This window comes from Tauraco erythrolophus, chromosome 2 (genome assembly GCF_009769465.1).
Source record: "Tauraco erythrolophus isolate bTauEry1 chromosome 2, bTauEry1.pri, whole genome shotgun sequence".
NCBI lineage: Eukaryota > Metazoa > Chordata > Aves > Musophagiformes > Musophagidae > Tauraco > Tauraco erythrolophus.
The window spans coordinates 50,007,350-50,079,438 of record NC_141466.1 but is presented as its reverse complement, the minus strand read 5'-3'; the positions used below and the strand labels follow the sequence as shown (position 1 = coordinate 50,079,438).

Below are 72,089 nucleotides of genomic sequence, written 5' to 3'. Positions count from 1 at the left end.
TATGCCTCACTACCTACAGTGCCTGCGCTGCTGCATGGGAGTCAAGTGTAACCGAGCTCTACTTGTCAAAAGCTGTAATAGAACAAGTTGCAGTGCACGAAGGAGACGCAGAAAGCCACCAAGAAGCTGAAAAATGTAACCCCATAACCCCACCGCTAAGGCATAGTTCTCATCTGGAACTCAGTGACACACTTTGGGAAGACAAAGTACAGAAAAGCCAGGGTAGAGAAGAAACATCGTGTGAAGATGCCTTTATCCGTAGCTAGGTCTGAACTACTTGGTAATGAATTCAGTTCTTAACATCCATCAGAGCATCCAAAAGATACTGAAACTAATGATTTCCTTATTTAGCATCTTCAGTAGGCAAGACACCACATAGCTGTATGTATTGTGAGAACGTGTCATTTATTCCAGAAACGCCCTCTTCCCCTCGCCTCTGCCCTAACCTGACTGCCAGGATTTGTAGAAGGTTCTGCATTGAACATTACTCGCTTTTGTCTCCTTTTTTTTAGCTTTTGAAAAAAGATAGAAGGTATTGACCATAACTGAGGTTTCACAGTTCCTGAATTTTTATACAGTGACATTCAGATGGGATTCTTCTCTTGGACTAATGATTTCAGAAATTAAATAGGTGATGTTTAATGGTTTAACAGGTAATGGTGAAAAGTGTGGTTCATAACCTGCTTCACAACTATATAAAATCTCTACGTAATGTGAATTTAACTCTTATTTTCATCTACCACTGTCACATAAAAAAAAAAAAAACACAGCAAAATATGGAAATGCTCACTAACATGCAGAACTTGCAATACTCTGTGTTCAGATGTCTCAGAACTAGGTAAAAAATATGTAGGTCTCAGCCTCCTCACAGATATGCTAACAGAAACAAAAATCTTTGTTAATTTGAAATTTAGTTTAAAAGTCAAGAGAAAATCCCAGAGTTTATACAAGGAAACGGAATCAAGACTATGAGAGTAGACATTGTAAAATTTAAGATAGGTAATTTATATATTCCATAGTTGATGTTTTTTCTGTTATCCTATCTTCTTCTACACTTTTCTCTAAGGTACAAGCTGACAGATTTTGACTGACTTCTACAAATCAAACTTACTGGAGACTTGGCTCCTGAATCATCTCTTATTCTAAGAAATACTGCTTGTTTTTTGCTTTCCTCAGCTTTATTCGCAATGGTAGGAAGTCTTTAGCAAACAGGTGTGTCTTGCAGTTCGCTCCAAAGGAAATCTCACCGTGGTTGTGTCTAATCTCTTCTGGCTTGTCTGTTTGAATCAAATCACAAGGAGACTCAGAAAAATGCTCTGATATACTCTACTACATGCTGACAGTTACAGCAAAAATAGTTCAGCAGTGCAAACAGCAGGAAGAAAACACGTCCCCATGTTTCTGTGACATATCTGAAGCTGCGAGAGCAAGGAAGGGAGTAAAGCTTCTTTTAAGGGAGATTTAGGATTTTCCCTTAATCTAACAGCTTGAGTGCACCAAGATGAAACCATAGATTGAGCATCAGAGCAATCCAGTGTGTATGATAAAAATCCTGCAATAATCAAGCTACTTTAATGCTGGGACTCATGGGAAAGAGTGCTAGCCGTAGCAAGTGTTGCCTAGAGTAAGAACTACCAACTGAGTGACATATCTGTTTCCACATCATGTGGGTAATATTATCGACCTCTCTTGAACATCTGCTTTAGTACAATGTTTAATTACATACCACGTACAGTTCTCCCCCCGCTGTGCTGAGGATCAAATCAAGGCAGAATACTGAAGGAGGCTCTTATCTGTAGCAGTTTCATTTCCCGAGGGAATAAGAAGGTCTCTAGTGAATGTGGCAGGGTACTTCTGGAACAAAAAAAAAGCTGATCTCAAGCTTAAGGCAACTGAATCTTTTGCTCATCCTTTTTGCTTCCAGTTTCCCAGCAATTGTTTTCTGTCTTTGTTTCTCTCACAGAGCTCCTGTGTGACGCCAGGCTCCCTCTCAGCTAAGTATCTTACAGATGATCACTATGTTCCTGTTTTCTGTCTTTCTTAAGAGCTGGAGGCTTGACAAAAGTGCTAAATGCCCCTTTGTTCCATCTCAATCAATTTGGAGGACCTGCCTCAGAGGCATGAGAACTTTGTACATGAACAGGTAAAAAGGCTGTCAGTATGTTCTACCTTGATAAGATCATTCTATTTCTCTTTTACTTTATTCTCAGTCAAAAAATTCTTTATTTTCACTGAAAATTTCCAAACAAACAAAAATTAGGAGGAGGCCGACACCTGACGTTTATGCTGTGTCTGTATTAGTAAATAAAATACTCCGGAGATGGTTCTCTTGCACAGAGTAGCCAAGTATCACAACACAGCTTGCAGGCGTACCACTAAATTTTCTTAGTCCCAAACCAGAACGGCTACAGCCTGTCTCCCTGGCTTGTGCTGACCAAACTATGCCCAGGCATCAGCTGAGAGACTGCTGGTTTGCATGGGATGCAGGCTAACAATTAGCAGTGCAGGCAGTCAAGTGCCCTGGCTGTATTTAGCCTCATGGCGCAAACATAGCCTCCGAGTCTCAGCTTTGATGGGTGTAAGTACTAACATTATGAACAACTGAGAGTAGCACCTGATCATGGAAGCATGACGCATCTGTAATAACAGGCAGAGATGCAAGCACTGATCATCCTGCCCTGAGTTACCTCTTCTTTGAGGCCTTCTTCAAATGGCAGTTTCATATTCTCTTCATGAAGTTGCCATATGAGTTTTAGAACTTTTAATTGAAGCACTCTGGAATCAGGTAATTCATTATTTCTACTTCATTGAGGTTTTGTTGGTTTTTTTTTTTTTTAAAGAAATATATATGACTTTGTGTAAGTAAAATAGTTTGAAGTCTTCCTATGACATTATCATCTGAAGTGCCATGGATGATACATATTGACCCCACATCTATAGTTCAATATCAGTATAATTAGAAGAATTTATTCCATGAAATGACAGTAAAACTATGTTTGCATTAAGTACTTGATTAAATCTTCTTCTAAAACATTTGGTGTTTAGACATGGTAATAACACAACAGCAGATATTAACATTGTTTAAGCATTGTAATTTCTTGTTGCTGTTCTTAATACACAAGCTATACCAATCAACCATAAAAAAAATAAGCACATATCTAAATAGGGCTTTTTTCTGTGAAGGATGCCTAAACATTTTACAAACTAACATCATCCTTCACTACAGTTATAAAGGCTTTCTGGAATTGCCTCTGGCACTTGATCAATAGTAACACTCAAGTCAGTTTGAGTCAGGAAATAATATCATATTACTCAAAATGGGCAACGGTTTACAAATCCAAGATAAAGTTATCCAAATTAGACTCTAAGGCAGTCTCTTGAACTAGTATTTCAGTACTTCCAGAAAGGGGCATGTATTATTTCACATGTAAAATTATTTAGGACCACATTTTTTATCAGCCATTCCTCTTCACTGGCACAATAGTCGTCCTCTCATTTTGAGGATCACATTAATTGTTAGTTCCTAGGCTAAAGTATCACTTGGGGTTGGATAGTATTCACACCTAAAACCTGAGCAAATAGCTACTGGAGCTGCACAGCTGTCTGACTCATCCAAATGACAGCAGGATCAGACTTGCACAATCACCAGCACTATCTTCACGACTGGCTTCTTCTCAATGTGCTGGATGGGTGTAAACAACTTGGTTGCACGGAGCTGCTAATAACACAGTCTGAAGTGACCTGTAGAAGCTGAAAAACAAAGTTACTAGAAAACTAGTTACTAGATGGCTAATATTAGTTTAGATATTAATTTTTTCAAATAAGAATTTAAACCTTTTAATGGCAATTCCTAAAGAGCATAAAATGCTTGACACTTACATTCCCTTATGCTAACATGTTTTATGAGCAGATTTCATAATGCATATGGGAAAGGACATCACTAAGAAAGCACAGAATACAGAAAAGGCAGCTTTAAAGCAAAATACCTATGCTAGATCAAGCCATGCAATGGTGGCCTATAGAAGTTTAAGTAACTTAACCAAGGCCAATCAGTGAGATAAGAGCTAAATGAAGAAGAAAATATGACATTGTATGATAAATGCAAACAGTGATACCTTCAAAGAGTCTAGTTACGCAGGCAGCTAGATACAAAAAATTGATTAAGGAAGAACAGCACTACATATCTCAGTTGCAATGGGATGCAGCATTTAAATTTAATGAAAAATCTGGGACTACATTGATGATATTAAAAAAAATACAATTAATTAGAAGTTATTTTCTGAGGACATCAAGCTAATGATCTACACTATTTGTATGTTAACAAGTCTGTGCAGATTTTCTTGCTAAGAATCCGCATGAGCTCATATCTGCAAATCAAGTGAAAACCTACTAACAACACAGAAAACTCATTTTTGTTTCCAGATGAGAGAACATGGTGGGATACTTGTCTGAGATATCAGACACCACAACAATTAACAGTGTCATTTCAGAGCTCACTGAATCTGGATGACATCTTACTAGATCTCTTTCATGTTTAATGCTTACTTGTGAGTGAGGCTGTGTGCAGCATATTATATTGTTTATCTCTTCAAGTCACTTTAGTTCATTTCACACTCAAGTATGCAAATGTCCTCCACAACCTATAAAACTTCAGGCATGATTCTTCAAGGTCTTGCACCTTTATAGCAATAATTCACTTCATGGTTGAGAGAAAATAACAGATGACACCGCAGTCTTGGAGCCCTTTCTATGCTGTGCCAGACACTGATACCTCTCTAAGTCTATCTATCTGTGCTGTCTGATCTTCTTTGGGGACTGATTACTTGGGGATAACCAGAATGCAGAAGGATCCCACCACATCCCATGCACACTGGAAATTTGCCTTCTAATCCAGAATTGTCAAGAAGCTTATCATGTTCAGAGGGAGACAGAAGACCAAGTTATTCAGTAGAACAAGTGACATTATTTTCTGAAGCTCAGTGAAAATCATCACCTCAGCCAGCTGAGTTTGATTGTCAAGAGAACCTCCCCCATGACATTTCCAGCCTGCTTGCTCCTCACAACACCACTGTGGCACTGTTAAGTGGAGCTATTCCTAACTTACTGCAGTGATGACCTAGAGAAGTGTGCCTTTTGACTCCAAATTCACATGTTTTAGAAACTGTCAACCAAGGTGATCCAGCTGATCGCTACCAATGAGAAAGTAACTAAAGCAAAAGGAGTTTCACAGGCAGTCCAGCTGAGAATTACTTTATAGTTGATTCTCAGAAACAGTTAGAGTGCTAGTACAGAGTGTAAGTGAAATTGTTTAGTTTCAAATATACATTGGAAGCAGATGCTCTTCAGCACTTTTCATCCTGCAAGGGGCAATAGTAGCAGATGTTGCATTTTGTCCCCTCCGCACAGACCTGCCCTCTCAATGACAAACTCTCCATTCTGAACCAGTTGAATCTGTTCATAGAGACAGCCCTTTGAGGAACACCAGCAAACCTTCCACAACACAAATGCTCTTTATCTCCTACCTCCTCAGTTTGGAGTTTAACCTCCAGGATTGGTTCCCTGATGCAGTGCAGTATATTCGGTTCCATGATAAATGTAATTGGACAATTTGTGACTAAGATAATGTCTTAATCTTCTGTACCTTAACGTATTTCAACAGTTCAAGCATGAGGTGTTTGGTTTTACCTTTTACTTTCCTTACCTTTTATTTTCAAATCACCACGTTGTAAGCTTTAGTTAGGTAAGTAAAAACATACCTAAGATACTGCCAAAATATTTCTCTCGTTTCACCATAAATGTTATAGTCCAAGTCCTTAGGTTGCAACACATAGCCTTGGGAAGCCAGCTATATTCTGCAAGGTTCGGGAACTGGAGTATTCTCTGCAAATTGTAGAGCAACCACAAAAAGCCTCATACTGCTATGCAACTGAAGGCTTCAAATAAGGCAGGTACATTAGTTAGTATATGCTAAAATCCCACTGACTTTTGAGAAACTTGCATGTGGTTTATGTCAAGCATGTTTTTTGTTGAATCATTGTCCTTTGAGACGTACCAGCCTGAGTTAATGTACCGCCCACACCAAAGAAGAAGGTAGCTCATGTAGACATGCATTCAACAGGTCTGCTCTTGTTCAACCTGAAAATCTCCTTCTGTAGAAACACAGAGTTTCTGGAATGTAGCTTCGCAGTGCCCAGGAGAGTCTTCCTGCTATTCCCAGACATCCCAGATTCTCTTCCTTCCCCAGTAAAAGGCTCATTTGAGCTGAGTCTTCTGCTTTTGCTGGCTGTGTCAGGAAAGGCAAGTGCACAGAATCTTGTCTCATATGCAAACACATTATTCACCAGACAGGGACAACAAAATTGTCTGAAAGAGGACAGAAAATAAGTAGATACTATCATTCAGAATCAAATGGAGATATGTCCTGAAATACAAAGGCTCACATTAGGATTTTTTTTTCTCTCTCTCTATGCACTGTTGCCACCAAGAAGCTTACAATACCTTATAGATACCTCCTAAGGCTGGAAAAGTAAGGCAGTGTCAAGAAGCAGACATGACTGCAAAGTAATTTTTACAGGCTTTGAAAACTACATTTTGAAAAACAATAATAATAATAATAGGATATTTTTAGATAAGAGCAAATCCAAGGACAGCCCTAGGAAGGCAGGGTTGACACACCACGTGTTTTGCTGGATTTAGATTATGAATGCTTTGAATATGAATAAATATGTTTATAAGAGTTAAGACTGATTATTGCTGCACATTCATAAAGAAGTCCCTTCCTTCTCAACAGTACTAATAGCATCTGCAGTGCTGAGACTCATAAAGCATTACTGTTGGCTTTTAGGATGATTCATAGGCCTATTTTAACAGAGAGAGGTATCTTAGCATAGCATTGAGAGTCAGCAGTTCCTCCCTTCTGATCTGGGCTCTGATACAAAATTTTCTTTATAGCCTTGAGCAGTTCACTTAATCTTTCTGCCTCATACTCTACATTTGCAAAATATGAAGTTGCTATATTCACCTAACAGTAAAGAAATGTCATTGTTTCTCTTCTTCAAAAACGTTTCCCTTAGGACATACCTCACCTCAAAGTCACATGAGAACTGAAAGTTATCCTGTGGATGGTGAACCTTTGAGACTGGGTTAAAAGTTTGCCTGTGCTTGATGCTACAGAATTTCTCTCCACAGAAATATGCACTGGCAAGCTCATAACCTGAATCCTGGATACAAATACTATCTGACCACAGCACAGACCTGAATATAGGTAATGTGGATGCTTAGTGAGCTTCTGCTTGAAGATGAAAGGATGAGTCCACTTAAAAGACAATATAGATACAGCACTTGCAGTTGGGAAGATGGCCTCAGTGCCTACGTTCCAAATCTCTACTATATGATTTTATACCAAAAAAGCAGGTAATTCTCACACTGTCCTCCAAAAGATTGTGAAGCCATGAGCACTGCTGTGGTTTTAGTCCTGCAGAAAACTCTGCAGCATGGTAATTCAGTCAATGCCCACTTTGTTTTACAGGAAACTCATTCATAGCCCAGAATATTTTACAAAAGAAACAGGATATATTTTTTCTTTCAAAATAGTAATAATATTAAAGAATAGCTCCATAGCTCAGAAGAATTTTCTATGGAAGAAATGAGATTTTTTACTTTCAAAATTGTAGCAATATTAAAAGGATGTATTTGTGAATACTCTGGGAATTTTACTCCACATTTTGTTAATCATTAAATAGTCCATTCTTCTATTTTTTAAAGGTCCAATGTTCCCATTTACTGTAGAAATCATTTTATGGTATCACAGAACTAATGACTCATCAGCACTCATGGGATGTTGACAGTTATGGAATGCTCCATAAACGACACCATCGGGAACATGGCAAGTTCAAATGAGAGTGTAAGGGGTCTTGCTGGGATGGAGATATTTATCCTAAAAGTCACTGCAGTGAGAAAGATGAATTCTGAAAAATTATCCTAAACCAATGAGCAGTGAGGATTAGGGAAGTTACCCTGAGCAGCTGAGAAGTCCTATATATATATATATCTCCATGCTATTGCCCCAATATGGTATCTCCAGTGCACCAGGAAAGGAAAAGGAACTGCCAGCATCAAAAATTCACATCCTTCTATTCCTCTGCACTTGCTAATGACACCAACTAAACCAAAAGGTTTAGATCATCGTGAAAGAAGTGCAGCTGCGATCTCTTCTCCCGAACTAATGCCACAATTTCATCTCTCTGCAATATTTCAGTTGTCTTTTTTTTTTTTTAATTAAATGAGTAGTACAGCATAGCATCTACTCCTCTCTGTTGCAGAGATGGAAATGAAAATTTGATTCGTAAATTCTACAAATGTATTTGATCATAAACCAAAACTGTTCTCAAGCTCTATGCATACACTGATTTGTTTAGGAAGTTGAAGAGCAAAGGAGTGGAGCCTTTGACCTTCAGACCCTCTGTAATCATCCAGTCAGTAAAAGCTACGCTTAGCCTTTGTTTAGACTGATGAACTTCTAATAAATATTCTTTCATGTGAGGGCAGATTCTAACTCAGAGTAGTTATAAGCTTTTCTGTTGCATTTAGATCAGTTTCTCTAGGTTCTATATCTTGATAACAGAAACATGGTACTCTAAACATGCTTTATTTTTTTCTAATTTCATGCAAAATCTATTCTAAAAAAATAATCTCTGTGATTCTCCTTCATTCAATTCCTTGAGTAATGTTTATTTTTACTGGTTGAGAATCCACTATTTCTAACGTATACTGTTGCCATCTAGTGTCAAAAAAATTCCTAATTTTTATGAGGTTAAGCAGGTATTTATATGTCTCCACTAATCTTTAAATTAGTTTTATTCTCTTCTGTATCCACTCTTTTCACCTTATTGACCATCTGTGGTCAGCTAGTGGAAATCAATGCTTTGGTTTCAATTCTGTTGGGCTATCTAGTCATGGTACAGCAGTTGGGAACTGAAATTGGTGGAAATATGGTGGAAACTGAAATTGTTCCCCAGGAGCTGGGAGGAAACTGAAGGGTTTCTTGCAGGAAAATGAAGAGTGATCACAGAAGGAATGAATCTCGCCTAACTAGACTTATTTACAATGTAGGCATTTACCTTTTAGGCTGCCTCTCCAGGCATTGGAAAGCAGGTAGTCTCAGGGAACAATTAATCTCATTCTAAAGTAGAAGTGTAAAACAGGTCAAATTATTGACATGCCTTAAAATTTCCTATTTGTCCCTTCCTCTGCCCCAAGTATATGGACAGCATCAGGTAGCAAGCTCAGGTGGAGATATCTAAACTAGAGATGGTTAAAGTCAGATGAGATTAATCCTACCTTAACTCATTCTCATAAGGTCTGGAAAGAATTTACTAACTGTCCCAATTTGGACTTGAGCCTGTCATTTAAATAGGCCTGTTCTGAATATTCCTCTGAGTGGTAATGAAATTTCCGAGTTATGTGCTCACTGAAGGAATCTAGTACCCTCTAAATCTTTTCTAATAATTCCGAGAGAGGTCTACCAAACACTGGAGGAGGAAGGACATTTTGATTACATAATTGATTAAAGCGAAGATACAGCAAAGCTGCCAAGACAATCCCTTTAGACCTGGAACCTCAAAGCACTATACAACCCAACAATTCATCATAATGGCAAGTAACTGGAGAAGAGGGATCTGTTGTGGCTTTTTCCTGTAATATTTAGAAAGACAGCAGAAAGGTTTTCAATTATTTCTTTTTAAGCCAACATTTTTTATAAAATTGAATCTACATTAAAAGAGCAATTTTGGCTCACCCTAGTCCACTGGAGTCTTGCCACTATTTCGGTGAGATCAGGACTGCATTCTCAGAGTTACTGCTGCCTGCTCTACCAAGTAGCTAAAACTTATGGAGCACAGTGATACATGAAGGAGCATATGAGGTGAAAATTTAAGCCAAAAGAGAGTGTTTTGGAAAGAGTAAGATTCAAGAAATGTGCAACTTTTTCCTCTCTTTTTTGTCAAGTGTTCCTGTCTGACTATTAAGTGTACACTCCCAGGTCTCATAATTCCTGTGACTCTCCCTACATGTGTTTAAATTTCTGTTAACATAGTTAGCTCTGCTTCCATATGGCACAGCAGTGGCACTTAGTTGCTGTGATTAACTCTAAGCATTGGCTGAGAAGGTAAATGAAAAGGCATGCTTTCTGCTGAAGCAATTTGTCAGTGAAGTACTGCAAGCCATATGTTTCTCTATCTTCTTCCAAATATTTGTGCTGATGTTGCTAGAAGGCGATTTCATCCAAGGAAATGGAGACTCATGATAGATTGTACTGTGGTAGATTAGTGAAAGTATATAGCACTTGCCTAATGCATTTTCATCCTCTGAACGCAGTGCTTTACAGCCACTGAACTACTGCTGCCACTAGAAATCATCAGGCTATTCCTCCCACCACCAGGACCGCCAGTTTGTGGGGCCCATCACATTCTTGCAGTGTTGGAAGCAGTGAAGTTTGTACTAACACCCATCTGATGATGGACTTCACGCTCAAAGTATGTACATACTACATAAAATTGTTGAAAAAAATAATCAGATCAGTGGCTGGTACTGCATTAAATTAAATGGATGGCCTCAAGAAAGGGTAAATAATTTCAGATTGGTTTTAATTCAGTAACTTTTCTGACATGAAAATAAAATACATTCTCCAGACTAGCACAGATTTATTTAAAAAATCCCATCTTTATCTCTTTATGTCTACAATTAACCTGCTGCCTCTCTACCACATTTATATCAGCTAAGATACAATAAAAGGTGAGGATAAGGATGCACTGGTCTTAGGTAAGGAGGATAAAAACCATACAGAGTGCACTGCCACCTGCCTTATTTCTCCTTCTTCACTCACAGGAAGATTCTGCCAACTTCTGGATTTGTGTTACGAACAAATGTCATGGCAGTTGAACTCCCTTAGCACTGAAGAAGGCTGCCAGAGCAGAACATGTCAAGTACAAGGCTTTGAACTAAGTCCCATTAAAATCATGCTACAAGGCTAGCCATGTTGACTAATCAGTTAGGGCAAAATTGTGGGTGGAAACTGCCTTCAGCAGCCTCATGGGAAAGGCAATGGACTTAAGACGGCATTGTCAGTGCTAATGTACATTCCCTGATCACACAAAAAGTTCTAAGAGCTGGATGATCTAGAAGTGCAGCTGCTGCAAAAGCTGTGCGATGTAGTTGAGGCTACGTTGAGAAATAGTTGGGAGATCTTTTAAAAGTACATAGCCTAAATCTTGTATCCACATCCACAAGCATTGGGCTCCATAAACCCAAGGGTTCCACTGATTCTGGATGCAGATATTTTGGCAAACAGCTTTTCCAGTGTGACAGAACCAAAAAGTTATGGAATAACATAGATTGTATTCAAGAGACTGTGTGGCTCTTACTTCTTACACAAAAGCACCTTGGAGTCACTCTTTACCCTGCCAAATTCTGACTGAAGTTACTGAGCCCAATTCATCTCACAGATGTGATCTCTGCAGCACCACTTTATTCCAGTTACTGTCATGGGATTAACACTCCCTAAGACAAGCAGTGTCATATAGCAAGCATGCAAGTGACTACCAAAGGAATAAACATCCAAAATGGTAGTTATATCCAGATTAAACTTCATCTGTCACTATAGAAACTGAACCTAGTACATCTTTAAGGGCTGAAGAAAACACTTCTTCTTACCTCTACTGTGCCAAATATGGTTTGTACTAATCCCATCTCTGGAACTGAAAGATAAAGTATCTACGTTATAAATTATTTCTTCCTTCTTATTTTTTATTTAATTAAATGAATGAAATATAACCATGCAATAAAATAGACACACAAAAACAGTACATGGCTTGCATTTACATTTTAGAACTGTCAGCAAATTTAATCAGGAAATTATCTCCTTCATATAAATGAATACAGGAAAGCGATTAACTGTTTCTAATTTAGCAACAACAAATTGTAATATCTTTCAGACAGGTAAATTGGAATGATGTGCTAACTGTAATGATCAATAGGTAACTGCTGCATCCTCCCAAAGTTCAAGAATTAATACAAATGAAGAAATTAACAGCAACAATTAATTATCAGTGCAATCATAAACACGTTCTTTTAAGCATTTTGATTTAAATTTGACAAAGATCCCACAGAACAGAATTCTATGGAGTACAATCCTGCTGCCATTACCTAGAGAAAATTCCTTTCAATTTCAGTTGTTTTCACAACTGATGCCATTACAGAACCGGATATTTATAACAATCACAGAATATAACGGATCTGACTGGGCCACCTTTAACGAAGTCAGCTATATCTTTAAACAAACTGGCTACATCTTTACTGCACTTTTGTAGAGTGCTCCAAATTCCAGTTCATCCCAAAGATGTAATGCTAGTAATTAGGAGTGACTGTTAATCTCTCCCATCACATGAATTCTTCAGATTTGGGAAACAGTAACATACAGATCATTAGAGACAGCACATCTTTCTGATTTGAATACTGCCCGCCTGCATTCTGCTTGTTTTCTGTGAAGGATACTTAGGAGTTGTCCTCCAGGTTATCTTTTTGCAGTAGCAACTGAAACACCCAGAGCCTGCAGAGTGCAGATCCCCACAGGAGGTGATGCGCTCTGGTGGGATGTTTTAAGCACTGCACGCACCCAAAGTTTCCTTTGGGGGATGCTAGTGGCACACATCAGAGAGATACGACAGGCCTGTTACGTTACTTCACGTCACGTCAGATGTCAAAGAATGCCATTTTACCCTAAAATTAATTTTCCAGATGTTTAATATGACAATGTGGATGCAGTCATCGGGTACCATTTCATTTTCTCAAAGGGCCCACAGGATGACATAGATGCTAAACACCATACCTTCAAAAGAGCAGAGAACGACCACAACCTGGGGAGAAATACTGGCCCAATGCAGCCTTTTTCTTGGGTCAGAAATGGGAAGAATAAAAACCTCCATGGAGCCCAGAAACCAGCTGAAAGGAGACAGGCCACCAGCCCACAGCTGTCTGCTGTGTGTGTGCACAAGTCCTTTGGCTTTTACTGAGAAGCAGTGTGGGACATACACTGTCTGAAACCTAGAAAGTCAAGGTAGGGAGAAAGAAGCAGACAAAGGGAATTAAAAAATGAGAAATCAAGGGAATGTGGTTCCTATTCCTTCCTCAGAGTTTAAAGACATTTATTTATCCTCTGGGTACAGACAAGCAATCGTTGCTGCAGTAAATGTTATGTTCGTTTAACTAGGGTGCTTGCAGGAGAAAAATATGTAAGTGATTGTTGCCTCTAGATGGTGGGATAACTGTACACCGAGCTATGCAATGCCGGTCTAAATAGCATTCCCAATGCTATCAGTGAGACTATTCACATTGTTTATTGGTATTTGCCAGCATAAATTTCTGACTTGAAAGGCACACTGCTAACCTCCTGCTGTTTCTTCAGTCTAATATGGGTGTTAATGAGTCTTAATAGGTTTTAAATATGATTTAATTCTTTGCATATTGCTTGTGTTCAAATAATGAATGAATGAAATCTATGTGGCTTCCAGCCTTATGTGGTTCTGAAAATGACTATGTTTAGTTTAATTATAATCCTCCTTTCACTGTCAAAACGTGCCAGGAAAAAGAGTTTTGCTATGCACAAGGCCTTTAACTGTTTCAAAAAAAATTCTATCCATTTCCATAGATTTTCTATTTAAGATATCCATAAAATCATAATCAAAGTTTCTAATAAATATGTGAAGAAATGTACACCCAGAATTAATAGTTCCAAACCTTGCTGAGAACTGGATAAATGGACAGCCAAGGAGTCCTGCCTTGTGTAGTGGAACAGTCCAAAGAGCTATGCAGAAACCTATTTGTGACTCTGAATAAAATGCTGCTTTTATTTCTTCCTTCTTATGAGGCAAAAAAAAAAGAAAAAAAAAAAAAAAAAAGAAAACCACCAAGAAAACAAACCTGAAATTTGCCCAGAACTTTCATGACTGTTTTTAGTACTAGACTGGCACTGAATTTAACTCTAAAGTTTAGAACTGTAGTTGCATATATGCAGTTGCTTTTCTTCTGCGTAAACACGCCTGATTAATTTCCTGTAAAATAGAGGTCAAAATCCTCCTTGACTCCCTTGGGGCTTGGATGGCACTTAAGGAAGGCTGTCATACCAAGTGGTGTTTATATTAATACAGCAAGCAAAGAACAAATAACCAGATGCAGGAAGTTCAACCCATAAAGCTTTACTGGACAAACTCACAATAACAATAAAAAGCTAGCGTTTCAGATTCTTCAGCAGGAAATGTGAATTTAGGGATTGCAATTACATGGTGAGCAAGACTATGAATAAGGATCATAAAAGTAGATTTTGGTCCTATTTCACAAAATATACCACTTTTTAAAACTTCCTGTTTAGTGCTTCCAAAGTGAACTCTACAACCACAGATCACATAGATTACTAATCATGAGGACTACTAATGATGAGGTATAGAATTACTGACCATATACTAATCTCTGATAGACTTTTGGATTGTTAAACTAGCTGTAAATGTACAATATATAGAGCATATATTACAGAGCGACCTCAGGTTTTGGTTTCACTCATTACAATCGTTCACCCTCGCATCTTTCCAAGAAAGGATAAAATTATTCAGAACCTCATCACTCTAACACCTTATCAACTAAAGGCTTTGTCAGCTTGCTTGCTGTTTCATCTCTATCTTAGGTCAGATTGATAATCCATTGGTGCCACGCTCCTTCAGCAGCACTGCAAATCACTCTATTAAAACCAAACAGCATTATGTTATTTATAACCACAATTTGTTTCTCAAAAAAAGCCTCATAGGCAGACTTACACGTGCACAAAGACTAGATAGAAACACTAACTTCCAGCTGCCATGAGGAATTGGTGCATTCTAAATATGACAGTGACTCCCTCTGGCCAAAGCCATGAACAGCCTGAGCTCAAGAATGAACAACGGCTTTGAAGAGCAAGCCATCATAACTCAGAACCTCCTGAGAAAGGAGAGAGTGAAAATACGAGGTTTCAAAGTCATTACAGGACACCTGAACGGAATGAAACCATAAACTGTACCTATCCATCTGTCTGTCACTATTAATGAAAGCCATAACACATCTCAAAGTAAGTAGCCATTAAAAAACAATCCGATACAGAAACATCTACAATGACTCAATGACCCAAAGCCACTAAAACGTCACTTCTTGTCAAAAAGTCACAGAATTTTGTTCTTGTTTTAAATCTTAGAATGAGGTGATAAATATAACCCATGGTACTAACTACGTTTGTAATAAAAAATGAGCATCAGGGCAAAGCCTGCATCCCACAGAAACAGACACACATGCCAGTGGAATTTACAATGCTCCAGTGTTCATTAAGTGATTATCTCAAAATCCTAATTCTGCTACTTACCTCTACAGAAATAACTGTTTTTATTTCAGCACCTTCCCTTCTTTCTTGTGCTCCTACCTCACTCCAGCCTCTTCCCCTCCTTTACACTGTCAAAATCGCAAGAACTTAAGACATGGAAACTGAAAACTACCAAAACCTCAAGAAATGAAGCCATTCAGTTCAACATGCAAAATTTACCAGGGAAAAATTTCCAGTAAGAGTGGAAGATTTTCCAGTTCTGAAAAATAATAGTATCAAAGGAGTTGATGTAAGAAATTGGTTAGCTTGTTTTAGAAATTACTCTGGAGTCTGCTATGTCAGTGGAAAGACACATTGACTTCAAGAGTCTTCACTCAGATTTCTTGCTGAACAAGACCTTTTCTCTTTCCTTACTATGAATCTGCAGCTCACTTCGGAAAGCAAACCTGGAACAGGACATTTAGGAAGCCAGAACCACATTTCTTTGACACCACTGAGCTAAAGTGCAATAACTGAGCGTAGGTGTAAACCAAGAACACGTTTATTTTTACCTTGAATTACTGTAAGTTAGGATTCTGCATCTCATGTAGATGAAACATCTAGATTAAAATGTGTTCGTTGGCTTCCATTAAAATTTTTGATAAATCAGAGGGCCTGATTCTGTTCTCACACACAAGCAAGACAACATAACTATTAACAACACAACTTATTTAAGGGTGCTTCACCTGTATAAGCAAAAACTAAGTAAAGTTCAGTCATTTCTCTTCAAATTGCTTTCTTTTTTATTTCCTGAATGGTCAGGTTTATCCAGATAATGTTACTGCTATATAAGATACAGCTTCTGCTGTTGAGATAAAGACAGTTTCTGATAGCACTAGTAATTCAGCCTGGTTTTATGCAATTCATTAAACAGTGGTTATATCACAGGCACAGCTAGATGGGATAGAAGCATTCTATGGACAGACGTTTTAATTATGAGCAGATATATAAAAGAAGGTCTGTAGGGAATTTCATTCTGCTTTTCAGACCACTTCTCCAAGGTCATTTTTAATTCTTAGCATATCTTTGCACATTCTTAGAGATCCTGCCAGTCTCCTATCATCTACTGATTTACCACGCATACACTCTATTCTGTATTCCAGACCACTAAAGAAATCATGTTAGTTCCAGATTCTTCCACCAGAAGTTAAATTTACAAATCATAATTTCTGTTTTCTACTTTTTTTTTTTTTAAATAGACACTGTATTTGCCCTTTTGCAGTTCTGTTGTACTTCTCCAACTAATTCAGTTGGATTCAACCACACCATGTAGTCCCCTTCACATACTGATTAAGCTTCTCTTTAAAATTAATTAGATTTCTTTGTTACAATTCTTCCTATGGAAAAAGCCAAGAGAAAGAGAGAGGCACAGGAGAGAGAATCTCTCCCCTATAACATGAGTTATATATCTCCTCATTTATGGATAAATTTTATATCTATTTTAATAATTACAACATTGTCTTCAGTTTCAATCCATTCTCTTCCTCAAGCTGTACATCCTCCCTAGGTTTTGCTGTAGCAACCGTTTTCTCTTATGAACATATTGAAACCACTGATCTAAACCAATTTATTGGTTGTATGGATACATACAAATATGGTGAAAACAGCTAGTAACTTACCAATGCAGGAAGTCTGCTTCTAAAAATTGTTTTTTTTTCTCATTAAAGGTTTCAAGTAAAAGGTTAGGAAATCTCTTGCCATCCTTCATTAGCTTAAAAACAATGAATCTCACTTTTATAAGTAATTTCTTACCAATTTCTACAACTTGAACTGCCGCAAAATTCAACTCCATACAGCGAACTACTAAACTAGTTCATTTCCTTTCTTACTTCTCTCTCTCTCGAGTAGGTAAAGCTCATATTTTTGAAAAATGAAAATTTCTTTTCCAAAACTTAGTTTTGACCTCACATTTCCCCCACTGCGAATAAGTTAGTTGCGGTATCCAACCTGTCATTGATGAAACAGTGTAATTTCTTTTGGTGTCCCAGTGCTTTCAATTAAAGATTTGTTTCAAGATATGGTACATGCTGTTTTTCAGATTGTTTCTCTGGAGTTTAACTAAAATCATGTTTTTCACTGCAACACTGAAACTTCTTTTATTTCTCCCTTAACATTATTTTCCAGCAAACTATTAACCATCTTTTTTTTTCTGTAGAATAAATACTAGTCTTCAAAATTCTTTGCCCTACACTACACTTCGGTTTCTTTCAACCAAAATAAATCTAGTCTTACATTCAACAGCGTATTATGGTATAATAAAACATCTTTCATATTAAAATTCTACATCCAACATTGATTTGTGAATCTTTGCTGTAAATACATCTTTGGATGTAACTGTTAATAACCTACTGTATATCTGTGAATTCATTTTTTTCACAAAGCTCATATAAGATGTTTATTTTCACAAAGGCTTTCCATTCCCCGCAGTCTTTGGAAAGCAATTTGTCCTATTATATTACATTCCTGTGGATGGGGGAGCCGAGAGGGATCCCGGGGCTGGCAAGGCAGGGTCCTCCCCAGACAGAGCCTGTCTGTGTGAAGAAAGCAGATGAGAGCAGGATCACAGATGGTGGCCAAGTTCAACCAAGAGTCCAGATCATCAGGCAAGTGATGAGGCAGGTCCAAGGTCAGGCTGAGAAGTCAGTCTACAGGTCCAGGTTGGGGCCCAGCTCAGCAGATGCCATGGCCAGGCCAGGCTGGTTCCCCACAGCGGTGTCAGAAGTCTCTCTCCACAGTCCCTGGAGGGAAGAGGGCTGCCTGGACTGCATCACCTCTGAGCTGGTCCTGGGCCCTAGCAGTCAAGCTTCCAGGAAGCTGGATGCTCTCTTATGTGCCTCTAGTTATCCTAACACACTCAAATATTATCTTCTCATAATTTAGGGAGAGTAATAAATGTAACGAAGGAAGAGCAGCAGCTTTATCTCTTGTTTAGCCAGTATTGATGATAAAGATTTAGAAAAAAAGTCATGCCAACCACAAAACAAACTTCTGAAGAACTGTGTAATGCACTGGAAATGGCACACTAAGTAACATTTAGGACAATAAGGCTTTTGTCCAAGATTTGGGTTTTTTTAGAGGTTGGAAGCTTTCCTGAAAAATGAAACTATAATCAACTGACTCTTTAGAAAAATGCTTGGATTATATGTTCTTTTCCAGTTTTGTTTTACCTATAAAATAGTATAACTTCTCTCCTCATTTTTGTCATGAGCATCCTTCTGCTGTCTAATGATTTTATTGCTGCTGCATCACTTTCCTGTTTCTTTTTGTTAGCATTAAATGTTGCTAAGTAACTGAATCAGACTGTGGTATTATTTGGCAAAACTATTCTGTTCTTCGAAACAAGTATAGAGAGTAGTCATCGAAATGAACATGACTCTCCCAAGAGAAAGAAGGCCATTTGCATCTAACATAACTCACACTTTCAGATTATTTCCAAGAAAAAGTGAAAGGGAATCTGAGAAATGTGATGCATATTTCCAAACCAGGTAGTTCAGGACATATGAATATTGATGAAAAATTGCTTCACCTTCTCCATGAGGTTATCCTGAGCCACCCTAAATAACACCATTTACTTTGCTTTTAATCCTGCGCTTCTGCTCTTACAAGTAAAGTAACTTAAAAGCAAAATCGCTTGGCTTTCCATCAGTGCAAGCTCATTCAGAAAATTCACCTTTGCTGTGGCTTATTAAATAGAAAACATAATTTAAGTAACTTAATAGGAAAGAAATGAGAAAGACAGAATTTGCCATTTTGTTTTAGGTCTCCTGATTTCATGTTAACGTGGCAATAATGTAGAGTGTCTCATCTTGTCGTGGTTTTTGGACTGAGGGTCGAGACAAGAACCGAAAAGGGAGCACCCACCAAACATGGTCTCGGGCAAAACATGACTCAGGCTTACTTCTTAAAACGAAATAATTTATTAACAGTTACAAGAGACACAAGGGAACAAGAAAACCGGTTACTTGAGAGGAGAAAGAGAAAACAAGGCCCGATCTTAAAACAACAACCTCCCCACCCCCTATTTTCCTTTCGTTCCTGGCTCTGCCTTCCCCCCAGCGGCGCAGGGAGACAGGGAATGGGGGAGTACAGGTCAGTTCATCCATGTTGTTACTGCCGCTCCTTTCTTAAAGGAGGAGGAGTCTTTACACCATTTTTCCCTTGCTTCGGTGGATCCCCTACTCACAAAGAAAAAGTCCCCAAACTTTTCCAAAGTAAGTCCTGCCCGCAGGATTGCAATCCTCCCCATGGATCGCACCAGTTCGGGCTTTACCAGTCTCGGCCTCTTAGGGAGCTGCTGCCACTCGCGTCGGCGTGGGTCGTCCCACGGTCTCCAGATGCCTCCACGACCTCGTCGTGCATTCCATGCCCCATTATCAACAGTACCTGGTCGCGCATCCCCTGCTCCACGACCTCTCCTGGGCTCAGGCATCTCCTTCCCGACGTGGGTTTCTCCACAGGCCGCGAGTGGGTCGCTGCTCCGCCGAGTACACCCTGGCTGCAGGGGGGCCGCCTGCCATCTCACACCGATTTGCAAGGGAAGCCTCAGCTCCAGCACACCTCCTCCTGCTCCATCTTTGCTGACCCGGTCGTTGTGGTTGTCTTCTCTTAGATATTAATCCTCTCTGGGGGAGCTCGGCCCGGCGGGCACCCCGGGAGTGGGGCGCTTACCGAGTCCCCCATGCGGCTCCCCCGGCGCCATCTTGAGCACATGGCGCCGGCCCCGGGCCCGAGCGGCCGCTCGGCCGGGAGCCCGGAGCGAGGGCAGCGCCCTCCTGCTCTCTCCTCGCTCCTGAGCAAAAAAGCCCCTTTCCCGCCCCTTTGTCTCAACTTAAATAGGGCAATTCGCAGAGGCGCCGCCTTGGCTCAACCTCCCCCGGGGGGGGATGGGACTCAGATCTGGTGGCACAGGGAGCAAATCCCCTCCCCTGCCACCAGAACACATCTGTACTACTCACATGGACCTACCACCAACAATAAGGGTAACCATCCAAATTGCCAAACAGGAGACGATCTGGGTTTAATGAAATCTTCAACTTACATCCATCTGAAACAATCAAAAGCAGTAACAGTCACACTGCAGACCTGTTTGTTTGATTTCCATTGTGAAGGTTTAAACTGCTTTAGTATTCAATAAAACATAATAGACAAGGTCCAGGTGAAGACTGTGACACCAGAATAGGAAAATTCACACAGAATTTTATGAAGAATGTCTGAAAAAGAATAGCGTCAATCATTATTAAATTACTCAAGACTTGTTTGAGCTGCTCAGTGTTAATTAGAGCAGTCTTAAAAGCTTCCCATGTTCCATTATATGTTTCAAATCCCCCCAAAATGAACAACATATTGTCTTTTGTACATTCTTAACATAGACATGCACTACATATAAAAATAATTAAAAATAAATTTCTTAGTCTTAGAACCTAAATCCCCCAGAGGAATTTTTTATAGGCTCTTTTATAGGCAAGAGCTTGGACTCTCAAGATAGCAACTATTCTTTCCATGGGAAATATCACTATATTTCCTCATTTGAAAATTTATCAGCTTTTGTTAAAAAAAAAAAAAGGCAGATGTGCAGATATGATAAATACTAAATAGCAAAAAGACTTCTGTTAGGGAGTACAGGGAGCTGAAATCACACTTGCAATAGAGAGGATGGCTTAACGTTAACTAGGGGGCAATAATCACTTTACATCTGCTTGTTGAATTAGCACAAGATTTTTAGACATTTGGAATGAAACTACATAAACACAAAGTCTCATAACAAGTGGCTCTGCATTAAAAAAAAATAAATCCACATTGTTGCAGCTCCCTCTAATGTATAATTAATACAAATAAGCTGAAGCCAGCAGGTAATATAATATAATAGCTGCATATGAGTAGCAGTGAATATTCAAGAGAGTTGTCATGGAAAACCCACTTACTTATGTACTTCAGCTATTAATGACTTTATTTAATTTGCAGCACAAGTCAAAAAGCGTGACTGCCCAAGCTGGGAAGGCACACTTGTCCTTGCCCTTCTAGAACCTATACGACAAAAGAGAAAAAGGTAGAAGAAACGCATCACTTCCTCTGCTTCCTCCTTCCATATTGTATCCTTCCTAAAGTGTGAGGTATTAACCCAGGGTACCATCCACGACATGGACTTGATAATTAAGGTAGTGTGGTGGGTTGACTTTGGCTGGTTGCCATATGTCACTCAGCTGCTCCTGAGATGTCACTCCCTCTCCTCAGCAGGATCAGGTGAGAAAACTGATGAAAAAGCTTCTGGGTCCAGATAAGGACAGGGAGATCACTCACCAATTACCACCACAGGTAAAAGAGACTCAACTTGGGGAAGATTAATTTAATTTATCATGAATGAAAAATAGTGTATTATTAAAATTGGATAGTAAGAAACAAAACCAAAACTAAACCCACCTTCCTTCCAACCGCCTTTTCTTCTCAGAATCAACTCCACTATTTCATTCCCGACTCTTCTGCCACCTCCTCTTCTCCACGAGTGCCACAGGGGGATGGGGAACAGGAGTTGGGATCAGTTCATAAACCCTTGTCTCTGCCACTCCTTCCTCCTCATTCTGTTCCCCTGCTTCAGCATGGAGTCCCTCTCACAGGGTACAGTCCTTCACAAACTGCTCCAGTGTGGGTCCTTCCCACAAGGTTGCACTTCAAGAAGCAAGTTCCAGCTCACTCTTTCAGTGTTTTAGTGCTGCCTAGTCCTCAGGGAAACACAAGAGTACTACATCACATTTTCTGAACTGCATCACTTTTGGATTAGATGTTTAGCTCATGATGCTCTACTAGTCAAGTCTCACCTGCCCCAAAAAGATCAGCACTACCTGAGCTGTGAGGTAACTGTGTACTCATTGTATGTCTACGCACCATAGGATACCTCAAGAGGTGGAAAGAAAATATACAAGGCATCCAGAGACAAAAAGGATTTTTGCCACATTATGAAGGAATTTCCTAGATCTAGATTGAAAAGAGCAAAAAAGACCCTCTCATGGGTTGGGCAAGGAGAGTCACAAGTTCCTGACAGAGTAGTGTGGTTGAGACTTATGTTTATGACAGAGTCATTACGGCCAGTGAATGTGAGGGTAACTGCAGGTAGACTCAACTGTCTTGCCTGCTGTGTTTGGCTGAAGGTTGCCCACAGCAGCCAGTGATGTTAGCAAGAATCTAGAGTTGAGAAAATGACAAGGGAGCTAGCAAGGCTAAAATCATTACGATAGAGTGTGTCATCCCACGAAAAATGCCAGAACAGCACACACCATCAATATTGACTCACATCCTTTTCCAGTGTGAGGCTGGGAAACTCTTTGCTATCACTGTATTCTCCAATGCGACAATCGGGCTGGCAGACAGGGTGGCCGACAGCCTTTTACCACGCAAAGGTGGCACCTTTGCCATGGCTGTATTTGTGTCAAGATTACAGGGTCTTGAAGACGATGATGGTTTAGTCCTTTTTCCTCTCTTCATGAGAAGAGATGAATCCTACCTCTAAGACAGTAGTTTAGTTACAAAAAGCGACATACTGAGAACATATTCACGCAATACCAGGCCAAAAAGCACTACTTGTGTTAACTTTTTCAAGCCCAAAGACAGAAGAACAGTAGCTCTTCTAAGACGTACGAGCCTACACTGAATTCCGTGCTCTTATAGCACTGAGGTTGTTTTATAAGATCATAACCTCCAGTTCTACATGGGAAAGATTTGCAAAAGGATTGGGGAATGATTCCAGGTAGAGAAAGGTTGCGGCGATTGCAGTATTGTCAGTCCCAAGTATTAAAATAATTGAAGGTCAACCTCTTGTTCTACAGCACAAAATATTTAAGACCAATTTAAATGCTTTAAAACACAATTTTATTTTTAGCTTCTTGACTTTCTCTTTTTTTTACCTTTCTCCGCATTCATACAGGGGAAAATCACTGATTTATAAGCGACGGCTGAAACGTTCATGACTTAAAGCTTTCAGAAACGAGAAGCTCCATAAGCTTGGTTTCCTACGGACTTGTTTTCTCAATTCCCCCAAATTCAGATTCTGCAACGAGCCCAGCGTAGCTCCAACCCTCACTGAACACCTCTAAGCCACCAAAAAAAAAACCTGCTGTTCACAGCGGGCCCGTCCGAGGCTGGAACACTCCCCGGGCGGCCGCACGACCGCACCGGCACGCTGTGCCCGGATTTCTGCGCTTACGTTCAGCAAATCCTGCCAGAAAACCCAGCCGGCGGGCCCAGCGGCGCCAGCGGCAGCGCAGGGGCAGCCCCGCCCGCGCCACGCGCCCCGCCCCCGCGCCGACCAAAACATTGACACGTGCGCCCTGCGCTCCCCTCTCACGTGACGCGGCCGGCCCGCGCCCGGCGGTGACGCCCCCGCGCCTTTCCGCCAATGGAGGAGGGCGCTGCCGGGTAGCAACAAGCGTGGCGGCCGGCGGCCAATCAGCGGGGAGGGGGGCGGGCGCAGCGCCGCCCCGTGTTACTTCCGTCAATAGCCCCGCGGAGGGGAGCGGGCCGGTTTCGTGCTGTGGGGAGCGGTGTTGCCGCTAGGTGAGTGAGGGGGAGCCTGGTTGCGAGGGTGGCGGAATGGCCGGGGCGGTGAGGGCCTCGGTGCGGGGGGCCAGGTGTACAAGTGAGGCGGGGCGGGGTGTGGGGCCCACGGGCCCGGGGTTTGGGGCTGAGCGTGGGCAGAAGGGGTGGGCATGGCCCGAGGGGCTCGGGGCTGGCTGGGCATGGCCCGAGGGGCTCGGGGCTGGCTGGGCATGGCCCGAGGGGCTCGGGGCTGGCTGGGCATGGCCCGAGGGGCTCGGGGCTGGCTGGGCATGGCCCGAGGGGCTCGGGGCTGGCTGGGCATGGCCCGAGGGGCTCGGGGCTGGCTGGGCATGGCCCGAGGGGCTCGGGGCTGGCTGGGCATGGCCCGAGGGGCTCGGGGCTGGCTGGGCATGGCCCGAGGGGCTCGGGGCTGGCTGGGCATGGCCCGAGGGGCTCGGGGCTGGCTGGGCATGGCCCGAGGGGCTCGGGGCTGGCTGGGCATGGCCCGAGGGGCTCGGGGCTGGCTGGGCATGGCCCGAGGGGCTCGGGGCTGGCTGGGCATGGCCCGAGGGGCTCGGGGCTGGCTGGGCATGGCCCGAGGGGCTCGGGGCTGGCTGGGCATGGCCCGAGGGGCTCGGGGCTGGCTGGGCATGGCCCGAGGGGCTCGGGGCTGGCTGGGCATGGCCCGAGGGGCTCGGGGCTGGCTGGGCTAGTTTGGGATAAGGTGTTAGTGTTGGGATGGGCAAATGAGTCTGGGGCTAGGAACGAGGGGTAGCATGGAGGGGGCTGGGGGAGGTGTCTAGAGCCTGCCTGGGGGGGCAGGGTGTTGAGATATCAGTAGACTGCTTGAGTATGGGAGAATTTGGGAGAAACAAGGCCTGGGGCAGTGGCAGGCTGGAGGGAAGAAGCCTAGGGTAGGTAGCTCAGTTCGAGAGGAGGAGCACTTGTGCCTGCTGGGAACTGAGAACTACATGGTCTGGATGCACTGATGTTGTATGATGAAAAAATAATCAAAATAGGGATGAGAAAGAGAAAAGTGGAGAAGCTGATGAATCATGGTCTTGCGGAAGTGAGACTTGAATTGATATGAAAAAAACATGGGGTGGAATGAAGTCTGTAAGCAGACTTTGATCTCTGAGTCATAGAGGTCGACTGGGCTGGCTCTGAGAAGAAGGTAGTCTAGAAGTCATCTGCCTGTAGTGAGAGTGTAAAGGAGCAGTTTCTATTGAAAGTTGAGCTGCTGAAGAGATTTTGTTAGCATGCTAAAGGAAGAGATGGGTGTGCTGTTGAATTGTTAGGAAGCAGAACTTTATCTGTTCCCATCGCATTGGCAACAGTGTTGCTACTGAATAACAAGAATGGTTTGGGTTGTAATTACATGTTCTTAAGATTACATGTGCGTAAGTATAGGCAGAAGAGATCTCCAGTCGAATAAAAGGATGACTTGCTGCAGTTCTGGATGGCTCTGCAGTGATGTTTGCTGACGTGCTGAGTTATCTACCTCATGGAAAGCAGAACTCCCTTACAAGTGCAAGGGTGGCTACAGCACTTACTGTAATCTCAAACTGTACTAAGCTGGCATACACAGCTCTCCTCTTCTGTGCTGCTGTTTGGTCGCTCTTCTTTCCTTAGTCCTTTTTCCTCCCTTTCCTGAGGAAAAGGTGGATGATGCAAAGTGCAGAACTCTTGGTCTTACTTGTTTTTAGGAATAAGTTAAGTGCAATCAATGTCTTGTCTCAAACCCTTGTTGTTAGCTAATGACCACACTTCTCTCCCAGTCCTTTTTTGCTTTAAAGAACCCTGTCCCACTGTGTTTTCTACAAAATCCAAGTCTAGGGAGCTCATCTTTTGTTGTGGTGAAAGTTTTAACAAGTAAACTGTTGCTTGCTGTTACTATACTACATAAAGTATGCAGGAACTGTTGAAAACAAGCTCCAGTCTGGAAGCCACAGGGATGTTTCAGTACAATGCTGTACTGGGAAGCAAAGTCTGAGTGGAGACAGAGCAAAAGCATGAATCTTCTTACCTGTCCATGCAGTCATACTCTAAGATCACCTCTCATATGAGAGATGCTTATGATAAACTGTAATGTCTTAAAATCTGGTCACTCACTTCTGAACAACAATCACATCTACACTTCAATCCTATAGGAACTGAGAAGCAATGGGATTTTCTTTTTTTTTTTCTATTTGCATATGCAGTGTTACTAAAAGAACACTTTGACTTATTCTAACTCCATGAGCTACAACTTTTGAGCCTGAGTGCAGGTTATTTTATGAAATTGCTACTGACAGATGCACTTTTAGCTGGTGCAATAGTGAAACTATGTCTTGAACTAAGAATATCTGTTTCTTTGGGGAAAAAAATTAGGTCAACGTGTACCAGCATCACAGAATTACTGACTTTTTGTAATCTTCCACAAATGTTTAATTAATTTCGAGGAAGTTAAAGTAATCTATGATTTTTCTAATAGCTTTTTATTTTTCTTCCACTTAGAAATTGATAATGTGCTGAATATATCATACATATACAGAAGTCATTCATGTCTTTCTGAGCTTTTTGTCTTAAGTATGGTTTTCTGGGATTTCTGGAGTAGGCATCAGTAATTTTTTATATATGTACATATGTGTGTGTGTGTGCTTCCTGATACCTTTGTTATTATTTTGAAAACAATTTAATTTTTTGGAGGAGGGATGACAGAACATTTATTCTGTGTTGAAACCTTGCAATGAAAGGCCATCACTTTTCAGGTTGTAAAGATGTGGAAAGTAGTCTAATTCAGAGCATGTAACTATTGAAGCATGTAATTTAAATGCCAGTAGAGCTCCCTAGGAGGAAATTATACATAGCACTTATACTGGTGGCACGATACCTTGAAACCACAGGTTTTTTTTCCCAAAGTTTAAGAATCTATAAAGCATATGAAGCATCCTGTTCTGTACTGTAAATTATTATTAGCTTTGGACTTCAGCTATTTTCATCCACTTGAACAAAATACTCTGTTTTCTTGTATTGTTATCAAGACGTTGTTTTTTCTTTATCCTCACTTTTTTGTAACTTACCCTCTTAACTTCTAACAATGCATGTTCCCACTTTGCTGCAAGTATGTTCTCAGTGTTTTCACTTCCTTTTCCCAACAATTCTTTATCAATGTAACCATTCTTGAAATATGTTGGATTTTTTTCTCAAGTTATCTCATCCAGCCTATAACGATCTCTGTGATTCTGAATTCTCTCTAGATTTTAATTTTTGAGTAATGACATGCACTTACACTAGTGTTTTATTTTTATATCTGAGCTGCTGACCAGGAATAGATTGTAAGCTCTGTATGTCTAGATATGGTTCAAAAACTTTTGTTTTATATTTGTCTAAGAGAATGTTTTTGACTTGTTATCTGCTGTTTTCTTGGTCTGTTTCAGTGATATAACAAATTTCCAGGTAAATTCTGCTTATCTTGGCAGGAGTAAAAATGCTTTAACCTATGCTATTCTGAAATGTACTCATGATTATCAACTATTTAAACGCTTGTATTATAAAGACAAGGGGCCTTAATTTCAGTCAAAATGAGAGGAGTTCTCTAGGAAGTAGTAAAGAGATTGGAAAAGCAGATAGGCAGGAACAGAGTTTGTGGTGACTGGCGAAAAGGATGTGGTAAATTTTGGAAAAGATTCCTGTTAGATGCAGAGGAAGGCTGTTATGAGTAGCAAGGGGACTTGAGTCAATGCTGAAGGCTAGGCAATGCACTTTGTTTTGTATGGTGTGTGTTTTTTTAATTAAAAAAACCCCACAACATTAGCTCACTCAACTTGTATTTCTTCAGGCTTTTTATGCTTGTGTGCTGCCTTCTGTTCCAACTAGTTTATTAGGCAGATGCTGGTCAAGACTGCAAATGGATAGATAAATTCATAATGATGTTTAACTGATGTGGCCTAACATTTTTTTCAAGTTGAAATGCATACTTCTTAGGAACAAAGCTTTTGGTGTGATATGTTGACATACATGTCAAAAATGATAATTCTGTTTTCCCTGTATAGCTTGCATGTGAAATCTCTAGTTAAAATAAGGAGCAACATATATGCATGATGAACGGGAAGAAGAGGGCAAAAGTCAGCAAGGTCAGAGTTTTCGAAGCATAGAAAACTGCTTCCTTCAGATTATTACTTTGTGTCAGAAGTCAATCTCCCTTTTGCAGAACACTGTTTGATTAGTATACCTTTGACTTTTTGCATCTATTTGTAGGAACTTCAGGAGACCTTTCACAGTTGACTTTATGTTGCAGTCTCTGTTTGTCCTGGTATCCAGTTAATAGCCTAGTCTGGGAGTTGACCCTCAACAACAACTGAAAAAATATTTGGGAAAATTCTTTTACTGAAACATCACTATACAGTGTAGCACAAACTCAGTATTTTTAAATCTTTAAAAAAATAAAAAGAGCAACATTGATTTTATGGTCTGTCAGACTCTTTAACAACCATTTCTTAGTCACGTCTCAAAATCAGTAATCTATTTGATTGTGGCAGAGTAGATTACACAGGATACAATTTTGGTATTGTTTCTTTCCTGGACCACCATCATTCTTTTCCTTGTTCTGTAAAGAACTAGGAAACCTACCTTGATCTAATAAATGCTGAAACACAAGAAGAATGAGGTTACAGAATCAAAACTTTACTTAAGAAACCACTGAATCTATTTCTTAAAAGAATGCCCTGCAGAGAACTTTCTTTCCTCAAGGTAATCATTAAATTTTTTTTTAAGCTTAAAGAGAAAGCTGAAGTAATCACAGGAAGTTTTGCAACTTTTCTTGATAATTAACTAATACACAAACAATGTTCTTGCTCCTTATAGAGAAACCATGCCATTTTTGGGCCAAGACTGGAGATCCCCTGGATGGAGATGGGTTAAAACAGAAGATGGATGGAAACGGTGTGAACCCTTCAGTCCTGCACTTGAGGATGGAAATAATCAGCTGACTAATATCAGTCACACTGTGTAAGTTCTTAAAAAAAAAGTTTCTATGTGAGTTAATAGCAGGTGGGAAGGCAAAGATTGACTTAATTTCCATTCAGACTGGGAGTGTTTGTGGTGGATATCATCTGCATGTGCTAGAAGTTTACAAATGCAACTGTGTGTTTTGTTTAGCTAGGCAGACAGGAGACCACTATGGAGACTGACTTGTCACTTTTTGGTGAGTTGCTTGTTTTAGGCAGACAGACCCCTTCTTGTGTTATAGGTCTTTAAAAATAATAAAAAAAACCTTTAAACAAACAAAAAAACTGACAAGTACTGTTTAAAGTTGCAAGTGCAACAGGTGTATTGAAATGTTACCTGGAAAAGAAGGAAGACTTTCTGCTGATTGGATGTTGGATTAGGACTGTTTATGGCAGTCATATAGTGCCTTTGCTCCAAATACACAATTAATAGTAGTTTAATGGCAATTCTCTAACACAATATATGACTGCGTGTGCTCCTGTAGAACAGGTGAGAAAGATAGTAGTTAAATAAAGTAATACTTGTGGCAGATGCCCACTGACTGGTGTGGTATAAATAGCCTTGTTCAAACAAATTTCTGCTTGGTTTCTCCATGAAGATGTAATTCTCAGGGATAGCGTTCTTGGTCATAAATTCCAGCATGAGAAAAGGGAACATTCAGTGTTTTATTGTTAATCCAGTGAATGATACAGTAACTGGTCTGATTTAGAGGGAATTTACTGGCAAACTAGGACTTGCTGTACTCATACACTTGTGTCTTCTAAATTTGTGAAATAAACCTCAAGAGAGTTATCAAGCAGTGAAGAATTGTTATTAAGCTTATCTTGACATATGGTTTTCTTGATGCCTTTTTTCTTTTTGTGTTCGTCTCTCACTGGTGTTGTTTGGGCTTCTTTTTGCACACAGTCTGGCCATTGTGGATACAAAAGACTATGCTTATCTAGAAGAGTGTTCAGTAAGCCTCCAACATAAAAGTCTCTTAAATACCTTTGAAAAAATATTTTCTTTCCTTTTTCATATATCTAATAATATAGTTGGCATATGACAGAAAAATCTAATTCAGTTTTGATAGCTGCTTGCACAGTTACTAAATAATTCTATTTTGTAGACTGCTTTAATGAATATTGTTTGTCAAGTATGATATAAATTATGGATTTTTGAATATTAAGACTTTTGGTGGTCTTATTGTAATTATTTGTTGAGATATATTTATCTTTTCTCCAGAGAGCAAGATGAGGTATTTTTATTGCTTCTTCAAGAAAAAATGCCAAATCTTTTTTTTCTTAGTCTTGAAAGAACTTGGTATTGAACTCCTTTGGAGTTCTCTTGCTAGAAACAGTTTTAAATCAACTAGTTTTGGATAGATGTAAAAGTATTAAAGTTCAGGACTAAAATAGTACATTAATTTGAAGGGACTGGTCGTGAAATGCTCTAGGGTAAAAAAAGGTTTTAATTAAATCCAAGATGTTTTATGATTTGTGTTTCTTAGGCTAGCTTGCCAATTTGTTGGAATCACAAACTCGGGGACCAACCTACATCTGTAGCAATTCCCCAGTTCCCCATCTTCACCTTGCACGTCTCCTACTTAGCAAAGCCAAGCCACACCATATTCTGTAGCTCTATTTTTTTTTTAATTCTGCTTGTCTATTCAGTTCAAAATATATATTGCCCAGACTTAGACTACAGAATTGAAGTTAGTACTTCTTGACAAAGTAGAACTACTTGCGAGCAATTTCACTGTAATTGGAACATTGAATCTATGACTACAACTTGAACTTTGGATCTATGAGTTAACCTTTGCTGCTAAACAGCAATTAATGTCTATTTGCACGATATTATAGAACAATTTAGGGTGGAAAGTACCTCTGGGAGTCATCTAGTGCAAATGCGTGCTCAAAGCAAGGCCATCTGAGGCTGGGTTGTATAGGGCCTTGCCTGTTTGAGCTGTGTGCATTTCCAAGAATGGAAATCCTCTCTGGGCCCCTGTTCGAAGTTCTGTTATCCTCACTGTGATTTTTGCTTGTTTGTTTCCTCCTGCCTTGCTCACCCATTGTAATAAAAATTTATCTTATCACAGATAGTGTCTGTTACTACTTGACTAGTTGCTGCCCACCTCCTCTAATCTTACAATCTGACTGTCTTCTTTATACCTTCTTATTAGATATGGACAGTAATCAGATTTCCCTCCACCACCACCTACTTTTCAGCACTGAACAAGCTCAGTTCTCTTACCCTCATGCATCGTGTGGTCCCGAATCACCTTGGTAACTCCCCATTGGACTTGTTCCAGTACGCCAATGTTTTTATTGTATTAGGGAGCCCAAAACTAGACACAGTACTCCAGGTGCAGTTTCTCATCCCAAACAGAGGGGGATGATTACTTCTTTCATTCTGCAGATACACTCTTGCTAACTCCACCCAGGGTGCAGTTTGCCTTCTACAACACAAGGGCACACTGCTGACCCGTGTCCAGCTTGTTATCCACAAGACCCCTGGCTCCTTTTCTGCAAAACTGCTTCCTAGTCAGTCTGTACCCAGCATATACCCAGGCATGGAGTTGTTCTATGCCGTGTGCAGGCCTTTGTATTGAGGTACAGCAGTGTGTTGTGTCTTACTGGCCGGTTCTCTGTACCATCTTAAGCTACTTGAAACAATTACCTGGGTATGTTGAATAGACAGCTCAGCGTAGGATATCTGTTAACATCATATAGCACTGAATAAGAATGAGGCTTGATAAAAGGCTTTCTTCCTTGTGGAAGAAGTATATAGTAAGCGATACATAAGTACTTATTTATCTCTTTTTAAACTGCCCTATGGATAGGGGTGATGGTATATGCCAGTCATCCTAACAGGATTTTATTTATTTTCACTTATTAAATGAAAGAATACTTTTCACCAAAATATTCTGTAGAAATCTGTGCTAAAGGTATAGCACTTGACTGTTGTGTTCCAGGGAGTAACGGCAGTTTGCCTTGAAAAATAAATATATTTAAGCCATGTGGTTGACTGAAACCTCATTTACTATTACTTATATTCTCTTCTATGAGAAAGTATGGATAGAGTTACTTGCCAAACTGTCTTTTATCAATCACAGATACTTTCCCTTCAGAAATTAAAAAGATCTGCTCACAGATTCAGAAATAAACCTTCAAGACATGTAAATAGCTTACATAAATTGAAGAATATGATTTTATTAAAGTTGAACTTTTTATCTTATTCAATTAGTCATCCGGTGCTTTGGTGAATTGAGTGGACGAATTAGTTAAAAATAGTGGACTTACTGACAGCCATCCTTGAATAAACATAATCACTTACGCAGGAACAATTTAAATGACTTGGAATAACATTTGAATAGTTGCACTTTAAATTAATTCCATTTATGGAAACTGAGATGGAGAAAATGAAACTCTCATTTCTGTAGCTCTTAACTTACTTAGATAGTTAATATTATTATGTAAGTGAAGAGTGCCTTGTATCCAAGGAATACAGTAACTGGAAATATGGTTGAGGCAGTGCTCATTCAGGCTCTGTGGGCCAAATGTTGGCCACAACTACCTGCAATTTGTACCTATAAATTCTAGCACAGATAGATATTTCCAGTGCCATGACAGTGTGTCCTTGAAGCATGGTGAGAGAGAGAGAAGAGCACTGCCTTAAGAATTGTATGTAAGTACCTCACAGTAGCCTACAACTTAGGAGTAAAGCTGTCTTACGCTTTCCTTTTGAGGTAAAAGAAAGAGGGAATCAGACTAATAAGATTTTCGTGATGATAATGTTCCTTTTTTTGTGTGTTAGGCTCTTACGAACTACTTGGGCTGGCAGGGTAGTCGTTTGAGTCTTCCATGCCTCTTGTCCAATTCTGAAAGTGAGATACGGTGTTCACAAAAGTGTCTTTGGCACTGTATAGAAAGTCCTTGGACTTGAATCTTCTCTTGGCTCACTGGGGAAGTTCCGCTGGACTGGAGGCTGGCGGATGTTACCCCCATTTACAAAAAAGGGCGGAAGGAGGATCTGGGGAACTACAGGCCTGTCAGTTTGACCTCGGTGATGGGCAAAGTCATGAAACAGGTTATCTTGAGTGCTATTAATGAGCACATACAGGTTAACCGGGTGATCAGGCCCAGTCAACATGGGTTTATGAAAGGCAGGTCTTGCCAATCAAACCTGATCACCTTCTATGACAGGGTGACCCACCTGGTTGACGAGGGAAGGGCTGTGGATGTAGTTTTCCTAGACCTCAGTAAAGCCTTTGATACAGTTTCTCATAGTGTTCTGGTTGAGAAACTGGTAACTGCTGGCCTGGATAGGCACACCCTCCTTTGGGTTAAAAACTGGCTGGATGGCCGGGCCCAAAGAGTGGTGGTAAATGGGGCTAAATCCGGCTGGAGGCCGATCACCAGTGGGGTTCCCCAGGGCTCAGTGCTGGGTCCAGTTCTGTTTAACATCTTTATCAATGACCTGGATGAGGGAATTGAATGTACCCTCAGTAAATTTGCGGACGACACCAAGCTGGGAGGCTGTGTCGATCTGCTCGAGGCCCTTCAGAGGGATTTGAACAGACTGGATCGTTGGGCTGAGGCCAATGGCATGAGCTTTAATAAGGCCAAGTGCAGAGTCCTTCACTTGGGGTATAAAAACCCCAAGCATCGCTATAGGCTCGGGGAAGAGTGGCTGGAGAGCTGCCTGGCGGAGAAGGACCTGGGGGTGTTGGTTGACTACCGGCTTGATATGAGCCAGCAGTGTGCCCAGGTGGCCAAAAAGGCCAATGGGATACTGGCGTGTATCAAGAATAGTGTGACCAGCAGGAGCAGGGAAGTGATCCTGCCCCTGTACTCGGCACTGGTGAGGCCGCACCTGGAATATTGTGTCCAGTTTTGAGCCCCTCGCTTTAAGAGAGATATTGAGCTCCTGGAGCGAGTCCAAAGAAGGGCAACTAAACTGGTCAAGGGGCTGGAAAATAAAACTTATGAGGAGCAGCTGAGGGAGTTGGGGCTGTTTAGCCTGGAGAAGAGGAGGCTGAGGGGAGACCTGATTATGGCCTATAAATACTTGAGAAAAGATGGTGGGGAGGTAGGGGAAGGGCTCTTTACATTAGTGATGGGTGATAGAACAAGAGGAAATGGGCATAAGCTTAGTCAGGGGAGATTCAGGTTGGATGTTAGGAAGTATTTCTTCTCTGAAAGGGTTGTCAGCCACTGGAATAGGCTGCCCAGGGAGGTGGTTGAGTCCCCATCCCTGGATGTGTTTAAGAATAGGGTGGATGATCTACTTGAGAATATGGTTTAATGGGGATTAGGGATGATTGGACTCGATCTCTAAGGTCTTTTCCAACCTAGAAATCTATGAATCTATGAATCTATGAATCTAGTCTTAGATAATTGTGTCATTTCGTAAATACATTGTAATGATATTTGGTGCAGGCACTTACCTCAGAATTTTCCATGCCTGATCAAGCTATAGATGGCTTTAAGTCTATTCTAAAACACTTAGTGTGTCTTAGTAGGTAATTGCATGACTTGAGGTCTTTCCTTCCTCCATGAGAAAAGAATCAAGGGGATGAGGAAGAATAGTTGGAGTTAGGATAACCCTGTTAAGTTTTCCAGTGTTTTAAGTGTCATATCCAAGAGGTTATTTAAATACTGTTATGAAATTACTTTTTTGAAAAAGCTGAAATTCTTGCATGCTTTTAGGGTATTGTTCTAAGGATGCCAGGTACTTTGTTTTTAGAAGCTCTACAATATTTCTTTATGAAGAAGTGCATCATCAAGACAAGAAAGTAAGGATAGTTGTAAATTGGCAGTATTAGGCATGTATTTAAGTCTTTCCAGGTGGGCTTAGTTGTCATGTGCAGTATTATGGTAAAAACATTAAATTAAGGCATCTGTTAAAACATGTGGCACATGCAGCACTTGATTCAGTTTCTTGTATCTTAGCTTGGTGTTTGCAGGGGGGCAGGGGTTGCTTTGGGAAACAGTGGAGCAGTTTTGCTACTTGTTAACCAGCTTTCCAGGTTTCTAGAAGGGAGGCTAATAGTTACTGGGGGAGTACGTGTATTTCTGTCCCATTCTTGTGATGTCTGGGGGACCCTTGCTTTCATTCTTGGCAAGAAACTTAAAGTTTGTCAAGAAGAATGGTGATGGTTACAGATAAGTAGGGAATGACTCTCCACTGTGAACTGGGACAGCACAGGAGGAAATAAAGCCTCAGAGAAGAAGATCCTCAGAGATAACAGTCAAATCAGGTTTTCTTTAAAACTACATGAAGAATTCCAGGAATGTCACAGGCAAATTTGAATGACAGATAAAGGTGTTTGAAATAGCCCCCTTCATCTTCACAATTCCTTGTATTGATTGACTGTCCTTAAGCTGCCTTGCTTGTTTATCTGATGCTCGAGGAAGTGTGGGGGCAGAGGTGGGATTTAAATCACTTCAGGTTTGTTACTGGTCTAAATGGTCTTCTAGGGACACTTCCTCTCCAGGAACAAAAGAAGGAATCGTGCCAGAATAACATTCCTCTTCTGAAGCAGGCCTTCAGGAATGCTGCCTCCCCTCCTCTCCTCCTTTCACTGGGTCAGTGGGAATGAGCATGTTTCTGTTCTGCCTGAATTATGTTGCAGAGTATCAGGCTATATCTCTAGACTTTTATCTGTTGTTAGGATGATAAAGCTAGCTCTGGGAGCTTTGGGCTCTATTTCTGGTTCTGTAACAGCTTTTCTGATTCTGCAATAGCTTCTCATGTGTTGTGGTGATGTGGTCAATATGCTAAAAACGCAATTAAATTAATTATTTTGGTGAGATTAAAAAGAAATTTCCTTTATAATAGCTTTGGGGAAAAAAAACCTCACCTTGCATTGAGCTCTCTCTGAATGCAGAGGTGTGAGCTTTTTTCAGTATTTAAACCTAAGATGAAAGCAACTTTCTGAGTCTTCTCAACTTGTGTATCTTTAAGCTGAGCTAGCATTTACTGATTAGAGCGATTAGGAAAACAAATAGGAAAACTAAGCTTTTTTTACAGTATTGTTTAGTCATTCTCCTTAACAGAAGATTCAAGCCTGAAAATGTTAACTGTATAAACTAGTAACAATAAACTAATACAACTTGATTTTTGCAACTTAATGCCCAAGTACAGGGATGTTTTTAATAAACTGGTGTCTTTCAGTTTTACAATGTCCAGCTGTTGGTGCAATTTGAAGTTCAAACTGGCATTGATTGGTTCACCTGGCGAATTTGGATTGAAAACCAGTAATGAATAGGAAGGGTTTTGCATAGAACTTTCTTGTCAAAGAATAATAATGGGGAAATAAAATAGTCCTATAGTTAAGCTTCACTACTACATATCCTTAGTTGTTCTGCTTATCTGTCCATGGCTGTGGCCTTCATGTGAAGTATCTTCCTTCTCTGTGCTAGAAAAATGAACACCAATTCTTATCTGTATTTCTGTTCCTTCAAATTATCTGCAAAAATTGAAAGCAAAGCCTTATGAAACTGTGTAGGCTTTATGTGGCACAGGCAGTTTTTTAATGTATATGAATTTTAGAAAGGTTAGTTTATCCAACAGAATTCTTGTAATAGTTTCTTCATATATATTTTTTATATATACACGCTCACATTATCTGTATATACACTATAGTTATTCAGTACAGTCCTTTGCGTTACATTACATGGTTAACTGTCATAAATGACGTAGGTATAGCTGTTTCCCTACGAGAGAGTGGGCTGTATGGTTATTGATACCCTACAAATCATTGGTAAAACAGTATTGTGACACATAAGTTACGTGCAGTGTTATGATTCAGACGCAAATTTGCTGCAAAGTTGACAGTAGTAAGAGAGAGGTCTGTCTTTGCTGGCTTTCTGCTTCTGCGGGGACGCGCAGTAATTCTGTGCTGACTTTTACCTGTGTGCACAGGTCAAGGCTTGGCTTGTTTCAAATAATGAATTTTTGTACCCTAGAGCTTTGCAGGCAGCCAGTTGTCCATCTAGTACTGTCTCCTCAGTAGTCCTTCCTAAATGTCAGTAATGACTTACAAGATACCCATTAGGAAGATACTTTTGTGTATTTAATCTCTTTGGCATAAAATTCAACTCCACTGGGAAGAACAGAGCAAGACAGCTTCTCTCTTAAAGGAATGTGTTGCTATAGACCATCAGGTGGAGGAACATCATTAAAAATACTTTTTATTTTTCCCCAGCTGGCGGACTTTAATGCAGAGAATTATAAGCTGTATGCATCTTAAATATTTAATCACTGCTATTCTAATTAGATGTGTTTATTTCAGCATCTTGACTGGTGATGAGGAAGATGAAGAAATATACAGTACTGAAGACTGTGAGTTTGCAGCCAAGAAAAGGAAAAAAGATCATTTTAGGAATAACACAGATTCGCAATGTAAGGCTGTTTTTTTATTTATTTTAGAAGATGCTTGTAGGTTCAGCAAAATTTTGTAATAGCTGTTTATTTATACTCATCTATAAAGTAGCCTTCTGAGTTATGTTTACTAATGTATTAGCAACAAATTCTGGTGTCAGAAGTGATACATCTTAATGGAACTGTGACAGTGATCATCTGTTGTATGTTTTCCAAAGATCCAAAGGTAATTCATTTAAGAATAGTAGTTCTTGAATAATAAATGTCTTCTGACACTAACCATTGTTTTGTTTTATGGACTACTTTTAGATAAAATTCTTCTGAATGCTTCTGGAAGCTTCTGCTGCTTTATTTTTGCTTAATTCAAATTCTGATTAGTGATACAGCGCTAGAATTAGTTCATAAGTAAATATATTTTGTCATAATACCTATAGCTCTTGGTAAAGACTTTATCAGTATTGAATTTATTGGGAAAAAAGTCCCCTTTCATAAAAAATTTAAAATATCAGTCATTTTTATCAGCTCTCACTTGTAAAAGATCATCTGTACTTCAGACTGCAAATGTGTATGACAGCAAGTAAACTTATTGAAGTAGAGTAGGTAAAAAAAGGTAAGTTGATAAGCAACTTTTTGGTGCTTCTAATGCTTTGATCTTGAAGTGATCTCCATTATTTGTATATTCCCAAAATTATAACAGAGATGGTCTCGCAGAAAGCTGTGAGCTTCCCCAGGCTTGTCTGGGTGTAAAGTATACAAAAGATTCAAGTGGCTATATGTATGTAATACATATAGCTGGTCAGCACACCAGGCTCCTGAAAGCTGAAGGTCTGCCTAGTTACCTTCATTGGTCTTGTGTAGTTGACTTCCCTGCAGCATTCTGCAGCTAGTTGAACCAAGTGGATGCAGAGCTGGCACCTTTACAGAAGAAAGTACGTTAGACGGGTAGAGTGTTCAGGAACAAAAAGGTTGCTCATTTCTGTACTTTCCTGTGTTAAGTGGTAAGGAGCCTATTGGGTTAAAAAAGATCAGGGGTTTTGTTGGAGAAATTGACTGTTGTTGGCACACAATCAACAAAAGATGTGCTATGTCTGCTAGTTGTGTGCTAACTCTTGTGTTTTGATTTATAAAATTATAAAAAGTTAAACAAAATTATTTTCCTTTATTTTCTTGAAGTACATAACTTCTGAAAATTTGTAATAATCCTTTTCAGCCTTTATAAACTTCCTTCATTAAAACTGTTCTACTGTTTCTCCTGTTTTATGAAGCATTTTATTGAGGATCGTCTGTTTTGTTCAATTTCTTTCTAGAAGGCACTACCTAAAGTGGAAGCCCAAAAATGCTTATATTTTGATTTTTATTTTAGGTTTTTATCGTGAAAAGTGGATTTATGTTCATAAAGAAAGCACCAGGGAAGTAAGTCTTGCATGCTGGGGGTCAATTCCTACAGTCTTTATGTTGCTTAATTGACAAGTAGCATATTAAAAAAAAAAAGACTTTGTGCTGTGTGGTCTTAGGGGTTATATTCAACTCTCTCTTCATTGGCAATATAGTACACCTCCATGTCGTGAGGCCAAGGCAGCCAGCAAAGTGGCTTTCATGTGGGTCAGTGCAGCAGAGATGTGGAAACTTGCAAGGATGGATGTAGTAGTTCTCCACTACTTCTCCAGGCCCATCTGTCTCTATCTGTAACATGTGTCTTTGAACTAAAATTGAAAGTATTTGCAAAACCAGACTAATGTTTCCAAAGAAGATGTAAGCAGACAGCTACCTGATATTTTGGAATCTTGGTGTAAATTTGAATATAAGTAAGTAAAACTTCAGTTTCAAACTTTGCAAAGAGGACCTTTGTATTTCACAAAGTCCAGATGTTTTCAGTTTGGTATATAAACTGGATCGTGCAACTGTAAATGGAACATGAAAGATCTTGAAATGACCTCCTGGAAAGCCGAGAATTAAAATATACATCCCTTGTATGTAGAGATAAACTGTCTTAAAGTTCGAGTTTCATTTCTATGTTGATTCCTATGGTTATCTGGGATGGATGGAACTTGAACACCTGTAAGGATGTCTTTTGTCCACAGTAATGCAAGCCAGGAGAGAGAGAGAGAGAGGAAGGTGAATGTGATGACCCCTAGCCACACAGGCAAAAGTTGGCTTTCCATTTTGGAGCTGAAACCATAAAGAGCACTGTACTCAGGGAGAGCATGGTGTTGTGGAGAGAGCTTATGTAGAGGAGACACTGGACAGCTTCACTTTGCAGGCCAGGGACCCAGGGGCTCTTCTGTATCTGAAGGGTATTACAGAGCCTTTCACCAGATTCATAGCCCTCTTCTCTAGTTTCGTCTTTATCTGTGATAGATGCGGTTACTTACATTGGTCTGCAAAAGTCTCAAGCACCCTCTTCCCTTTGTGCTGTCTCAAATGTAGGATAAGAAGGAAGGGACAACGACAGACTGTCACCAGTAATTATGGTATTTTGAATGGTTGTTAAGTTGAGTTTTTGAACTACATTCAGGCCAAAACACAAATTGCCTAAAATCACTCACTGCTGTCCTTTTCATAGCCTGTGTGTTGGTGGGGTTTTTTTCCCTGCTTGTGCAGAAGTTGGTGTACTGGTGATGTGTGATTTGCTTGGGTGTTTTGTCCACTCAGAGAGTGGACAAAATATTTTGGTGTACCAGTTAGCTTATTCTTGTCACTGCTGTTGTCTTCTAATAGTTGACTGTTCACCTTTCCTGTTTAGAAAAAAAACACAACAAAAAAAACCCCACCACAGACAAACAAAGCAAGGATGGTCAGAACTGATCACTAATATTTTTGAAGTAATTCCTTGCATAAATTCAAAAGCTTAAAGTTAAAAGTTAAGTAGCAGAATGAAAAAGTAGTAAGGAAGAAGCATACTTGAACAAAAAAGTTCAGAACAACAGTTTAGAGTCTCTGTAAATTATGTTTTAGATTAGCTTACTTTTTCCTTACAGGTTATATTCTTTACTTGATTTCAAAATGGCTAAGTCTCACAGCTAGGAAGATTTTTTTTCCAAGTTGGATACTGAATTTTAGGGCAGAATGACAAGAGTTAGGAAGGTATTGATAAGAAGCATCTGAAACATGCTATGGGAGACTGCTGAAAATAAGTCAGTCCAAAACAAGTGCAGGTATATAGCTGAAATGAAGTAGGAGATGCACTTTGAATAATTTTGTCGTGATAGTGCATTGGGAAAGGCTGAGCTGAAGCTTCATAGAAATGTGCTTCCAGCAGTTCAAGGGGTTTCTCATGTTAATATACTTAAGCATGGCCTTGTGATGACCGTTTAGCCAGAGAACAGCCACAATTATTTAAATTTCAACAAAAGTTTTGTGTTAATTCACTGCTGTTAGCCAGCCAAGTTGTACATATTGTGAAGCATGCAGTGCCCTTGGATCTCAGGTATATTAATTGGATGAGCAAGCAGTATGAATTTAGTCTCTAAAGGATGGGCAGTAATTACCACCACTCTGCAGTGAAGAGTTAACTGTCTCCTGTCCCACTGTGTTACATCCAGAGAAAGCTTTCATTGGGTTGCACAAGGGAACGTTAGGTTGTACTGCCATCTTTTCACCATCGCGTAATTCACTGAGGAAGTCTGTCTAGGAATGAACTTCAAATAGTTATTTATCCCCCTTTTCCCTGGGCTGATGAGCCATACTAGCATGCTGCTCTGCAAGTATCTCTCTCACTAGTTGTAGGGTTTTTCTAGCCTCATTATATTTGCTGCAAGGCTGTGTGGCTTTGTGACTCCAAATTTACTCAGCTTGTGTGATCCCATGTCATTTCAGGCTGCCACTACCACCTTAAATAGTTCCACAACAGCCTCTGAAACTTCCATTTTCACCTTAAGACAGCTGTGCAGAAGCAACAAAAGAAAAAAAAAAAATGCAATTTCTCTTGTTCTTGGTACCTAAGAAAAACTGTCCCTAAACTTGTAGCACCCAGAAAATAAATTCTAGATGTTGAGACCATATGTTCTTCCAGTTCCAGGAGCAAGTAGCTTTGTTCTTGCCCTCAAATGTGAACATAAACTCAATCAGGTAATGCTTATGGTTGTAAGCTCAGACTGCTCAAACAAGCTCTACCTTGTGCTGAGGTAAATGGGGAGCGTGATAGCCATGAGGGAGTACCAGCATTGTGGTCATGCAATAGGGGAGTAGGTTCCCAGAACGCTCAGATACCAGTGATTACAGGCTGCATGTTTAGTATGACTTCAAAGGCCTTGCTGTTGAGTAAGGTTGCAGATGTACGTGTTGGTTGCAAACAGCATATCTGGTTTCATTTGTTCTATGAGAAAGTAAATAAATCTTCGGTCCAGATACATTCTATTTCCAGGAAGCATGCTATACATAAGCATCAGTTGCCTGACAGAGTGCTTTTCTGAATGTTTTCCTCAATTTTATCTTTGTTTCTTTCCGTTTAAAGTGTGTTTATTCTTCTTCTCAGAGACATGGCTATTGCACTTTGGGAGAAGCTTTTAACCGCTTAGACTTTTCAAGCGCAATTCAGGACATCAGGAGGTTCAATTACGTGGTCAAAGTAAGCTCTTTATTTTATACGCATATTTTGAAATTGCATTTGCTGATGTGCCTATGTGTACAAAAGAAAGAATTTTGCACTGAACAACTGATGATTTGTGACTGCATAAATATCCTGTTCATGTGCAATTTATACTGCATGAAGCAACTTTAAACTGAGTAACTTTTCTTTGGTGAAAACTTGTTGTATTGCTCTCTGAATGCCTTGAGGAGGATGGCGATGGCCAGTGTGCTATATATTTACAGGGAAACACTGATTGTGGTTTCAGTAATTTCCAGAAGAATATTTATGTGTAAATATTCTGCAGTTTCTGTTTCTTCTGTAGCTTTAAGTCCTGTGATTCATTGCACTCTTTATATTGTTGTTTTTAATTTTTCTCTAGGACAAGATATAAATGCATTTGCCTTTGTTAACATCCCTTAAAACTTGAGACTCCAGCTTTTTCAGTTGTGGGTTTTTTTTGTGTGTCTTCCAGAATGAGTTTTATTGCAAGTTGTCTTTTGCAAATAATGTGGTGACATGGAGTTTATAGAAACAATTATGACATACTAATCTCCTGATTCCTTGCAAGTCCCTGTCTCACTGTGTTAGCTTCTCTGGGTCAGGTCTAGTCTTAAGTTGAGAATTAAGTGCATGAAATCTGTAGGTTCTGGACAGCAGTGCTATCTGTCTATTTTCCAAAAGTACATAAATTGTACTTTAGAGAGCCAGATAATGCCATGCCTTAATTTCCTCGATGCCTAACCAGCTGCCCACTTGGAAGTACCTGTTCTGGGAGATACTGATCTTTGTCTAGACAAGTTGTTTTTTTTGTCAGCTAACTTGAGGTAGTAAAGTGCTTGTCCTAACTCTTAAAGAAGTTAAAAATGTGAGACATATCAGGATTAGAGTTCAGCTCAGTGTTGAGGCTGTTCACAAATAATGTAGTCATTGGAATGTATCCAGAGCTTGAAAAGACACAAATCAAAATTAAATAAACATACCAAGAGAACACCCTTACCACTAGGCTGTGGAGTATTTGGAGAGAAAACACATTCTACCCATCTTTGTGAAGCTGAGACAGTGTATTATACTTCCAGAAAAATAAGAGATGTGAGACCAAAAGAAACAGAGCAAAAAGGATTCACTTCCAGGCTAGTGGTTAGGGTACTTGACTGTTTTATTCCCTTTGCAGATTTTTTTGTTATATGTATGCATTGTGGTTCAGAACATTGCTTTGTAATGCTGTTTTGGGAGCAGAAATGCAAACTTGACCTTTCCCAAGACTTTCCAGCCTTGAACCTGTAGGAAGAAAAAAAGGCATCTAAAAAGGATCAGTTGTGTTTTAAATGGAGTCAACCTTGAGTGCCTCACTTGAATGGTAAATAGGTAGAATGAGTCCAGAACTAGAATTTTACCTGTTTTTTAAGATGCTGCAGTGCCTAAGCTGTGTTGCTCAAAACAGTTGATCAGAACAAAGTGCAAAGTCTAACACAAGCACATTGACCAGTTTCTCTTCTGTTCACCAAAGAATATAAAATGGCTGGTTTAGTTAGCCAGGCTTAAGCTTGTTGAGAAAGGAGGAATACTTTAAAATTCAGAAATTTGGCTTTGTCATGCAAACTGTTACTGGAGTAATGATAGACACTAAGAAATTAGGATGGATTTAGAATAGCAGGCATACTTCCAAAATCCTTTTAACATTCTAGAATTTGTTTGAAATTTTTTAAATTTTAGACTTGTTTTACAATTACAAAAATTTAATTAAATTACCTGCATCAGTTCCTCTGAGGTGATGGAGGCAAACTGACTTTTATCAACATGTACAGAAACCATGCATCTAAGACCTTCAAAGTTCCTGAGCTGCTAATAAATGTAATCAATATGAATGACAGCTGCTCCTCGTTCTGTAGCTGTAGAATTTGTTGACCTGAGAAACATTTGTGGTGGTGTATGTAATAAATTAAAACATCTGTGTGGATGTCAGTAATATATGAAGTTGCAACAGATTTTTAAAAACAATGTTTAATCTGATGTGTCAGGTTTTAAGGCAGTCTGCAACTGAGACCTAATTTAAGAAGCAGGTCATCCCATAAAAATCTGCTTTATACAAGTTCTCATTTACTTCCCTGAGGTTTCTAATGGTGGACATGTTTTGTGTAGGTCTCATCTAATGCAGTGCAGCAGTTCCTATTTCTTCTTCTCTAAGAATTATTCCTAGTTATGCATGAACACAATGATGACTACTTTTGTGTGTTGTTCTGCTTGCTGCATTTAAAATAGCAAGATATAGATCCAGAAGATTTTTTTTGAATGCCAAGCCCTACTGGATAGCTCTTCTTTGATCCCAGACCACCAAGATGATGCTTTTTGATTCTCCAACTAACCAAAAACTTCCCAATCATTGTTAAAAGTTAATATAGATATGTACCCAAGACCTTTTCAGGGCTGCCAGTAGGAGGAGGTATGTTCAGCTGTTTTCCTGTGCTTGTTTGTGCTGTAGTATAATAATAATTTCTTAGCTGTTAAATGTCTGATACATTGAGTTTGATATGGATGGTCTTTTTTCAAGATGTTTCTGTTTGAATAAAGTTGATCCATTTGAAGTTATAGTTTCTAGTAGGCAACGTAAGCACATGGCTGTGCATGTATCAGTAAGACTGAACTCGTGTCAGATCCGTGTAGTCATGCACTTGCTGGAGTTGTCTTAATGCTTGTATATTAACCTTCACTGAAATTGGAATCTTCATTAAAAACAGCCAGATGGATTTTGTTTCTTTGACTTGATCTGTAGTCTGAGTGACATAACTGGATTTTTTTTAAATTAATCAAGAGAAGTGTACATACTTGCTTGGATTGGCAAACTGCCAGAGGCCTCTAGGTGTGCTCTAAATTATTAATCAAACTAAAAGGCTTTGAAAATGCCAAGAAAGAGGTCTTGATATCTAGTCTCAAAAGCTGTATAAATAGATTGCTTGTATTTAAATACATCAGGAGAATTATTTCCTCCTTTCATAGCACATAATGTTTTGTCAGGGATCATGCAGAGAAGCCAGAAGGAACATTATTAAATCAGGGAGTGAACAGGTGTATTCTCTCTTCCTCCAAATGAACATTAATGTTGAGTGCAGTGTCAAATCAGTGTTTTAGAAATGAAGACAAAAAAATCATTTTTGGCAGGCTCAGTCTTTGTTCACCCTCTGTGCCAATAGTTGATGCTGTCCTACAAAGCACGGCTCTGCAGGTTAGTGTTTAGAGTGCTCTGTAGGGGATGCTGCTTTCTGCTCCCTGCTTTCCCTTTCTGATGTGTTGAGAACATTGTTCCGAACTCAGCATTATGAATTGCGATTGTGGAGCTCAGTGCTGCACTTCTAAACACTGCACAGTCATAACATTGAAGCTTCTCTTACATATTCATGCTAAGAGACTGGTTTTTGTTGAAGAGGCAACAGTCCTTATCAGCTACAAAACTGAATCTAAAATGTAAAGGTGTAAAATGGGAGAAGGGCTGCCTCTAGTAGCTCAAGTTTGGCATTCATGTGCAGTGAGACCTTAAGCTATTCTGGTTAACTTCCCCTAGACCTTTCCCACTGTTCTCCCCACTCTTCTGTTCACAGTGGTTCCAGAGAGAAACACATGGACAGTTAAGAGATCCTTACTATATAGTTATGGGGAAGCTAATGATACAGTATGTATTCTGCTCACTATTAAATTTTTGTGGATTCTTCTACCAGGGACCTGAATGTGGGAGTAATAGAGAATTTTTTTTCCCAGTTTAGGTGTAGCATTTCCCTCCATGAGCAGTGCACTAAATCCATCACAGCTTGGTTTGACCAGTAGGATACTTTCACTCAGAATTTGAAAGTCTGGTAGTTGGTATCAGTTCAGAGTGATGTTCCTGGCCACCAAATCTGTCCAAATCTGTTCCTGAACCAACCTGGTTCAGGACCTAGCCACATCAAAGACCATATTTCTATTTGTGAGTCTCCAAACCAGACTCCCTCTCTTTCATGGCATTTTATAAGGACCATATGTCATGTGCTCTACCAGAGATAAACACTGATACTTGTATAGCATTTTGAAAATGTACATCTCTGAGTTATTCATGGGATGCGGGTGGAAATGCCTAAAGCTTTCTGTGTTTCTGTCTTCATTTTCTGAACTTTGTAGTTAATGTTATCATGAAATACAGTTGCAGTGCTTTAGGCTGTTGCGGGTGAATGTATGTACTGAGAGTATTTTAAATCATCCTTTTCTTCTGTCGTTCTTCTAAGTTTTAATTCTTCATCCTAGCTGTTGCAGTTAATTGCAAAATCCCAGTTAACTTCACTGAGTGGTGCAGCGCAGAAGAACTACTTTAACATTTTGGACAAAATTGTGCGGAAGGGTAGGTTTTGTAATCTGCTTGTTCAGATTTATTCGCTGTCACTAACGTATCAGTTGATTTTTTGTTGTTTATTTGTTAGCTTTACTACTGTTTTCACATTGTAAGATAAAGCAATAGCATACTTAATTAGTGAAAGGTTTTATACTTCCAGTTCCACAGTTTCAGTAAATTGTTTTCTCTTGATTAGTGAATCATATCTGTTGAAACAAATTGGTGAAGTTAAATGACAATTAGGTTCTGTTCAGAAACTATTGGTTACTATTAAATTATATTCTTTATGAAGTGTGAAAGCTTTTAGATTAGCAACATGTTTGTTTTTCAGTTTGCATGACATAATGAGATTTAAAGTATGTAACTGCTTTTCTTGTTTATTTAAAAAAAAGCTGTTGCTTAATGTGGATTTTTTTTTTCTTTTATGGTAACCACATTAAATGCAGATGTAATACTATCAGCTTTGAACAAAAGAAATCAGATGTATAACTAGCTGTTTAGTATTAAGTTTATTAAATGCATAGCATGAAATATTACATCAAATTTGCCTATGAAATTGCTAATTATTGATCTTGCACTTACGGAACAGCATTAATGAATGTCATTGTGGGAATTAGGGCAGCTATTTGCACACAAACAGTTGACTTGTAATTGATTCATCTAAAAAAGCATTGATTAGCTTGAGCTAACTATATTAGCTTAGTTAACTCAGTTAACCAAAATTGTATTTGGTTTGTTTTGTTTTCCAGTCATGGAAGACCAATATAACCCACGATTAATCAAAGATCTTCTACAGGATCTGAGTTCTACTCTCTGTATACTGATTAGGGGAGTAGGAAAATCTGTGTTGGTAGGGAACATCAATATTTGGATTTGCCGACTAGAAACTATCCTTCTGTGGCAACAACAGCTAAAAAACCTTCAGATGAACAAGGTATATTATTAAATCATGCTAAAAAAGTAATTGGGGGAAGGGAGGTATCTTGAACATTTTTTTTTGGATGTGTAAGTAAACAAAGTTTCAAATACATCTTAAACAGTTTTACTCGTTCCTTGTTTTTAGAGAAGTAATATGAAATTAATGAAATGGCATCAACTTTCTAATGTTTTAATACCTATCTTCTAATGAGGACTGCTACGGTGTCTGTACTACTGTGTTCTGGTAGAGATATATAGATGTAGTTGTTTTTCTCACCCAAATAAATTGCAGAATGTTTGTCTCTAGATTGTCAGATAGAGGTGAAAAAATACAGATTTTGAATTCCAAAGTAAGTGTTCTGTTACTGAAGAAATACTAATCTAAAAGGAATTTTAGAAGTGGATCAAGAAAACAGAAATAAAATATTGAAGTAGCAATTTTACAGCTTTGTTCATTAGCACAGTTGTGTGTTGTAAAAAAAAAAAGGATAATGCCTTCAGCATCTGCACTCTGATCATGCAACTTTGTTCAAAGCATGTGGTATGCACTGTTCCAGGTTTTTATAGTGGAAACTTCTCATGATAAGCAGGCAGTTTTAAGTATCTGAGCTACTCCTGGAGGAAGAAATGTCACAAGATACTGTGCACTGTAAAGTCATACAACTGTTTCATCTTTTTGCTTACAGCTATGAAATTTTGAAGTTGTCTTTGCTGTGTGTGCCGGGTATCCAAACAGAACAGCTAATTTTGGAATTGAGAGGAGAAATGGGGAACTGAGTCTCAGCAGTTTCATATGCCAAGCAACCACAGCATAGACAGTTTTGAGACATTGCAGTTGCTGTTTGTTTCTTTCCAGCGTGCCACTTCAGCCAACATAAAACAGCTCAGATGGAAATAACTGATGGGAAATATTACATCTGTAATGCTCACATGCTCCTGAGCAGAACGATAGTCCCAGGGATGTTTATAACAGATGACACTATGGGAAGTCTAGTCTATAAGTGAGATGAATGGTCGTGAAATAAGCTGACATAAGTGAGAGCCTGCTCGAGTGCAGCTGCTGTGCTGCCAGGGCCTCGCGACTGGGCGGCTCTGCAAACTGAAGGCGGCAGCTGCCCATGCTCCTTCCCTTGCCAGCTGGGACATCGCCTCCAGCCATGTCATGTTGGGCTGTGTGCCGCCTGGCAGCATGGGCTCCCGATTCAGTCATGTACGAGTTGTGCTGTAGGTTACCCATTAAAGAGAAAGTTCAGCAGAGGTGTATACGCTTCATGAAAACTTTAGCAGTGCTCTCATCCATCACTTCCTGCAAAATTCCTCTTTTACATATGAGGGCAACTATCTTCAGACTTCAGAAACAAACCTGCTCTCTCTGCCTCTGATTTTCATAATCTTTTATTTCATAACGTTAATATTGCTTCTTATCAGTCCTATATTCTGTACTCCAATTGTCTCAAGGCAAATTGACATACACTGTTTCTTAATAAAAACTGAGAAACTGTAGTTATCCTATAAATTATAAATAATTAATTCATATCTTTATTAGGCATGAGGCTTTGAGCAACCTGATCTAGTGGAAAGTGTCCCTGTCTATGGCAGGGAGGCTGGAACTAGATGATCTTTAAGGTCTCTTCCAACCCAAACCATTCTGTGATTCAGGTTAGGGTTCTAGCACGCTCTTCTCAACGGTGACATTGAATATACTGTAATTTTCAAAGATTGTATTATTGAGTTGTTTTCTGAGAATAGAAGTGTTTTAAAATTATTTGAAATTTAAATAAAGAATTTAGAATGTGTTTATTTTAACAGTGGGAAAGCTATAAGTTATAAAGCTACAGTCTATAGCTCCTTCTGTACCTGTAGTCATTTAAGTTTTCAACAACAGGAGTTAGAGTGTAACAGTAGCCAAGTAATGAAAGTATGACAGAATTAACCATAGATATTACTCAATGGTTTTGTACAAATTAAACTAGAACCTGAGGTACCTCTAAAGTTAAGATTCTTATTTGTACTGTATACTGTCAAGTTTTTCTAGTTACATGTCTTTAACTCTTATTTCCAGCAAGTCAACAATGGTCTTACGCTTAGTGATCTCCCTCTGCATATGCTGAATAACATCTTATACAGGTTCTCTGATGGCTGGGACATTATTACTTTGGGTCAAGTGACCCCAACTTTGTACATGCTCAGTGAAGACAGACAGTTGTGGAAAAAACTCTGCCAGTACCATTTTGCGGAAAAGCAGGTAATAAACTCTATAACTTGCATAAACGTGGCCCTTATTAGAATACTGTATTGCAAAGATAATGAAATGTGAACTCACCCTTTTTGAGATAAAAACGTGATGGCATGCAGTAACAGTGAAAATGTTTTCTTTTGCGTGGCTTGGTTCATGCTAAAATTTGTATTCAGCATGTCTGAGTTTAGGATAACTATCAGGCTGTTGCTTTGCATTACTTGAAAAACATCTACTGTAAGATAATTTTCTTAGTACACAATCCGCAACAAGTGTGGTAGAGGATACCTCTAAGGTGTTTCTAATTTTAGTACCTAAAGCAGAATTTGTTTTACTAATCAGGTAGGCAGACTGCTCAAACTTTTAGGCTACATGAACAGTCTGGTGAAGCCAAAATTGGATTTTTGCAAAAAAGAATAAAATAAATGCTTGAGACTTTGAAATTAAGAACGAAAAGAGAAATGGTACTTTTCTGTCATTTCCTCATAAATTGCATTAAAGTAACCTAGGAATGCCTCCAGAACTGTCTTTGTTTTCTGACAGTAATGTATGCTGGAACAAAATCAGACTAGGTGAAAATAAAGGTATGAAAATAAAAGTTACCACGTCAGAACTGGAGGAAGACCTTTAAAAACCTAGTACATTCCAGACTGGAGGAAGTGAAAATACTCATTCTTAAATCTGACAGGTTGAAGTGGTACCATTTGGTTGGTGACTAGTAGATTAATTATTATTAAAACACAAAAGGTAGAAGTGAGGATAATTAACTCATGTGTAGTTCACCCAAATAAGTGGTGAGATGAAAGGTTTTGGAATTAACTTCATGGAGAATACAGACAGACAAAGCCAAACTGAAAAACCCTCCTTCAGAGGCAGCTCAGAAGAATGCAAGGTGAAGTTATGAGGATAAGAAGTTTAAGCCAAAATGAAGAGGTTAGCCTATAGAGGGTGGAAGCGGAGACAGATAGCCTGGGAGGAATACAGAGAAGCTGTACGAGTGACCAGGGATCAGGTGAGGAAGGCTAAAGCCCTGAAGGAATTGAATTTGGCAAGGGATATAAAAAGCAATAAGAAAAGCTTCTATAGGTATGTAGGGGACAAAAGGAAGTCCAAGGAGAATGTAGGCCCCCTCCGGAAGGATACTGGTGCTCTGGTCACCCGCGACATAGAGAAGGCTGAGGTACTCAATGAATTTTTTGCCTCAGTCTTCACTGATAAAGCCTCTTGTCTTACCACCCAAGCTGTGGAAAGAACTAGCAGGGACTGTGAGGATGAACCACCGCCCACTGTACTTGAAGAGCAGGTTCGGGAACATCTGAGGAACTTGAAGGTGCACAAGTCCATGGGACCTGATGAGATCCATCCGCGGGTCCTGAAGGAAATGGCGGATGAAGTTGCCAAGCCACTGGCCATTGTATTTGAGAAGTCGTGGCGGTCTGGCGAGGTCCCCGATGACTGGAAGAGAGGGAACATAACCCCCATTTTTAAAAAGGGGAATAAGGAGGACCCGGGCAACTACAGGCCGGTCAGCCTCACCTCTGTGCCTGGCAAGGTCATGGAGCAGATTCTCCTGGGAACCATGCTAAGGCACATGGAGAGCAAGGAGGCGGTGGGTGACAGCCAACATGGCTTCACCAAAGGCAGATCGTGCCTGACCAACTTGGTGGCCTTTTACGATGGGGTGACAACATTGGTGGACAAGGGTTGACCAACGGATGTCATCTACCTGGACTTGTGCAAAGCTTTTGACACTGTCCCGCACGACATTCTTCTCTCTAAACTAGAGAGGCATGGGTTTGATGGATGGACCACTTGGTGGATAAGGAATTGGCTCAATGGCCGTACTCAGAGAGTAGTGGTCAACGGCTCGATGTCCAAGTGGAGACCGGTCACGAGTGGTGTCCCTCAGGGGTCCGTGTTGGGCCCGGCCCTCTTCAGCATCTTTGTCGGTGACGTGGACAGTGGCATGGAGTGCACCCTCAGCAAGTTCGCCGATGACACCAAGCTGTGTGGTGCCGTTGACACGCTGGAAGGGAGGGATGCCATCCAGAGGGACCTCGACAGGCTGGAGAGGTGGGCCCGTAGCAACCTCATGAAATTTAACCAGGCCAAGTGCAAGGTCCTACATCTGGGTCATGGCAATCCCAGGCACAAATACAGACTGGGCGGAGAATGGATCGTGAGCAGCCCTGAGGAGAAGGACTTGGGAGTACTGGTGGACGAGAAGCTCAATATGAGCCGGCAATGTGCTCTTGCGGCCCAGAAGGCCAACCACATCCTGGGCTGCATCAAGAGGAGTGTGGCCAGCAGGTCAAGGGAGGTGATTCTCCCCCTCTACTCTACCCTCGTGAGACCTCACTTGGAGTATTGCGTCCAGTTCTGGAGTCCCCAACATAAGAAGGACATGGACCAGTTGGAGAGGGTCCAGAGGAGGGCCACGAAGATGATAAGAGGGCTGGAGCACCTTTCCTATGAGGACAGGCTGAAAGAGTTGGGGCTGTTCAGCCTGGAGAAGAGGAGGCTCCGGGGTGACCTTATAGCGGTCTTCCAGTACCTCAAGGGGGCCTACAAGAAAGATGGGGAGAGGCTGTTCAGGAGGGCCAGTTGTGATAGGACAAGGGGTAATGGTTTTAAAATAGAGGGAGGTAGATTCAGGTTGGATATTAGGAAAAAATTTTTTACCATGAGAGTTGTAGAACACTGGAACAGGTTGCCCAGAGAGGTGGTGGATGCTCCATCCCTGGAGACGTTCAAGGCCCGGTTGGATGAGGCCCTGAGCAACCTGATCTAGTTGGAGATATCCCTGTTCCTTGCAGGGGGGTTGGACTAGATGACCTTTGAAGGTCCCTTCCAGCCCTAACGATTCTATGATTCTAAGCTCAATGTAGCAATTGAATGGATTTTGAGGCTAGGTGAGGTAAGCTCTACTGAGCAGTGACAAAACTGGTTGGAGTGGAAGCTGTTACACTAAGGTAAAGCTGGGAAAAAGATCGTTTAATCATTTCAGTAGAATTTGCTAGCCTGTGCCTTATAAAGGACACTTCTACACAGTGTTTCCAATGCATTGCTAAATGTTCACGTTCAATTTCTTATCAGGCTATTAATGATAGAAATCTAATGATTTTATTTATTTTTCCAATATCAAATTCTGCTTTTTCTGTTTAAAACTGTACTACTACCTTAATAAGCTGCAGAGTCATGTTAGGTTGTTTTTCCTGTCCTCTGCAGGATGTTTGTTTGAACCATTGAAACAACCACAAAAACATACTTGATATCTGAAGAGCACTTTTGGAAAAAACAAGATCTCTGTACAGGGAAGCTATTATGAAATGGAGTGAAGTGTAGCTGAAGTCACAAAGGCAGTGACACTCTCCCCATCTAGTAGTCGTCTTCTGAATGAAGCAAGCCCTTAATGCATTAGCATTAATCCACGCTGAGTGGAATAAGAAGCCTTTTACAAATACATACATAATAAACCTTGGCTGTGCATTAAGCTGGGGAGAAATAGCCATTGTGCATCAGCTAATCCTTACATGCAGATTATGTCCTCAAGAATTATGTGAATCACTGATTATTGCTGTCCTTCTAGAAAGATCATAAGTAAACATGAAAAGTAATCATGTATCTGCTTTTTAAATGAAAGAACATTATTTAAATCCATAGTTACTGTCTTAACAGAAAAATGCTATTTGTAAGGCACAATAATTTTTTAATCTCATTCCTCTTTTTTTAATTATATAATTACTTATGGCTCTAAATATTGCTTTTGTTAAATGGTTATTGACTGTAATTAGAATCATTTCAAGACAGTGGAGTTAGATCAGTTGTGTATGGCCTACTTTTCTTGGCGAATATGCGCTCTCCTATTTTTAGTGTTTTACCTTCCATTTTTTTTCAATGGCTAGCTTGCTCTCACTGCTTTTCAGAGATGTATGATGTCAGATTATTGACTTCAGAGAATTCCAGTTACAAAACTTCATTTTAACTACTTCTCCCCCCTCCGCCCAGTCCTTTACCTGATTTGACTAGTTCTTTAATAATTTTAAAGGAAGATATTAATTTTATGTCCAGTTTTGTAGGCATTTGATTCCATCAGAGAAGGGTCACATTGACTGGAAGCTGATGTACTTTGCACTTCAGAAATATTATCCAATAAAGGAACAGTACGGGGACACCTTGCATTTCTGTCGACACTGTAGTATTCTGTTTTGGAAGGTAAGAGCTTTGAAATAGATAATCAGAAATAAGTTCAAACACAGCTACTGGTGATAATCTGAAAGGAAAGACAGTAAAATCATCTTGTCAGCTTTCTTATGTGAAATGTGATTGGACAACTAATATCTAACTTTTAAATAATATATGAAACTTATATATAAAAATCAGTATTAAATTCCAAAGTTGTTCTTTATCTAGCATTCACATCTCTTGATATCCGTTAACCTCAATACTAAGAATTGCAAGGAAAAGTGCTATATGCAAAGAGTTGCACTCTGTCTTGTATCTCTTTAATCTTTGGCAAAGTTGTTAGGAGTTTGTATGGAGTTAGCCATGTTATGCATCGGTTTTCTAATGACGGCGTGGCAATCAGTACGTCTCCAGTGAGAACTTGTTATTATAGTACTCCTTACCACATTGGTGTAAAATTCTGTTTTTTTTATAGTCTTGCTTCTGTCCCGTATGAAGCTTGGAGGAGTGTTTGAAACTTCATTCAAAATGCGTTTTATGTTGATTTTGATGATTACCATGAAGCATATTCTGTATTACAGGATTATTTTAATTTCTGTAGGACATTTTCACATTTAACTTATGTGTGAACATAGTCCTGCTTTTGCTTTGTGTTGCGCCATAATCTAGCCTTCTAGTTAGTGAGACTTCTTTAATTTTGCAGCTCGAAGACCAGGTATGGGTAGTGCTAAGTAGACAGCAAAAAATAAGAAATGTTTCAGAAATCTTGGAAAATACTTATATTCTATTTAACAGAAATGAGTTGCTCTTGTATCATCTAAGAGGAGTTGCCTGTCAGTGTCAGGCTTTTTTATTTTTCATAGAAAAAACTAGGCTGTTTAACAGAATAAGCTAGCTTTCATAAAGCAGCATGTTACTGAATGATGTTATCTTGAAGTTGAGTATTCATGATATCCCAGGAGCTCTTCCAGGTACTAATATGTTTTGCTAAATTATTAGTAGGGAAGCAGGTAGTCAGAATTAGCATCTGCTGTGAAACTTGCTGAAGAACCTGTGTCAAGAATGACATTACAGTGGAATTAGTCTTTTTCATATTGCTTAGTATGTAGGGTAAAGTTTTCTCTTTGAAAGTGGAAATTTTAAAGGTAGGCACACAGGATGCATGCAAGCGAGTATTTTAGGTATCAGATTTGTTTGGATTGTCTGGCTTTGCTGTGTAAAGAGTTAATGCTTTCTACAGTAAATTGTCTCATTCTGATCTTGGTATAAATGAAAGTGTAGCACTTTTAATATGAGGAATGACTAAAATGTGTTTGGAGTTAAATGTTTAACTTCAGAAATAATGTGTGACAGTCAGAGGCAGTGAACCTGTACAGGCAGATGTCTTGTTACCTTGAATAGTCCAATCTACTACTGGAATAATAGCACTCATTTTGTGGTGTCACGTTTTAATGAAACACAACACAGTAAGTGGTAAAGGTACTGTGTTTGGATTGATGAGCAGTACCTACTAGGTCACCGTTCCTCATCCTGAGGACTGCTTCATCCCGGAGATTTGGGCAGGTCTTGAAGTGATGATGTGGTTGTGGATTAATTACATACTTCTGCACTACAAGTCTGTAGCAGGTGCTTGGGACTGGCTGTTTTAACAAGAGCAGAGTCAGCAGGTTGAGGAAAGTGATTATCCCTTTTCTCTTGGCACCCATCTGGAATACTGCATCCAGCCAGAGATCCCCAATACAAAAAAGATACTGATAAACTGGATGGAGTTCAGGTGAGGGTCAAATAATCAGGGAGGCTTGAGGACTTGCCTTGTGGGCTTTGAAGACTTGCCCTGTGAGGAGAGGCTGGAGAAGACTGCTTCAGAGGAACCCAAGAGCCTGCTCTGAGGACAACCAAGCAAGGAAACAGTTTGACCACAGAAGTTGCACAGTTTCCATCCTTTGTTTTCAAGACCTGACCAGATAAAGCTCAGAACAACCTGGTCTGATCTCATAGCTTACACTGCTTTGAGCAGAAACTAGTCTAGAGACCTCCTGAGGTGCCCCCCAACCTGAACATTCTGCAAACCTGCATTGCAGTTTTCCTTCTCTAGGTCTTGGAATCTAAGCCTTGTCCCTGTCTTAAAATAAGTGTTTGATCAGGCTGAAATGGACTGTTAAACAAATTGATTTCTGCACAATTGGCACCCTTAATGGCAGGGACAGGAAGAAATTAATCAGTGGTCTGAAAAACAGTCCCTCTGTTTACAGGGCAATGTGAGTCAAGTTGTGCTAGTCACTCAGCGTTATCTGGGGGAAAAGTAGTTCTGCTTTTTCAGATGCTTTTATCTATATCCTTTCCCAAGGTTTCTGAAGAGAGACGAGAAACAAAGCAGGGGCAGTGGAACAGGAGGTACTTTATTTACTCTAGAAGAAATCTGTGCTAGGTGAAAATATTTCTTAATCGGAAAGAACTTCTATCAGGCTTTAAAAATCCATTCAAGCTTTAGTATCATACTTGATTAGACAGATGATTCAATATGCATATGAGTGGTTGACAAATAGTTGTGTCTATAATGTACAGATTTTTGTTCTCAGCTGAAGCTTTTACTCTGCCTTGTTCCATTGGGCACATATCAAAAAACCTCATAAACCATCAAAAAGAAACTTTGAAAGAGATCACAGCTACTTTGCAGAGGAAAAGTAGCAAGTGTGTGAATCTTGAAACAAATGTAAGCACTGGATTCTTCAGACAGGCCGCTTTTGCTTTCAAGGGCATTCAGAAGAACTTCAGGCAGTGAGCTGAACACTTCTAGGTATTGCACCTTTTTTTTCCCCCCCTTCATTCAAGAACAAAGCAAAACATTGGAATAGTTGCAGCAGAAAAAGTACTTAAGTGATCAGGGGATGAAGATGACTAGCAGAGGTTAATTTCTTTTAAATTCGCAGTGTTAAATCTAATAAGGAATGTGACTGCACTCCTGTAGATTCTTCTCAGAGACAGAGAAGGGAATAAACATGGCACTACTCGGGGAGATCACTTAGGCTAAGGGACAGCCTTGATGCAAGTAAGTTGTAAGAACTAGTTGTGGGTAAGCTTACGCTGAGAGTTAAGAGTTTCTAAGAAGCAAAGCAGTAAGGTTTTGAAATAGCCACAAAGCACTGGCCTAGCTAGTGATGAGAAGAATTTTCATCAGTTTATGAAATTGATAATATAATGTCATGCTGGCAACATGAGGGCTACCCACAGAAAACTTTAGTCCTGCATTTTGTGTGCTTTTAAAGAAGGCCTTGGATGTGGAGGGGCTGATGGCTACTGAATTGAATTAGCAAACAGTTGAAGCAGGGAAATGACTTTTCACTTTTTGGTATGCTGTATAGTAATCTTAGTGTTAACTTGCAAGAAGTCTTTAAGAGCTTTCAAGAGCATTTGTATTCCTGTATTTGTTTAAAACCTGTGACCATAGTAATGTTAAAAATGATAAGAAGGAAACTCCTAAATTGGTTGCAGGACGTACAGTGATATAATAGAAAATCTTGCACTCTGCTGTGCTACGGGAGGGAATGACTATGAGACTCTTCACATCCAGTGACTGTCTTTGAAAAGTGACTTGATTTGTCCACAATGAAAATGAGCCAAATATGTAATTTCAGTAGTGTAAGTGTCATGACAGACTAATTACTGACCGATGCCTCTTTGAATGCTTTTTATGTACACTGTTTCTTCTTTCCCACTAGGTGACATGTCAATTGTGGGCAATTCTTTTATTTTCTTAGCCTTGGAGCACATTTCAGTTATCTCCAAGATGGCCATAGAAATACCTTTTCTTCTTTCAATAGCCAGGGCTTTATGTAGAATAGTGTAATTGTTTTGTGTGAGTGATACACTTCACACTTGGTTTTAGTCATCTTGGGGCTTGTGCTGGTTTGGTTCTCCAGCTGCTTGTGATTTGCCACAAGAATAAAAGACTATTTTTCTAAATGGCACATGAACCTGAGCTTCAATAAACCTTAACTCTGCTTCTTTTACTTTACGGCTCTCCTTCCTGCTTCCTTCTTCACGATCTCAAAGGACTACCACCTTGCTTTGTTACTCAAGGTATTTCCTGTGTGTCTAATCTGTTCTTGTTGCTGACTGTTCTGTGCTGTCAAAGTGAATAACGTGTTCGTTTCTAATTGTTTGATACTCTGTTTTGATTCTGTTTCCCCACATCCATTTAGCAGCAGGAATACTTTGTTTCTTATTTCCCTATTAGAGAAGGTAGTGGTGGCTTTCCATCTCAGTTTTTCATCAGATTTGGTTTTTATTGTTGCCATATTCCCTGTTAATGCCATTTTAAACTAGGGACCGTAATTCAACTTGTACTGAACATAGGTGCATGGTGTCAGTTAGATCAGTGAGAGTCACCAAGAAATAGGATTCTCTGTACTCAGTGTTAGAAACTGTTTCTGCACTCCCTGATGTATTCAAGTCAGTACTTAAATCTGAAAACAGTTAACATGAACCTGAGATAACTTTCTTTAATGCAAATGTACTAAAATTTATTTTACTCCACTTGTAATGCTGTAGTCACACATGCTTTTATGAAAGAGTCTCTGAAAAGAAATTCCCAAAACAGGCTGCATATGAGTTGAGAGAGTGAGGGGAAGCAATTATAATGTTGTTTTCTAAATGAAGAAATGGTGGAAATAGTTATACACAAAAGGACTGTAGCTCCAAAGTTATTATAGGAGCTTCTTAATTTCCAGTTGATAAAATTTCAGGAGGAAAACCATTACATTTGCCAGTAAACACTCCTCCTGGTGAATTCTCTTGTTAATTTAAAAGAATTCTGTATTTGCTTAAAGTAGCTACATTGAAAATAAATATGATTTGAACACTATTTATTAAATGTAGTTTCAAGGGAAATACGTTTTTCTTGGAAGGAGGAATGCTCATAATTACAGGAAAGTTATGATGCATCTTTTTAGTCCTCATAACTTATTTTCCCTGTAAAATTGCTGTTTCTGTTGTTTTTAATAACTAAAAATCCTGAGAACTGATCTTACTGAGATTTTTATTGGACCAGTAATCCCTGACTGAGCAAGGCTTTCAAAAGCATTTTTATGATGATGTGCAGAGCAAAGCAGATAGCATGTTACAAATTCTGTCTAAAATAGTGAGGAGTATAAATAAGCACTAAAAAGGGATAAACTCTAGCTTGTTTCCTAGAATCCTAGTTCTGATGGTTTTTTTTCCTGGAGATGGAGAGTAATGACAAGACATTGACATGGCAATGGGTAGAGAAGATGATAGTTCATTAGCAACTACCTTTGAGAGTGTGTTCTGCCATGGTGCATCTCTTCCTTGCAAATGTCATCTCAAGATGAAGCTGTTTGGTTTAACACTTCCAGTCTTAGTCTTCTGTTTTCTCATCTGCAACATCCCCAAATAAGCAGTTCTACCTGGGGCCTGATCTCTTTGTCTGTTCTCTTTTTTTGTTTGTTTTTCCCTCTGTGTGTCATGAATGTAACAGCTGGTTCTCAGATGATGTTAAAGCAATTATTGAAAAAATGTGGGAGGATGAGGAGGTGATACCACATAATATTTTCATGTAGTATCTATAGACTTAATAGAAAAACACAAATAAGATATCTACAGAGTAACAATTTTCATTGGAAAGGTTGAGTAGTACTTAGGATGTATTTTGTCTAGTGCACTGTGGTACTGCAAAGACTTCGGAAGGGCATGTGGCATCTTCTGACACACTTTCCTTATGTAAGTTTTCCAAGTGAGGAGAAAAAAAAAATCACTTACAGATTCTTTCATTCTATTAACTGAATTGCATGTAACTTCATTTTCCATGGAAACAAAAGAAATGAAGACTGAAGTGGTTTGTGATCTACCTACCATGTATTTACTCCAGTTTTCTTGCCCCACATGACTTCATCAACACTGGTGGAAAAGGGAAAGAAACCCCTTAAAACCTGGGCAGGACATTTTCTGAGGTTTCAACATTGTTGGCTGAGGTGTTTAACTTCTCCATTGAACTGTCTGGGACCACCTTCCCATTACCCCTGTACCATTTCCTTCCTTTAGAGGGTTCTAATACGGTGCAAAACTGAACTTTTCATTTGATGAGGAATTTGAATCTTAAATAATCAGACAGTTGTGCTGAGTTGAAGTTTCTGTAATAGTAAAGAAAGCACTGCAGGCTTAGTGGATTTGTAATGACAAAGCCTTTCCATCCTGTCTTCTATATATATTCCTGATTTGCCTGGGTGCTAACTTCTGTTTGAAGGCAATGCTTTCAGGCAGGGAAAAGCTAGGAGTGAGAGGAGAAAAAGATGGCAGGGGGGAGGAGGGAGAAAAACAAGCAAGGTGGAAGAACTTTTCTGACTGGGACTTCAAACATGCTGTTCAGGATTTTTTGGCAAGTGTTTGCTGCCCTTCACTTTGAAAGCAAGGAGCTCATTTTCCCCCTTGAAGTAGTAGTTGATTTCAGTTATTCATTAAACAGATAATTTAAGTTCAACAAAGCAGTTGTTTGTGGGGGTTTTGTGTGGTTTTTTTTTTTAATTACACTTACCAAAAAATAATGGATAAGGAATGTGAAACCTTTTTCAAGAGCCTCTGACTCAGGTTCTGGTTTTGGTAGGAGAGGGGTTGGGTGTTTTTCTGAAATCTGAAGCTACCCTGTACTACCAGTCAAACCGGAAAGGCCTATTTTCTTAAAAACAATCTAAAACCATTGAAGAAAAATATGGTGAATTCTTAAAAAGAGCAAGTTCCTGTCAGTTTTACAGTGCAAGTAGTTGCATGTGCCTATATGTGCATTTTTGTCTTTTTTTTTAATTGAGGGCGGAGGGAGATTGTTGGTATGGAAAGATAACTTAATTATTTTTTTTCTGCTTCATTTTGCAGGATACAGGGCACCCCTGCACAGCAAGTGATCCAAACACCTGCCTCATGCCAGTATCTCCTCAGCATTTCATTGATCTCTTCAAATTTTGAGATGTTCCGTAGCTGTTTTCCTGTGTTTGTGGCCATTTTTGTGAAGAATCAGGCAGAATACATTATGATTTTTGTGCAATATATTTAAGTGTAATGTTTTGTTGTAGTTTAAAAAAAAGATGAGGGAAATTTATCAGACATGTTTAGTTGGTGTATTGTTTTTGTGCAGAAAAGAGCTGAGGAGAAGGAGACACATTAAGAAAACTCCTTTATCAGGAAATCTGCAGTGGACTTCTTTTTCAAGTCCAAGAAAGACCATTTTAATCTCAACTTTAAATCCATTCTTTTGACGCCTTAATAGTTGGCTAAAATTATGTGGGGGAGTTTTGAAAATGTCATGGAAGAGTCAAACTTCTCTTACAGGGACCAAAGGAGGAGCTTTTTTGTTAGTCCTTCTTTCTTTAAGCCACAGTTTTCAAAACACCTCCATGTAATTTGCACTGTTATAACGAATAGGCCAATATTCTCTTGGACTCTTAACACATCAGTTACCAAGGTGGCATTAATCAGTGTGAGCTGGTGAATAAAATATAGCTGTGGTGAACCTATGAATGAAACCAACCAATCTTTGTACATACATTATGCAAAAATATTTATTTTTCTTAAGGACTTTATTAAACATATAACCTATCTCAGCACATCCTGCATAACTCAAGAGACAGATCTGGGGCTACTGGAAAGTGATTTTTTTTTTTGATGGTAGCTACAGCCTTCATTTATACTGTTTGGTATGTCTACAAATGCAACTGCATTAATTCATCTTCTAAGAAGAAGACATTGACATTTATTGAGAATGGAGTTGCTTGTTTCTAGACTGGTACAGTGGCAGGACATTGTACAACCAACTGAGGTTCTATCCTGACAAGTCTTCACAAGCTGTGGGGAACACTGAAAGTCAGTCAGAGCTGAAGCACCTTCTGCCAAGTTAATCAGATGATAAATTCTCCAGGAAGCTATTTTCTTCTATCTTGTAGAACAAAATAAATTGCTTGGCTTAGGCAGGTAAAGGAAAATTAGAGAAGTCTTGGGTTTGTCAATGAAATATAACAATGTTATGTACAGAAAAAATAAATCATATACTATATTCTGCACTTGGTTGTTCTGAATCTAGTTTTGTACAGTGTAATAAATCATGGTTTTATCTATTATTCCTAGAAATCTTATGCATAGAGATGAATCCATTTGAATTTTATCTTTCTGTAGCCTCTTTTTTGTAGCAATTGGTAATGGAATGAGAAGCATACAAGCAGTCCAAGTGCCTTTGCTTTTCAGTAATTGGTTGTATTAACATTTTTTTAATAGAGTATCTGGACTGTTAATGGGCTGCACAGGAAGAGGAAAATATTATTTTCCTTGAGAGGGTTTTATTTGCTTTAACTTAAGTTTCAGTGTTATACCAACCTTATCTATTGGATTTGCTGACAGGTGGATTTTTCAGTATAGAGTTTTGTGGGGTTTTTTGTCTTCCTTTTAATTAAGGTGTCTGCCATGGTAATGATCAGGTGTGGAGCCAATGACATCCATTCTTATTCCTGCTCATTCAGAGTGTTGCTGCAAGCCTCACTTTGCTAGCCTAAGCACTGCCGTAGCCACTGGATTTAAGGAACCAGCAGCTCTTTAACAAGGATTTGCACTCTGTATTTAACTAAGGTAATGGTTGCAGACTTGCTTTCCTGTCTGCCTGACCTGGGTAACCTTGGCCATGGTTGATGGCTGGCATCCATTTATCACTTCTTTAACATGGTTACAATTTTGCTACCCTTTGTGAAACTTCCTGTAAACATCTACATGAATGTTACCTGCTTTCTCTGAGAACTTTAAAGAAAGGTTCTGAAATCAGCGTTTGGTTTAGTACGGTGCTGAGCTCTTCTCCCCTGGTGCTGACTGAAGGCCTCTGATCAGGGACTGCAAGGAACCATCCCTCCTGCAGGTATGCAGGCAGAACATGAGCTCTTAAGGGACACACTGTTACCTGGGAAACTGTCTGTTACTGAAGATGCAGACAGTGTGAGAATCAGGAAAAGGTATTAAGAAAGCTGAGAGGGACTGCCCTGGCCTCTAAATTGAGGAGGCAGAGAGGTGACTTAAAATGGCTTATGAGAAGTAAAAAGTTTTGGAAAAATCAGTACCTGTTTGCATCATTCCTGTGCTTTCAGCTGCACGGCTCAAGTCCAACCCCTTGAAAGACTCTGGAATGTAATTCCCAACTCCTGTGAGTTCAGTAGGATGAAGGTTACTGTTAGAGTTTATAATGTCTGTACCCAGAGACATGACAGGGAAGTGGATTCAGAAGGTGGCAGAGGTGAGTGTGCCACTAAAACTGGGTTTCTGTTGATTCTAGTGAATATATTTCTTAGGCTGGGCAAATAGCAGAGCTTGATTAAAAGGGACTACATGGTGTGACATCACTGGATGCGTAAGAAGATAGCTTTTTGCTTAGGTGACATAAGTCTAAGGCCGTGATTTTGATCAACAAGGGTCTGTGTTGTAGTTTGGTGTGTGTTTTTTTTTTTTAATCTCTTCATGAGACAGAAAGGGGAGAGGATTTCACCTTCAGGCTAATGATCTTGTCACTACCTCACCTGTAGTAGAGAAGGTATTTTGACAACCTGAATTAACCCTATTGCCCTTTACACCAGTTCCTCAGTTCCTACTCATGTAACCTAAAGTGTGGTAACCCATGAGAAGGGTTGTGCCTTAAAGCAAAACCTCTGCTCCTCGGCCTCCTGCGTGTGGGCTGTCATGTGCCAAGAGAGGCAGGTGCTCCCCCCTGCAGCAGGCAGTGTGCCTTGAAAGGTGTACCAAAGCTCCACAGCTTGCTTTTGCTCCACAGCTTTTGCCTCAAGACCTGGATCTGTCTCTGTATAGGTTTTGCAGTGGCAATAATAGGAAACCATGTTCCAGCTGTGGCCCCTGCATGATCACAGTCTCAGGTGATTTGATTTTATGGAATTCTAGTCCTGAAAAACAACACTGATCCAAAGACAATCAAGACAGTTTCTGCCACAGTCCACAAGGAGCTTGAAATCACAGTTTTGAAAAATAGGATCTTCCTTCCACCTCCCTGACTGCCCTCCCCCTCCCCCCCAGTCATTAGCTCAAAAACCCATTGCTGGGAGACTCCAGACCTGTTGGATTACATTCTCTTCCAACATTTTTGTTCTCCTGTTTCTGGGAAAAGACACTCTGACTGTAAAGACAGGAGACATGGACCTGTTCAGAGAGCACTGAGAGCACCATTCTATTTGGATATCAGACAGGACTGAGGTTCTTATCTGGAAAAAGCAGAGGAGCAGAATCATGCTCTTTTCCTTTCCTCTGTTCCCCATCCCTGGGAAATGCATAAACTTGCTTTTTGAGAAGGAAGAAGCTGAACTGTGAGGAAAAAACCCTACCTCAGAGAGAGATCCACAAAGACAGGATTGAAAGAGTAGTGGTGTGTTGTGGTCTAGAAGGCAGAAGCAGTGCAGGTGAGCAGAAAGGAGGAGGTGGAATGGGGAATAGTAGCACAACATTTTAGATTTGCCTGATGCATAAATTAGCACATTTGCAGCTCAGTCATTGGAAAGGAAAGGATTGTATTAGCTAAAGTCTTGCATACGAGTGTATTTTTGAGCCAATAATAAGCATGAGTAATAATTTTTTCCTCTTACTCATTGCCTCCTTTCTCTGTGTGAATTAATTTTGCATTTATGCTCTTGCTTTTAACCTCCAAGTCTTGTCATATACATGTATATGTACATATAGAAAGAGAGCGAGAGAGCGTATGTATTTCTAAAGCCTCATTGCTTGAAGGCAATTGCATCAAGAAGCTGATTTGATCAAAAACCTTCAAACTTCACAAAATCAGTCATAGATACTTCTGATACTTAGAAGTCCTGTAACCCAAATTTAACAAACCAAGTACTTCACAGCTTCTTACAGAAGACATGGGTAAAGCTCAGTGCCTAAGAAAAAAGTCACTCTGCACTGGCCAAAGAAACAGGACGCTTAAGCAGCATACTGAAAATGGCCTCAGGTGCTTAACTTCTGAACAGAAAGTGAGACTTCTCTCCAGCCAAGTTGAGCATCTGTATCTTCTCTGGGAGCTTGTCACCTGCACTCTTACTTTGAAAAGCTGAGGAGAGCTCACTTCTTTCAAAGTCCACGAGAGGTCCCATTTCACCCTGAATCTTCACAGTTAGAATATTAATTTTGGAGACTCCCTGTCCCAAAAGCTATATTTGACATTGTGTTGCATCCCATGTCACATTTACTTTCCTCTCCTCTGTGCTGTGGCAGGCATTGATGCTGGAGCAGTCAGCCAGTCCATTCAAGCTGCTGATCCAACCAAAATCAGAAATTATTATTTCTAAGGGTGATTTTCATGGAATCATTCTTCCTCAGTCTTTTCAGCTGAACCTACTCCCCTCCCATACAGTTGAGGAGGGTGATTCTCCCCCTCTACTCTGCTGTCCTGAGACCCCACCTGCAGTACTGTGTCCTGCTCTGGAGCCCCCAACATAAGAAGGACATGGAGCTGCTGGAGTGAGTCCAGAGGAGGGCTGCCAAGATGATCTGAGGGCTGGAGCACCTCTCCCATGAAGACAGGCTGAGAGAGTTGGGGTTGTTCATCCTGGAGAAGAGAAGGCTCTGGGAACACCTTCTAGCAGCCTTCCAGTACCTAAAGGGGGCCTACAAGAAAACTGGAGAGGGACTTCTTCCAAGGGCATGTAGTGATAAGACAAGGGACAATGGATTTAAACTGAAAGAGGGCAGATTTAGATTAGATATAAGGAAGAAATTCTTCACTCTGAGGATGGTGAGGCACTGGAACAGGTTGCCCAGAGAAGTTGTAGATGCCCCATCCCTGGAAGTGTTCAAGGCCAGGTTGGCTGAGGCTTTGAGCAACCTGATGTAGTGGAAGGTGTCCATGGATGATCTTTAAGGTCAAAGACCAAAAGGGCCAAACCCTTCAATGATTCCATGATTCAGCAATATTTAGTCATGGAGCTAGATGTTTAGGTACTCACCTAAGAAAATACAAAAGGTCAAAGCATCTTGGCCAAATGTGGGCAGGAGCTGCCTAGCTGTGTGGCACTGTATGACCAAGCATATGTACACTGGTACATGTTGCTAGGAGAGGGCACTGCAGTCCCCCTTCCTGTTTCCCCAGTAAGTGGTCCTGATTAAGAGGACCTGATTAAAAGAAATTTTTTCCTTCCATTCATGCAGGACCTCAGAGTAAGGCTAGACCTTTAATAGCCAATTAAGGTTGCTAATTCAATACAAAGATACCAACATCAAATAACTATGTCAAATGTTTGGAAATAGTTGTTACATTACAGTTCAAAGTATTGAAGTATTAGCTAATTATGCTATTAATTTGCACTGTTGCTATGCTTTTAGTTGCACGGCTCAGGTCCAACCCCTTAAAAGACACTGGAATGTAATTCCCCACTCCTGTGAAGTTCAGTAGGATGAAGGCTACCTTTAAAGCTTATCCTGTCTGTACCCAGGGACATGACAGGTAAGTGGATTCAGGTGAGGGTGCCACTAAAACAGGGTTTCTTTTCTTTCAGTTCCCTTGGGCAACAGAGAGAGCTGTCCCACTGCCCTTCAGACATGCTGGTAATGTTTACTTCCCACAGGTTTATATGTACATTGTTATACACTTACGAATAAAACATGTTTAGCTTTTAATTTTTTGCACTTTATGGGTAGTTAAGTCATTGTGCCTTCAGCTGAAAGACTTTCTAAAAATTTTCAAGGCATACACAAACAGCCACCACTTAATTCTAAGTTTACTTATTTTCATATGCTCTTTCCATTTGAATGCTCTGATTTTCTATAGTGTTTATAACAAAATAATAATGGAAGAATAATTCATTCGCTAAGGCCAGTTGTTATTCCCATACAATCCTTAGATTACAGAACAAAGTTCTGATGCTTGGAGCCCCTCTTCCCATTTCAGTCCCCGTTATTCTCTCAGACACAGGAGTTATTTCTAGGCTTTTTCCTACTGCAGGCTTTCAAAGCTGTAAACCTGTACTCCCCTTCTTAACTCCACAGTATCCCTTTAGAAGTTGGCTAATCTATAAAAGCAATAATTTGGTGGTATTTTGATATTTCTTAGATATATGTCATGGTTTGATGTGGAGGGGGGGGTGGTTCTGGTGGCAGGAGAGGGGTTTTGCTCCCTGCGACCTCCCCGGTTTTGGAACCGGGTTAGGTTTGGTTCCGGCCACCAGATCAGACTGCCATCCCCCTCGGGGTTGAGCCAATAGGGCGCCTCTGCGAATTGCCCTATTTAAGTCGGGACAAAGGGACCGGAAAAGGTGCTTCGCCCAGGATCGAGCAGAGAAGGGAGGAGGGCACTGCCCCCGCTCCCTGGCTCCCAGCCGGGCAGCTGCCTGCGTTGGGCCAGCGCCGCCCACGGAGAATGGCGGCGGCGGAGCCAGCTGGGGAACTCGGGGGCACCCCACTCCCGGGGTGCCCACTGGGCTGAGTTCACCTGGAGAGGACTGAGATCTGAGAGAAACAGCTGCATCGACAGCAGGTCAGTGAGGATGGAGTGGGAGGAGGTGTGCCGGAGCCGAGTTTCCCCTGCAGCTGGTGGTGAGATAGCAGGCGGCCCCCCTGCAACCAGGACGGCCTCAGTGGAGCAGTGACCCACTCGCAGCCCGTGGGGAGAAGATGCCTGAGCCTGAGGATGGTCGTGTTGGGATGCACGACAAGGCAGAGAGGCATCTGGAGTCTGAGTGACGACCCACGCCGGAGCGAGTGGCTACAGCTCCCTAAGTACCCGAGACTGTGGTAAAGCCCACACCGGAGCAATCTGTGGGGAGGATTGTCTCCAGTGGGCTGGACTCACGCTGGAGAAGTCTGTGGATTTTTCCTCGTGGGTAGGGGATCCATTGGAGCAGGGGAAAAGGGTGTAAGGACTCCTTCTCCTTTAAGAAAGAAGCAGCAGTAACAGCACGGAATGAACTGACCTGCACTCCCCCAGTCCCTGCCCCCTGTGCTGCTGGGGGGAGGAGGTAGAGCCGGGAGGAAAAGGAAAGGGGGGGGGGGGAAGGTGTCGGTTTTAAGATCTGGTTTTGTTTCTTTCTGTCCTCTCAAGTAACTGGTTTTTTGTTTCCCTTTGTCCTTCTAAGTAATCATTAATAAACTGTTTTGCTTTGAGAAAAGCTCTGCCTGTTTTGCCCAGGACCATGGTTGGTGGGTGCTCCCTCTGTTCTTGTCTCAACCCTCAGTCCCTTTGGTTTTTTTTTGTTTGTTTGTTTGTTTTTTTCTCTCTCCTCTCTACTTTACTGGAGAAGGAGAGACTGTGTGAGTTTTAGTTGCTGGATCAGCCTAAAACCACGACAATATAAGAAAGAAATTCTTTACATTGAGGGTGGTGAGGTACTGGGAACAGGTTGCCCAGAGAAGTTGTGGATGCCCCATCCCTGGAGGTGTTCAAGGCCAGGTTGGATGAGGCTTTGGGCAACCTGGTGTAGAGGAGGATTTCCCTGCCCATGGCAGGGGGATTGGAACTAGATGATCTTTGAGGTCCCTTCCAACCCTAACCATTCTGTGATTCTAAGTCCAAAAAGCGAGGTGGAGAGCAGCCCAACCCAAAACGCCGCAGCTGGTGCCCTCCCGAGAGGCGCATGAACAAGTGTCTGCCCCGACTGGGGCTGTGCGAGGCCTCCAGCCCACTGCAGGCACATGTATCAGAGCCACAGGGAGAGACACCAGGCCCCCCACCTCACTCACCTCTGCCAAGGAGACTTGCCCATATATATTTTAAGGATCTGGTCCCACCATAAGTCTGTGAGGACCCTGTGTGCCATTTCTGATTGCTCAAAGCAGCGTGGCTGCGGGCACGAGGTGGAAGGCAGGCATACAGAACTCAAACCATGGTCTCACCCATTCCAAACAGGCAAGTTCCAAGTAATGCTTTGTAAATTTCCAGATTCACAGGCTTAGAGACAACAAAACAAACAAACAAGTCAACCTCTAGCATGTAATTCATCAACTAAGAGGGGGGGAAAAAACATCCTGACACAGGGATCTCAGGGAAGAGAGGGGAAGGATGCAGAAATCTCTTAGAGATTTCAGGAATCTGGTAAGAGAGCAGAGAAGGGGAAGAGGCTGGAAGTACAGTATTTGAAGGAGGATACTGTGTGGAGCTGTTTAGTTCAACTACAGCTTCAGCTAAAACATCAATAGTTTAATCCCACCACCACTTGAGTTCTTGCTGCAATTTGACCATATGCCTCCTACTCATCCTACATTTAAAGGTACAGTGTTCTATGACCTGCACTCACCTTCTACATTTTTGATCAAAGTCTAATTTATAGGCACAGCAGTATGGAATAGATCTGGAGAAGTGCTTGCTGTGAGTTACAGACCACCAACGTTAAAGGCATCCAAACCCTTCATTTTGTACCTGTGCACAGGGGACATTCTTTCCAATTGCTCAACACAGCCAAAAATCCTGTTCTTGAACAGGATAACCAAGAAAAAACACTCGGAAAGAGCACTAGCTGTGTGTTAGTTCTAACATTAAACCCCTGGCCTAATAGTAAATATTCATCCTAACCCCCCTTGGAACATTCTCAGATGTTCTTACTTCTCTTTGTGCTGTGCTTCATTCCTCCATGCCACAACATCTGCTCCGTCACTTGTCTTGAAAACCTTCCCCCTGCCCCCAGTGCAGCCAGTTCTCACTGCACAGGTCAGGAGCTCAGATCCTCCACCAGGGCTGTAGCTGCCAACGGGCCGTCCACCTTGGCCACAGCGGTTGGGTTCAACGCGTGCATGCGCTCCTGCAGGCAGCGGCACGACAGCCAGACACGTTAACGCACCTCAGGAGACCTGCAAGTTTATAAAACGAAAAAAAGAGCAAGTATCTATTTCACTAAGTCTCTAATTTTCAAAATAACCCTACGATGTGCAGCGTTACTGTATGTGTAGTATGACTTCTGAGAATCTCGTGCTCCATCCTATCAAACAATAGTTTACTTCCTAAGGGGAAGTGATGCTTGACTTGTTTTCCTCTGTTTGTCCTGTCAAATGTTGGTTGCCAAGTTTCTGTCCAAATATTCAAAAGATAAACTGTTTACAGGCACTGAACTGAAGGCAAGTCTGCCTAAAGTGGGTGTCTGTCATGAGAGAAACAGCAAAGATCAGGTCTTTATGTCATCAGAGAGGGGAGTTTTGCACATGTGACCAAAAAAAAGCTAACTGAGGACAAGTCCAAAACCAAAACAAAGGATAATTAATAAATTTTCTTGCACATAAGAAAGCTTTAACAGCAAAAAAAATAAAATATACCAAGTACAGTACTTGGACTCTGGATACATGAGTCTCCCTTCCTTTCTCCAGCACAAACACACACACCACAGTTTCTCCGTCTCTCCAATTCCAGAAGCATTTAGCAATGCAATCTTGTGGAGACTCGCAAGACTCCTGGACAAGCAAGATGCTCAAGACAACAACAGCGTTTGGGGTCTTCCAGGAATGAGGTACAAGAGCAGAAAGGCCAGAACACATTGCTAACTTAAAGGAATGGTTCTGTATCAAATCTGAGCTGGTTTACTGTACAACCTCGAATCATTAAACCAGCCAATTCTCAGAAAAAATATTTAATCTCAACTGTTCAGTTAGCCTTCTCAGTACAAGGGGCTAGAGCAACTGGAAAGCAAAATATCACATGATTATTTTCAGTAGTGGGCAAACCAGTCTTACAATACACAGCTGTGTGTTTTCCTCTGTGGAGAGTAATGCTTTTTCATTTCCAATAGCAAACTCACAGCCCAAAATGTGTTATTAAGCTTTCACTAGTGTTATTTGAGTTTCGAGAGCATAAAAGTGTAAGTGCCAACCAAGCTTTTACCAGATTATTATGGACTTGAAAAGAATGCGGTAGCTTTCTTGAATCTTTTAGTAAATACTAGACACAGAACAGGAAAATTTTCTTCCAAAATGCACAGCAGGTATTCCTTTATTCAGTACCAGTGATAAGAGTTGGTAAATTTCATACGAAAAACCATCTTTTCCTTACACTTTGTTTACTAGTATATATTTCATATGATTTTCTATTATTTATATCCCTATTTTCTGATTGTTTTCATACTCTTTATTACTTGGCAACTATAGAAGCAGCATTTTTTTTCTGCTATTATGCTGGTTGCGCTTAGAATCTAACACAATTCTCTCCTTTCCCTTTCTAAACTGGATTCTCCACCTGTCTGATTCCCTGTCTTCCACAGTACAAAGCAGCCATGCTACAAGAAGTTTTTGAAAGGCAGACAGACACATAATGATTTGTTGCCTTTGCAAACTATCACCAGTGACTAAGCCTTTTAGGAAATTCTTTTTCTTCTTCATAGTGCTGGTTTTATTTTCCAGATACTTGTACATCAGAAACCAACTAGCAGGCACTCAGGGAAAAAAAAAGAGCAGTAAGAACAGTTTAGATATGTAAAAAACAGCTAAATAACACACTCACTCATGTTCTTTTCAGGCTGTACAGAGACAGGACATACTGTTTTGTCATCTGACATTCATATACATTAACAAGTATTTCAAAAAGTTTTGGAAATTGCGACAGATGCCTGGCCGAATTCACCTGGGCTGTGGGAACAGCTACGCTCAAAATTTGGCAGGGTGCTTGTCTACCCGGGGTCTGGAAATGAAGGTCCCTCCACTCCCTTTCAGCTGCCCAGATGTGCACCTGAGCCACCTGGGTGCAATCCGAGACATCTCGATATAGGGTGTTTTCCCTAAGAATGTAACTTGGGTGAATAAAGTTTTCTGTTTCTGCTGGTTCACGCATTCTGGTAAGAAACATTTCGCTTAAACGTTCCGTGGAAGTCTCTTTAGACAACAGCAAAGCCAGCAGACCAGAGGGGAAGGACGAGAAGCTGACGATACACTGCTTTCTACATCCGATCTACTGGTAACAGCGGCTGTATCTCACCATTGCCACAGCCCAGGATGTGCTGGCCTCACCTCGTCATGGGGCCAGTGCATGCCAAAGCACTCCAGGTCCTCCAGTTTACACGTAGCTGGTGAAATCTTCAGGGAAAGAATGCTGTTCTGCCCAAGCTTTCATAACAGCCAGTATATTAAAAAAAAAATAATAAATGTTTAAACCAATAAATACCAGTAAAACAAAATATTTGCAGTTTGTCAAAACCAACGAATTCTTCCCACTGTGAAAGCAATGTGTGACGCTTTAAAGTGGGGATGCTGCAGCTTCTGAGATGGCATGATTCATCGAGTTTGGACAAATACAGCTATTACTTCACTGGCCACGTTCTGCAATGATGCAAGTAAGGTCCACGTAGATGGAAACAAATTCACATGACGAATAAAATGGGACCAAAACAAAAAAATAATCAAAGAATAAGGCATTTCAGTTCAAACTAAATCTTTATTCATATGGAAAATACTATTTTTCTTTTTGCAAATGATGCTAATAAATAAAAATACTCAGAAAGAACTTTGCTTAGAGTTAAGTGACTAGTTACAGCCACATGAAGCTTTTAATTCCCGTTAAAAC

The 72,089-nt window shown here is 40.3% G+C and overlaps 1 protein-coding gene across 3 annotated transcripts; it reads left to right on the top strand.

The window, feature by feature from the left end:
• Positions 1-28,810: 28,810 nt before the first annotated feature.
• FBXO25 (F-box protein 25) lies at positions 28,811-61,494 on the top strand. Of its 3 annotated transcripts, XM_086608350.1 has the most exons (10): positions 28,811-28,948; positions 37,227-37,336; positions 38,679-38,728; positions 41,790-41,882; positions 46,155-46,248; positions 46,989-47,173; positions 49,220-49,402; positions 53,465-53,608; positions 57,632-57,658; positions 60,464-61,494. In XM_086608350.1, the coding sequence occupies exons 1-10, from the start codon at positions 28,812-28,814 to the stop codon at positions 60,551-60,553; spliced, it is 1,113 nt and encodes a 370-aa protein (XP_086464476.1). In that variant the 5' UTR covers position 28,811; the 3' UTR covers positions 60,554-61,494. The 3 variants fall into 3 exon arrangements, with proteins under 3 accessions (XP_086464476.1, XP_086464475.1, XP_009975822.1); XM_086608349.1 differs by lacking the exon at positions 57,632-57,658; XM_009977520.2 differs by lacking the exons at positions 28,811-28,948; positions 38,679-38,728; positions 57,632-57,658 and having other exon boundaries at positions 37,250-37,336.
• Positions 61,495-72,089: the final 10,595 nt, after the last annotated feature.

Bases quoted from the DNA above. Each gene is read 5' to 3' on its own strand.
- FBXO25 (XM_086608350.1), top strand. From the start codon at position 28,812: ATGCCATTTTTGGGCCAAGACTGGAGATCCCCTGGATGGAGATGGGTT. The intron at 46,249-46,988 runs GTAGGTTTTGTA...TTTGTTTTCCAG, and splicing joins GGACAAAATTGTGCGGAAGG to TCATGGAAGACCAATATAAC. The intron at 47,174-49,219 runs GTATATTATTAA...TCTTATTTCCAG, and splicing joins AAAACCTTCAGATGAACAAG to CAAGTCAACAATGGTCTTAC.